We start from the raw sequence: 70,148 nt of genomic DNA on the forward strand, positions 1-70,148 counted from the left end.
CAATCATTAGTCATTTCATAAACTCAAGCCTAAAAAATGTGGTCGTTCGCATAATTTGGTTGATCCACACTCCATCAAATGTCAAGCCTTGAAAATACACGTGCTTGCTTGATCATTAAATTCTGACCAATGTTATAACCTCTCACTCTTAAACATCGAATTATTCTCTCACCGTTAAAATTGATAATATTAAATTAAATCAGCTAACAGATATTAAGCTTTCAATGGGTAGGAAGAAAATTTGATGTGTGGATTTCAAAAGATTTAACATTTTTCATAAATTCATAATCAATCTAATATTTCTTAATCAGTATTACAAAACACTTGTTTGCTTTAACGAGTTGTTTGTCCCATAGAATAACTCAAGTTCAAATTTTTTATTATTGGAGGACTCTAACATGGCAACATGAGTTGCTTGAAGAAGAGAGAGAGTTGTTTCCTCAAGCAACCGTTCCTTACCAGATTTCAAGCAGATTTTATTGAACATATTTAGAAACGTTTCAGAAATAATAATAATGAAAATTAATTTCGTATAATGTTTGTGTATTTACTATTGCTTTATTTTATTTTTAATATCTAATTATTGTGTATTTTTTCTCGTAATTTATTTTCTTTCATTGTAGTGCAATTATCATTTTTAATAAAAATTTAAATTTAGTTCATAAATGATTAAAAAAAATTCTAAAAATTAAATTTTTTAAAGTTTTTTATTATTGAAATAAATTTGTGTTTGAGTTGCTTAATACTAACATGGCACACTAGGGACTACTTTTTTCATTTTTCAATACATGAAACAACTCAAATGAATTGCTTCCATTGAAAATGCCCTTAGTTATATTATATTTTCTTGTAACACATGATTTTATTATTATTATTTAGCACTTACTTTTGTTTTAAAAATAAATTATTACTTGTTTTAATTTTTTATTCACATTTAGATTTTTTCCTTCAATTTCAATTTTTTTTGTATCCTTTATATAACTTTTTTTTTTCAATCTGAAATATCTAACATTATACAATTATACGCCGCTTTTAAGATCTTACCCATCTTCCCTAAATATAAAATATTTATATAATTATGTTGTTGAATTTTAAAAATTAATCATATGTATTTATCATTATCTTAATTTTATTCTTTCAAAATTTTATTTTAATAAAATTCTCCCCGCAATATATAAAATTCGACTATGTATCCTTTATTGTATTAAAAAATTTCGATAGAAGAGAAATACATACAAAATGATGTTGAGTGTGAAATTTTTTTAACCATTCAACATTTTGGTATGTATTTTTCTCCTACTGAATATTTCTTGTACATACACACTGACCAAATATGTAGCAATTCATTATATAGTTGCCATGATAATTTAATAATACGTTAATTTAGATTTGATCTAGTCATATGTCGTCACTGACATTCTGTAAAATCTAGCACTGCTAATTAATGCGTTTAAATTCTACCAAATTGTCCTTTTGCTGTATAATCCCAAAATTAAAGGGAAAGCAAGATACTATGATGTCTACTGTTTGACAAACATGACAGCAGAATTTTGTTATATGTTATTTTATTTAAAAGGAAAGCTATTATTCTATTTTTTAATATAAAAAAGGCATGGGAGATATTATAATGATAAGCAATTTAATAAATAATTAATCGGATAAAAAGTTAACAAGGGTCCGCATTTTTTTCCCCCTTGTTCTTATCTGCAGCCTACTTCTGCTTATTTTGATGGTTATTTATATAATATAATATATCTTATATAAAATTCATTAGGGTAGGCAAAATATGAACAATTGGATTAAAAAGGAGCAGTATAGATGAATTCCAAGTATCGGAGGTTTTTAATTTAAGAAAGTGTTTGCTGAAATGACGGGTGAAAGTCGGCAGAGACACTAAAGGCATACTAAAATGTGGCAGACTATTAGTAGTGAAAATACGTTAGTCGTTGCTCAGGTGTTTGTCACACGGTTTATTTTGTGTTTCTATTAGACTTTAAATTTTATAGAATTAATTTTATGACTCTAATCTGAATTTGTTCGATACAACCATTTTGTATTTCATTTTAACTAGTGTAAATTATTCAACATCAATTAGACTCAAGACTCGTATTTAATATATAATCTAGTTATTAATTATCATAATTAAATATTAAAATATAGTATTCAATAATAAATAAATTAATTATTAATGACTATGATTAAACATCAAAATATGATATTTAATGTGTCCAAAAGATTTAATAATTATCTATAAAATCTTCATTCAAGGACAAAGACAAGTAAAATTCGTCTTTTAACTATTTTTGACTTAGATGATGACTAAGTTCTTTTTTAGTATTTTTTTTTTGTATTACAATAATTTTCATGTTAAAAATAACATATAAAAATAATCTTATTTATGATAATTATTTTAATTTAATAAAGGTTAAATTGTTATTTCGGTCTCCCTCTAAAATTAAATCTACAATTTTTTTCCTTCAATTTTTTAAATATGTAATTTTAGTCTCTCAATTTTTTAAAATTCATAATTTTGGTCTCCTTATTTACATGTGCATTTATTAATTGTTAAAATTACCTTTATTGTGATCTAACAATCTAACATCATATAGATAACATAATAATTAATATTTAATAATATTTAGACTAAATTACATTTTTAATTTTCATTTTTATTTCATTTTACTATTCTTTTGTGATAAAAATAAGAAATAAATAAAAATAAATTTAACTTGAATATTATTAAATACTAATTTTATGTCATCTATTTAATCTCATATCATGATTAATATTATAATTTAATCGATTAATAGATGAACATTGGATGAGGAGCCAAATTTGTGAATTTTATAAAATTAAAAGACTAAAATTACAAAAATAAAAATTCAAAATTCAAAATTTAGAATTTATTATTACAAATGATCAACCAAAAGTTAATTTAACTTTTAACATATATAATGTGAAAATAGATTGAGTTGAAATCTAAATCTATCTCCAAAATGCATTGAATTTAATTTCTTAAATTTAAACCATCAATAATTTCTTTGAATCGAGTTATAAAAATTGCTAGGCCAAGTCTTTCTATGAAATAAATTAAGTGAAAATTTTGTATTTTTTTAGTTAATCGTACTCCTATTGATAAAAGAAAAAAGTTAGACTGTAAGATATTTAAAAAGCCTACGAGCCTTTATTAAGTAGTTAAATATAAATATTATTATTATTATTATTATTATTTTAAATATATATATATATATATATATATATTATTTAAATTAATATTAAATATAGACGCGCACACATATATATTAACTAAAAGATAAATTATATCTTAATTAAACCTTATTATAAAAGAGTCTTTTAAATAAATTAACACGAGTTAAGAATATATTACGTAAACAACATAAACTAAATTCTTATAAAATTTTATTTACCTATTTTCGCACTTGTTCTATACCTTGAGTAACAGTGATTTTTATAGTAGGCTTTTTCCGACCAGAATATTTATTAGTCAATTTATAATCTCAAGTACAAATCATGAGTATACAATCATATATACTAAATGATAAAAGAATTTCGTTTATCATTCATAACTATCTTATTCAATTCAAGCAAAATTTATCTATGTGAAAAAAAAAATATAGTATTAACCAAAAAAATATAAATTATTTTATTTCTAAAAATATTATAATTTTACGATAAACATTAATTTGCCTTTTAAAAGAATTACTTGATCCAATTTAGTAATTAATTTTCAAAGAAAAATAATAAAATAGTCATCAAACTTATAAATATAGGATATTCTTTACTTTAACCATTTTCTTCTATTCTTAAAATATAACTATTCTCTAAAAAATTGTATAAATTTAGTCTCTACAATACCATTACTTAGTAACTCAAATTAGTCTCCATAACTATTAAACGAACAAGGGATGAATCATTACACATTTGTAATCTTAAAAAACTATTCGATCACTGTTTTTTCTCTTGAAAAATTAATTTGTGTCAACTAAATTATAGAAGATTAATAAAAAATATATATATTAATATTACTAGAGAATATACTATAATGGAAAAGTAAGAAAGAGATGAGAAGAAAATAAGATTAAAATGAAAATAAGTAGAGGATGATAAAATTTTTTATAGATAAGGAGTATTTACGCACAGCACATTTGTCCTTGAAACTAAACTGTATCCTTAACATTGTATCACCAATCAAAATATTCTTATTTCCATTTTAGCCCCCAACGTTGTAGTTTGTGTGAGTAAACGCATATTAAGAAACAGAAACCTGATCCTGGCACGTAATTACTCAGAACTACTTATTTTATAAAAACTTTGCACAAGATGATCATAAAGTATAACAGTAGCTATTAATATTTAAACATAACTACACAAGTACACAACTATATCAACGATTGTCACATGCAGCAAACAGAATTTCCATCTATTCTTCCAACTTAAACGCAGAACCTAATTCCTAGTCCCTAGAACACAGACAATACAGCTAGAAATTGAGAGATTCAAAAATAGCCTCCAAGAAACTATATATGCACACATAAAAAGTGAAGCATATGAACTTGCAAGCTAAGGTAGTCCTAGCATGTTGATTTACATGATCGAACATGCATTAGGGTTGTCATCACTGAAGAGGGAGGTGAGTTTCTCATCAGGTGCGTTTGGGTTTGGGAGTGCTTGTTCGGTGTTTTTGACATAGCCAGAGGGTGCCTTCTTGTCATATGCCTGTGCCACATAGGGATATGCCACCAAGTTGTACTGAATATAGGGCCAAAACTCTGCTCTCTTTCCAGTGCTTTGCACTTTCTTTAGGACCTTGTTTCTGTCCACGTAACCTGTCACTGTTACCTTGCTTTGCTTTCTATTCACCTCTACTTGTTTCACACCTGAATCCATGTTAACTATCATCAATCCTTTGTTTTCTCTACTCACCAACAACATCTGAATCAAGTCTTTTAAGAAGGACAACATCTAGATATAATTCTTTAGATGTTTTTACTTTTAGTGTTGTTTGTATATCATAGTTAGATTAGATTCATGAAAAAAAATAAACCATAGTTAGAGTTTTACCTACATAATAATATGTATAATTATGATTCCCATTAAATGTCAATATAGATTACTGAAGTATAACTTTAATTCTCAATAAAAAAAAAATGTTAGCACCATTAACAGCTGAGACACTTCACTCAAATTTTGTTCCTTGAGAATTTGAACAGTCTAATAGAGAAAATTATTAAAATACCAAAAAAATTAATTTATTAGGGTGATTTATCTAGACAAGAAGATGAAAATAGGAAGGTTTCTTTTTCATATCTTTGGTTGAAAAATTGGAGACAAATATGAGGAAGTAATTAATTAAGAAAGACAGATACGAACCTGACATGTTGGAAACAGAATTCCGAACTCTTCTTTCACAGCCGTCACAGTCCATTTTCACCTTGATTTCAACTGTCTGCGAGAAAAATAATTAAAAAGGAAAATAAAATCATAATTTGCTTGAGACTAAGACCACAACTAAAACACACACAAATGATATGGTATAGGAGGTGATGAAAACCTGCATTGGTTTGCGTTTCTTTTTAGGGGTGGAAACTGAGAAGTAATCTGAAAGGAAATCAAGAGCACCCATTCCCTTTGTTGTTGTTTTTTTTGAAGTGAACAGAAAAAGGGGTTTGAACAGAATAGGGGAGGGAGCAGAGACAGAACAGAGTATTTGACAGAGAGGAAGTGAAAGCAAATTAAAGAGTGAGGGAGGGAAAGGGGCTATATAACAATATTTTTAAGGGCAATGGTGTCCTTAATATATGCATTACTTGTGCTAAAGTTTAATGTTTAAAATAATAGTTAGACAAGGACTTTTGTCTCTAATTATGTGTGTCTCCGCAAATATAGTGACAATAGCCACTTGACATGAATGGACAAAATTATTGAATGTGGGGAGTTAATTATTTGAGAATGATAGGGGTAAATTACTTATTATCAAGCCGCACTCTAGCTGGTTTCTTTTGCTCAAAGAAACATATATTTTTTCAACTTTCAACTTTCTTTTTAGTTCTTCAAGCATCTTCTTGTGGACGCGTGGCTTCTGTTTAATTATTTAAAACTCCTTTCTTACGTTAGTAAATCATGTGTTGAAAAATTATGTAATATTATCCTTGTGAATTGTGATCATGTACGTTAATTTACATAAATATAATGTTTTTATTTATTTATTTAAGAAATGTTCACTTATTATAAAAAAAAACAAATAATTTCGGTAATATTTGAGCATCTCAAAAGACAATTAACCCTTTTAGCATGATTTAGTATGAAATGAAAACTGAACTACAATCCAGTATCTCCTCTACTCAAAAGTATAAGTAAAGAAAAGAACTTCGTAATCATTAATTTCATTGCACCCATACAATAGCATCGTCCATAAATGCGATGGATCTTTCCTCCTTTATTTTTGGTGGAAATGATTGTGATGGATCATTTAATATGAGTGTCAATGTTTCTATCTTAATAGTGGGAAACTGTAGAAAATCTAGCATATCTATATGCAATTTTTTTTTATAGTGATATTATTTTAAAGACAGCAAATATCTTTTATGGAATATCATTTTACTTGAATTAGGTAGAATTATTATGAGTGGTAAGGTGTTCTCATCACTTGAATTTAACGTAATTATGTATTTAATTATTATTTTTCCTTTTTGGCTATCATTTTGGTTGAAAGACTCGTTGCATGTATATTAACATATAGTAACTTTGATCACTTGGATGGTGTTCTGGTGCCCATATGTGTTGCATGCATGAGCTAGCTCCAGCTAGTTGAGCCACTGGTTTTATTTGCTCTGCTTTTACGCGCACTCTGAGTTGTAATTATGCCAACACCTTGCCAAATTAATATTAAACCATTGTTTCTGCATAAAAAGTTTATGCGTGAAACTAATTATTTTGATTATCGGTGTATAATGTTGAGTATCGATAATTTTTTGTACAATTTGATGGGTAAGGGTAACCCTGTATTTCCTTTAGTTATATAATAATAATTCAATGTTTGACCATCATATCAATCAATCACACAACTGGTAATCGTTTGCACCTGGCATGTACAGTGCATTGCTAGCTATTCATTCATGATTAGACATTTAGAACAAATTGAGAAAAGAGGAAATGCCAAAGCCCTTTCAAATCAAAGCGTGTTCAAGTGTAGGCTATTATTGGACTGTTGGTTTGACGGGTTATATTATTATTTTTGGAAATGTAAATATTTAGTTAAATTATTCTTCATCTTTTTATTTAATTTTGTTTTAATTTATTTTTACTATTTTAAAATAGTCAATTTAGTCTATTTTTATTTAATTAATATTAATGTTTGATTTTCGTTAATTCTGTTTAAATAACTAATGATAAATACCTACATAATATGATCATATGACATGGATTTATTATATTTTTTTAATTGACTTATAGTCTTAGACAAATTTTATAATGTGAGACTAAATAATGTCTCTCACTTTGAAAAAAATTTGTGAGTCATTAGATTTGCATTATTGTAAATTAATCAATGAAATTTTTTCTTTTCTTGTTCTTTTTCTTTTTCTTCTCGATTTACCTTTTCTTCTTCCAACAATCCCTCCGAGTCATATTACCTAGATCGTCATGTGTCATTGTTGAAGTTGGCGGAAGTTTTTTTTTTCCCCTCTATTTTACTTTTTTATCTGACCTTTGCATATTGTCATGGATAATGATTTTTTGATGACTTTTCCGTTTCTTATTTTTCCTTCTTCATCTTCACGTATTCCCTTTTCCAAATCAGATGTGCACATTCAAAAATCAAAATAAAATCCTTACTTACGGTTCCAACCTAAATCTCAATAACCCAACAACCAACACAAGGGATAAGGAAGGAGAGAGCTGCATGGATCTGGAATGGGAAAAAGGAAGGAGAAAGATTTAGAGTTTATGCTTCTTTGTGACTCTGTGTGACGGCGTATTCAGCTCCAACTGTGGCCCCCTATCATACAAGTTCCAATGCGATAGACACGTTGACATGTCTCATAACATTGTTTAACTTAATTTAATGATAATCAAACATTGACATCAATTAAATAAATGCAATATTAGATTGATTGGTTTAGAGATAGTAGGATTAAATTGAATTAAAAAGATAAATAAAAAAATCAAATGAATAATTTAACCCAAATATTTTTATGTTTGAAAATTTATTTGAGTTTGTTGATTTTTACTGTGATTTATTTTTTAATATTTTTCTTTTAATGATCAAGGTTGAGAAAGCAATATTTTTCCATGGGAGTATGAAAAATTACTTTTAACCTATTTTGTAATTTCTTTTAATTACTAAACATATTAGATTATTAGTATGTAACGAACTATATAAAAACTAATATTCCAACTAAAATATTTCAAATACTATTATGTATGACTTTTTAAATGAACAGCATCCTTGTCAAAATGAATTGTATGGGTCCACGCATATACTATATAGGTGCATAGAGAATGACAATTCAATTTCCATGTCCATCTAATCTGCCTCTTCTGACTCTTGTGGCCTCTATTCATTGATTTCCATTCCATGGTTCTTTCTAAATTTGCGTTTTGTTCATCTCCATTATTATCCATGTGTCACCATTACATGTTTTTCTTGCCTGGGATCAAACATTGGTACTTTGCGCCTAAGTGGTACCCTTCTAGGCATTTCCATCAATCAACCAAGATAACTAGTTTTTTTTTTTTTTTTTCAATGGAGCAGATAGCTAGGGACAGATTAGTTATTTGCAAATTAAATATGCCTTTTCATAAGTTTAAATATGAAATTCTGAATTCACCCTGATATTTTCTATTTTTTGAATGGTACACATTGTATTGATAAACATGGCATTTTTTGGGCCCTTGCGTTGATTTGGCAGACAAAAATTAGAAATAAATTCACAAACCCCTAGACATGAGAATTGAACAACATCTCACCCTACTACATAGTTCTCATTATTGAACTACTAGAAGAAATTCATTCATGGTAACATTTATGAAAAATATTCCATATGTAACTAATAACGCGGGCCAAATTCTATTTTACATAAGAACTATTAGACCGAATTCTTGAATCTATAAATTTCTAATACATAAAATATAAATATATTTTATCATTTTATGTAATATATTTATTCTTATATACTTTATAACAATAAATAAATAATTAATATATTTATTACAATTTTTTTTTCTTGTCATGTGACTTTCCTAACTCAACGAATTAGAGAATAATCTCGTTCATAATACTATTATCGTTGTTGATTTTACGAGTTTTTATACATAGTAAAAATCGAGTTACTTATTACAGTTCATCTTCATAATATGTGGATACGTAATGTCTAACTACTATGCTAATTATATTAAAAAATTTATATATAATAAGATATAAATATATTGAATATAAATATACTATAAGAATATAAACAATTGCATGTTTTCTACATATATATGTAATACCACATTTAAAATAATGTAATTACATATTCATTATGAAATAATATAAATATGATTATATTTGTGTAAAAATGTGCTAAAATAAATATAAATTAGAGAGAGTTTGCACATGGAAAAACACTCACCACAAAATCATGGAAAATTGAAATATCACCTTTAACTTCTCCAACTATTTCTATTTTTGTTTTTCTTTTGAGTTTGAATCACTAGCATTAATTTAGTGATGAGATTAGAATAATATAATTAAAGTTCTAAATTTGAATTTTATTATCTTCTTTGTAATTTTTTATATTAATATATGTTTTAAAATTTAGTATTATGATTCAGTAAAATAAAATCAAGATTAATTTACCAGTATTCGCACAAAACCTTTGGTGCCAAGAAGAAAAAGTGTAAAGCAAAAGTACAGCCGATCCACGAGTGCATGTAGCCAGGCCTTTTATATGGACTCCTCATTAATTACACATTTAGCCATTAAGAATCTGGGCCACAAAGTTGCTGAATAAGTGGATTAGGGTCATGGTAGCCCATTAATAAAGAGAATAAACTGAGTGAGAAATAAAATGGAGAAAAATAATAAAGAATAAAAAGAATAAAAATTTAATTATTTAATTGAAAAGAAATAATATTATGTATGTTTAATAAGATAGGAAGAGATAGATAAAAAATAAGGTATATAAGTCTTAATAAATAAATAGAGTAAAAAGTAAGACATACAAAAATAAAAATATTTTTTTTTATTAATTTTTCATTCGGATAACAAATTTTTAAATTAAAAAAGATTTTTTCAATTCAAATAACTCGTCTTAAATTTTATTCAAATAACAAATTTTTCATGGGGATAACAAATTTTGAATCAACTCAGATTATTTTGTAACCGATTGAAAGTTATAAATTTTAAACTTTCATTCGAATATTTTTTTTAATCGATTAAAAGTTTTATAAACATTCTCGTAAGTAACATAATCGAATAAAATTTTTATTTAATTAAATAAAATAAAATCTGTTAACATTTTCAAAAATAAGTGTAATCAAATAAAACCTTTATTTAGTCGAATATCAATGAATTTTAAGTTATTGTCGTTCATTTTTATGCTGTTTTTTTTTTTAAAAAAAAGAGATTTTATGCTATTTTTATAAAAAAAATAATAAAAAATAAGAGACTCACACTTTTTAATTTTTTTAATCGACAAATTTCGTTGATTCTTAACAAGTTACAAATTTTATTTCTTACCAATTTCGTAACTCTCCATCCTATTTTTTGTATATTTCTCGCTTACCAATTAGGGCGTAAATATTCAATATTATTATCTAAAAAATAAACTATTATTTTCAATAAAATTGAAAAGAAATCGTGCGGGGTTAACAGAACGACAAGGAGTGCAAAGCTCAAAACGGCGGCGTCTGAACCCAAGGCAGATCGCAACCAGCTTCTCCTCTTTCCTCGTGTCGTCGTTGCCTGAGAACACTCTCCACCGGCATCTTTATTCGTTTTGTTAGGGTATGTTCTTCACCATCGCTGGTTTCTCTCTCTCTTTTTGAAATTCAATTTTCCACGATTAGTCGACGAAATTCTGCACTCAATTTCCACGCAATGTTCCGGTTCAATTTTATGCATCCCGAACTTTTCTTACTTTCTTCGCCCTACAACACTCTTATCTGTTCATTTGCTATTAATCCCTATATATATATATATATATATATATATATATATATATATATATATTTTGGTTATCTCTACTTCTGCATACTGTGTTATTTCGAATTTTCGATTGTTATGACCTGTGTTGAGGAGTATTTCAAATAAAAACCCTTATTTGTGTCTTGTTTTTCGTAATTTTATTTTTATGCAGACATTGGTACAGTGTAGCAATCTAGAAAATGCTTTCAGGCGTGAAATTCATTCCCCGGGACCAGGTGAGTAGAGCTATCAAGTTGCATCTTAGTGTGAGTGTTACTGTTGTTGTTCCCATTGTTTTGGCTGATACATGTATGACAGGTGCATGATGAGGACTTGGATTCTATCTCGAAAGAAAGGAAAAAATCAGATAAGAGGAGGGGAAAGAGTAAGAGGAAAGGGAGGAGCTCTAGGAACAGCTCCGATGATGATGATGAGCTTGATAAGATAAAGAAAGGATCTAGAAAGAAGAAATGGTATTCGTCCGAAGAAGATTCTTCATTTTACACAACTGAAAGTGAAAGTGAGCAAGATGAAAAGAAGAGAAGGAGGAAAGCAAAAAAGAAAAGGGATGATGGTGATTCTGGTGAAAGGTCAAAAGGAAGATCAAGATCGATGAGTGGTAAAAAAGAATATACATCTGAGGATGAGGAAGACGCCTCATGTTCTTCTGATGGTAGTGATAGTTTTTTGGGTCGACAAGGGAAGCGCCAAAAGTCAGACAGAAAATACGGGAGTAAGAGGAACAAGATCAAAGGTGAAGCTGGCAGTGGCACGGTAGATTCTACAAGTGAGATGGAAATTGCAAGAAAAGAAATGGGATTGGATTGGATGCTTAGGTCTGAAAGTAAGAGGCCTGCAGTTCCAGAAACAGAGGAATTGCCAGAGGAAGTTCCGGTTGAGGAGGTATGTCTCGGTGTTAAATTTCTTTCCCTCTTGGCTGTTTAAATATGTAGCTCTCCTATCAGGTTCTATACTTTTATTCTCTTCCTGTCCTTAAAGGGAACAAATTGTTTTATGTATATTATTTTTGTTGCTTTTGCTTGGATTCTCTCTTTATCAACTGCTATATGCTGGTGTAATTTTCTGCTATTTCTTACAAAAAATGAAAGGATCGATGGGAAGGGAAGGATAAAATAAGTAGGAATAAAACTAAAGAAGAAATCAAAGTGAAAAGAAATTTATTTTTCCCCTTATATTGCTATCATCACCATATTAAAGAAAAATGTGAATCAAAAGATAAAATAAAAGGAGGAGAAAAGGTTAACTGGTTAAACAGGAAAAAAAGTTATCTGATTTTATCCAAAACTAAAAAAAAAAGGTATAAGATAGTTGACATGGTGAGCTAATGCCTTTTGAAGATAAAATGGTTTGATCCTTCGGCCTTCTTCTGCAAGAGAATTATTTTATATTCATGTATTATATTATTCATATGTGAATTTTATTTAAGATAAGAATTAGTGAACAATGTTTCAATTTCCTTGTTGACATTCCAATAGTTGAAGTGCCTGTTCATTTGTGGTCTGTCTTAAATGTTTCCATTTAGTTTGCAGCTTGTATTCATCTTTCTTTCTTAGCCAATGTAAAGTGATAAAAGGACTAAGTTGTTTCCTTTCTTTTTCAGTCAAAGAAGGTAAATCCTAAGGAACTGAATCCATATTTGAAGGATAATGGATGTGGTTACCCGGAAGAAAGTGATGGAGCTAAAGTTGGTGCTGAACAACTTCTATCTTCTTCCCTTGTTGGGGATGGAGGCGCAAGTTGGAGACTTAAAGCCTTAAAGCGTGCACAAGAGCAAGCAGCTCGAGAAGGACGAAACCTTCATGAGGTTTTTATGCCTTGCTTTTCAGATATTCCTTGTTCCTATATAAATAGATATCTTTGTCATCATGTAAAATCTGTTTACTATATATGGATGTGTGCAGGTTGTGGAAGAAAGGTGGGGTTCTGTTGGTGATTTGACTGTTTCTGTTGCATCTCATACAGCTGCCCCAGCTCGAGCTCATCTATGTGCTATAAAAAATAGACAAAGAGGGATAACTGAAGAAAATTCACCAGATTCTGATAAGCTTGGTCGAAGGGATTCTAAAAGGGTAACTTTGATAACAGATAAAGAACTTTTTCACATTTCTTTCTTGTTCCTTCAATGGGTTTTATGTCCTCCAATAAATTTTATGGTGTTAATCTCATTTTTCTGCTATTCGGAAACATATACTGTTACACTTTACTGAAGTTGGCTAATGAAACTCTGGCAGGACTACTTAAAGGATGTTTCTGTTAGGCGCCATGAAATGAAAGCACCTAAAGTTCAAGATTCTTTATCTTGGGGAAAGCGAAAGAGTCAACAAGTTGTAGCCGAGGGTGCTGGGGTCATCTCGGCTGCAGTATCTAGCCTAAACAAGTTTACTAATGATGGAAGCTTTATGCATGATTTTGGCAGCAAGATGAGTAAGAATTCTGATAGCTCTGTTTTGGGAAGTGCTGAATTGGAAAAGGTTTCATTGGAAGCAAAAACACCTGGAGAAAGCAGTGCCATAGTCAAGAATGAGATGAGTGCAAACCAGTTAGCAGCTAAGGCTATGCAACTTCGTCTGAAGGGAAAACATGAAGAAGCTGAGAAACTAATGGTAAGGCATAAAATAAGAGAATATGGTGTCTTTTATAGACTTTGTTTCCTTCTTATCATTTTTGTGGATTAAAGTAATGCATCCTGATTTTTTTTTTCTCAACCATTTCCTGTGCCTGTTTAGCATTGAATTTGGCAATATGTGCAATTAGTTTATTCCGTCATGTGAGATTAGATGTAGAAATACCCATAACAAACTGCCTTTTTAGATAATGGTTTCAATGTTTGTGATTATGGTCCTTCCTCCAGAATAAGGACAAACTGGGTTTCTCTGTTCCTGCTGCCTAGAGAAGTCTACAGCGAATTATTTCCACCAGTGATTTACTACTTGTTTATAAAAAATTTCTTTGTCAGTCTTGCTTTATCACTTGCACTGAAATTATACATTTTGTTCTGTCTGTACTTCTCTTTCATGTTTTGTATTGTTTTTTTTTTCTTGGAAGTTGAACTTGTAAGAAGATGGTGGGAAAGAGGGAGGAGTTAAAAAAAATCTAGCTTTGTAAGAGTACATTATCTTTCTTTGCCTTTTGCTTCTATTGTACATTGCTTTGGGAGGAGGCGACATTAGCCTAGTCAATTGACTTGAAAATAAAACTGAAATTGGTTCTGAAATTTCTGAGAGATGCACTTTGTCTTTTAATGGCAAAATCTTGATTACAGGGACTAAATATAGTAATTACAGCCTGCAAATTCTTCCTAATTATGCAGCTGTCACATATTGAAGGAAACAAATAGTATTTACATAGGAAAAATTAAGGAAACATAACATTTCAACATATTGAATTTATCTACTGTCTACAAAAACATCCATTTGGTTTCTTTTGATTATTTTGATTTCATTGTCTGGTTTTGTTCTTGTTTTGGTGGGCAGCAAGAAGCAAAAGTTATGAACACAAAGCAGGGAAATCAAGATCATACAATTAGATCAAGAACCGAGGGAGGCTCTAGAAGGTATTTTGTTGTCTTGGATTTCAGTTATTTGTTTTTCTGTTCTCTTTTATCCCATAAGCACTTGATTTGTTCATTTCTTATGTGACAACATTTTGCACATTGCAGAAAAACAGGGCAACTCTTTTTTTATTTATTTTTAAACTTAGTTTGCATTTATTTACTCTTCTTTGTAAGTTTGTAAACATGTTTGATTTGTTGCATTATTATTATTGTTGGTTTCTACAGCTTTATCTACTCTAGTCTTATGTTTTTAATGGGGATATTTTTCTTTTTGTAGGTATGCTATGCAGAAGATATCTGCTGATCAGAAGAAAGGAGAGGATGATGCTGATATGCATCTTGCTCGCAAGATAATGCAGAACAAGCAGTTTAGGGCTTCTACTCAGGCTGATGATGAATATGACTTTGAGGATGGTCCAAGCAGAAAGAGTAGAAAGAAGCAAGGAGGTGATGATCACAAGAGTATCCAAAACAAGACAAATCGATTCTTGACTCAGCAAGAGCGCTGCCTCTTTTGTTTAGAAAATCCAAATCGGCCAATGCATCTTGTTGTTTCAATTGCAAATTTCACATATCTTATGTTGCCAAAGTGGCAGCCTGTAGTGCCGGGTCATTGCTGCATTTTACCAATTCAGGTGACCTCAATTTCTGCTACTGTTGTTTCTTCAGAGTTGACACCAGTTGAAAGCAGTGTGTAGGCTTGTTGTTTACTGAATTCAATCCTGCAATATGAGTGATTCAGTTCTTTGATATTTTTCTTATGGAAAAATATGCTATTTGACGGGATTCAACAGCTGAAGATTTTCCTTTATGACTATAACTGATCCTAGATAAATGATGCGAATCCAGGAGAATATTCAAATGGATCATAGTAGTGAGAATTAAAGTGTATTTGATACTGCTTTCTTGAAATTGGAATGATAATTCTGTAGATTAGTATTATTGCATGCATTGGAAGTAACATTAAGTTGTAAATGTGATGTGAATTGAAAGTGCTCACTAGATTTTTGAGCCAGTTGGTTTGACACAAGCAACTTAAGTATTTTTTTTTAAATTTTTTAATTTTTTACTTATGTAACTTTTTTTTTCCTTTTATCTGACAGCATGAATCAGCTACAAGATCGGTGGATGATAATGTGTGGACAGAAATTCGAAACTTCAAGAAGTGCCTAATTATGATGTTTGCTAAGCAAGAGAAGGAGGTAGTGTTTCTTGAAACTGTGATGGGATTGGCACAGCAACGGCATCATTGTATGGTTGAGTGCGTTCCTTTACCCCAAGATATTGCCAAAGAGGCTCCTTTATACTTTAAAAAGGTGAGATGCCAAACATTATTTTATTTGATTGCTAACTTCTTCCTTCAAAAATGATGCTTTTCATTTATGCATCCGTGAAATGAACTATTAATCTATCAGGCTGCACATAATTGCATAATGGTGTTGTGTTCTTAAGGCTAGTTTTTAGAGTTTCTTCCTTGGCTTCTTGAGCAATTGATCTGAACTACTGTAGCAATCTATACGGTCATACTCATATATGATGCATAGTAGTTAAAAACGAGCTATAGTGGGATAGGAGAGCGGCCTTGGGCTGCCACGGGATTCAAATAGTGCAGCAGTTTTCTATAGTGGCCATAGTGGCTGCCATAGAAGCCCAAAATAGTGGCTTTTCTATGTTTTTATTGCTCCTAGATTGATGATGATTGTGTATGTAAACTCATTATTTATGATGGAAGAATCGGCAACTAAAAAGTATATATATATGATTTGTGAAAGAATTGATTTTGTCAAACAACTGGTTAAAAGAAAACTACAATAATTTTTCAAAACTGAAAACAAAAAAATCAACTCCTATATATTAAATATGAACCTTTATTTTGCACAAAAGCATTTTTAGGGACTTTTCTTTAACGAAAGAGTTTTTATAGATTTTTTAAACTTCTTATCTAATTTGATTTTTATTTATTATAATTAGTTACAAATTAAATTTTAATATTTTTTTAAAAAATTATCAATAAATAAAAATAGTATTATGCTACAATATAAATTATTTATCATAACTCTAAAATATAATTTATATATTTAAAAATATTTATTTATACAAATCAACTTCTATATATTAAATACAAACCTACTCTATCTTGTACGAGGTTTTTAGGAATTTTTTTAATTTTTTATCTAATTTGATTTTTGTTTATTATAATTATTTACAAATTGAATTTTAATATTTTTTAAAAAATTATCAATAAATAAAAATAATATTTTGCTATAATATAGATTACTTATCATAACTCTAAAATATAATTTATATATTTAAAAATATCTATTTATACAAATCAACTTCTATATATTAAACACAAACTTCTATCTTGTACGAGAAGGGTTTTAGGATTTTTTTTTAATTTTTTATCTAATTCGATTTTTGTTTATTATAATTATTTACAAATTGAATTTTAATATTTTAAAAAAAATTATCAATAAATAAAAATAATATTTTGCTACAATATAGATTACTTATGATAACTCTAAAATATAATTTATAAGTTTGAAAATATCTATTTATATAATTTTTAAATGTGGTTTATATATTCAAACATAATATTTATTTGTATATATATATATATTTATAAATTTTAGTTATATAATAAATATTTAGCTTGTACATTACATTGGCTAAAATCCTAATTGAAACTAAAAACCAAAAACTGGTTTTGATTTTTAAAAAATTAAAAACTTAAAACTAAATACCACCCTGAATGTGGTCTATAAGCTAGTTTAATTGGTTTTATTTTTGGATGCGGTTCAGTGCAGTTTATGGTTTTATTTGTACACCCTTGCTACATATTATCTTTTGATGAGTGGCAAATATTATTAGAAGCATACTAGATATGAACAAGTTTGTTAAATGATATTTCTCTTGTCGCCCGCCCATGTTATCTAGTTTCACTTGAGCATTGGAATTCCAGGGCTTGTGATAAAAAACCTATTGTATCTTGTGTTTTTGTTTTTGATGGTTCTCTTTTATCTATTCATTATCACTTCATTTAATATTTTTATTTTTATTTTTATGTATGTGAATTTTAAAATTCTAAACTCTTTAAAATCACAGGCGATTGATGAAGCTGAAGATGAGTGGAGTCAGCACAATGCAAAGAAACTTATCGACACAAGTCAAAAGGGATTGCGCAATTCAATTCCGAAGCATTTTCCATATTTCCACGTTGAATTTGGTCTAAACAAGGGTTTTGTTCATGTGATTGATGATGAAAAGCAGTTCAACAGCAGCCTTGGCTTGAATGTCTTAAGAGGCATGCTACATTTGGCAGAGGAAGACATGTATAGGCGACGACGCTACGACGCAGTCGAGGTGCAAAAGCAAGCAGTTGCTACCTTTTCCAAAGAGTGGAATCACTTTGACTGGACAAAACAGCTTCATGAAGCGTCTTAACCAACATTTTACAGATTAGGTCCCTTTGACTTGTGAATTAAATTAATATATGTTAATATTGCTTATGAGTTAAATATATGTTAACTGATAGAAATGAATTTTGTATTTGTAACCCCCCTCCTTATTCCCAAAAGTTGAAAAGTGAAATAATTTTTATTCGTTGTTCATGTATGCGTTCAGCCACTGATCAGTGGTCATGCCTGCTCCTTCTATTCATTACAAGAATTCGTAGCTTTTCTGTTTAGGTAGTTTGCCAAGTGGGGGAGAAAAATCAATATCGTGATGAGTAGAACTGATCTTGGGAGAAATAACTGTTTATTACATTTTGGTCAAGTTGGATTGATTGAGTGAGATTCACAAAATATATCTTATTTACACAATAAAATGGCATTATTTTATCAATAAATTATTTTAGGTTAGTTGCCTTTAGAATAGCATTAGACAAAACTATTGTGGGCATTTTATTATTATACACTATTTAGTGAAAAATATACTGTCATGAATTTAATGTACTCGGCATGGTATCATGATGCGTCCAAGTTTAATGAACTTAGCATTTTATTGTTATTACTCATTCAATCATAAATAATAATACTATCAAATTATTTTTAACAAGTATATCAATATTACATTCTTAATATATTTATCATTTGTTCAGTATTTGTCATATTTAAAAATCGTTTGTTTCTCTAATAAAATAGGTTTACGCCAAAAAAAGAACTTCATACTATTTACACAAATAAATCTCTGCAATATTATGCAAGTAAATGTTGCTAAATACTGAGCTCATTTTTTTTATTTTTTATTTATAAAAAATATCCGTTCTAAAATATTTTTATTCCAGAATATTCCCAAACAAGCTAATGTTGCACGATAGTGAAATATGCCTTAAAAGCTCGTGCACCACATACGACGATAAATTTTTTATTTAAAATTGAAGGAAATCGAATCTGCGACCTAAACTCCCCCCTTTGGTTTTGTTTTCTTTTAATCTCAAAGCTATACGCTAATTCAATAGATAATAAACAACACCATCTTTCAAAATATTAGAGCACTTGATGTGTATGCAAAATATCAAATGCAAATATGTTCTAATAACTAATGTCACTAATCTTACTTGCACAGTCATATACAGATGATTGGAAACATTGAGCAAAAAAAATGGTCATTATGAGAAGTAAAACTTATAAATCTATGTCAAACTATAATATATATAAATAATTCCATGTTCAATTTTGTGTTAAGAAAGAATTCCGAATGAATAACAATTACATATCTGCGAGAGGAATTAGTTTCGAATGGCAAGACAAAAACCACTGAAAATACCCATCACCAATGGAAAGACAAAAAATAACAGTCAAAAGTAAAAAGATATATACAAATTTAATTACATGACCATTAGTTAAATTTTAATCTTAATTATCTATGTATAGTTATATGACTTGAATTATAATTTTTATTTCTCACAATAACAAAAGTCTTGCGAGATACGCTCCTAGAAGGTTAATGCTAAATTTATTCAATAACATATTATGTGCGAGTGTTAATAGTCGCAGCAGGTTATTTGAAATACGCATGACTTAACTCAGGAAATGATACTTAAAACACAATTACCCGGGCTTCATTAAAAAGAACTATCACCACTATAAAGTGTTTACTTTTTGGAGACTACATGAACAAAGATGGTGTTAGTATAAACACTTAATGACAATAAACCTATTACTTCAAGAGCAGGAACAATTACCAGTATCTCAACCGTTGATCAACTTCTGCAAAATATCACTTAACATGTACAAGTTAGAACATACTAATGAATACAGCTTCTTTAGGTAACCAAGATTTCATGGAGAATAGGAAAATCCTCCTGCAGTAGTCCCTGCTTTGTGCCAAGTTGAGATACTTGTGGCCAAATTCATCTCTGACACCCCAGGAACACAAGTAGCTAATTGTCATCTGGTTTCTTCAAGTTCAAACAATTATCTGATGCTTGCCTAAACAGCTCCTGAACTTCATTCAATTCCTTCTCTGACATCAAAAACACATAGTGTTAAGCAATTTCACATTCCTCAAAACATTCTAAAATTCACAAAGCACAAATCGTTTAAAAATTTTAATATTATTGTAGATACTGAAACACTTGTTATTTTAATTTTTGAGAATTTGAATAAGAACCACATATAAAGCCAATAACATGCATACTTGCCTTTATTGAATTAAACAAATTACTTTTGAATTTTCATTGTTTTTCTCAAATTAAACACAGTCCTTATATTTTCTATATATGACAATTATTAACCAGGACATCTTATTCCATGAATCTTACTCTTCATCAAACTTAACAAAACTTATTTTTTTCTATTTAACACAAATGTATACTTTCACATGTTATAAAAGAGAAATCAAGATAGAAGTTTAGACTTCAAATATAAAAAAAAAAACTGGCCAGACCTGCAGCTTCCAATTGCTTCTGAAGTTCTTGGCCTATTGCATCATTTTCAGCCTGAAAGGAAAATGTAGAAACAATGTAAAAACATAAATACTATATGTTCCAATTACATCATTATTTATTATTAATTACACCAGTCAATCACATAAAAAACAGAGTGAGCTGTGAGTTCCATACTTGTAGTTCTGTAATCCTCTTAATTTGTGCTTCTTCACCTCCCTCAGATATGGGAAGTGCTGTAACCAATGCATCAAACTGCAAAAGAAACGACAGATATTTCAAGGGACCACTCATAAGTGATCTGATAAATTAATTTGTTTAATATAGAAGACAGAAGGCATGATACATAAAGATGAAGTACAGATTAACATAACAAGAAAAACAGAGGCTAGACTCTAATTGATTAATTTGGTCCTATGCATATGTCCAATATGGGTTTAAAATTTCTAAACTAACAATCTAGTGTGTGTGTGTAGTGTACTAGTCTAGTGTTGATATGTGTTGTGTTTCATGAGGCATGGCCAGGCTCCATAGTTTATTAGTAACAAATTACATTCTTTCTTCACTGAGAAAAGATAAAACAACTCAGTATCCTATACTAGCCTCCTTTTCTCTTTTGACTAATATGCTACATACGGACATACCTGCTTAGCCGCCTTCACCAAGGCAGAACTCATCAGCTTTGGCTGTTCTGAAAAATTTGTCCCATCCTCTGTAGTATGCGGAGGTGGTTCAGGATAATTTGGCGACAGACGATTAGGAGGGGCATCCCTTTGCAATGTCCCAACAGTATTAAAAGCCAAATGTGCAATCAAATTAACCTGTTCTTGTAACTGAGAGATTATATCCATTACAAGAACAACTTTCTGGAGGAAACTTGCTAAATTTAACTGCAATATAAGAAATATAAAGGTTATATACAAGTCCATGCAAGGTTGTCAAACTCAAGAGTCTATGTAAGCTCGTACAGCATTCATAGACTTGACTCATCAACTGGAAGAATTTACCTAATGAAAAAAAATAATACTACCTTCAGTCCTGTTGTTTCTTATATAAATAAGAGGAGGTAGTATTATAAAACCTACAAATGACATATATACATAAGCTTATAATAAAGCGCAGCCCTAATTATCAAAATTCAGCAGCAACAGGACTATTAACACACTAACTAGGGCAGAACACAAAAAATTAACGAAATCAATGACAAATTCTTAACTTTCAAGCTTAACTAAATATGCAAGCAATTCAGCATCTGAACTTGAGACGAAAACATATCGGAACAAATGGGAATGGGATGTAAGCAACCAACAGGTTTAATTTAATAACTAATTATTCAAATTAAAGGAAGCGAGCAAGCGTAAAACCAAAAACTAGAAACGGCGTGGATTAGGACATTTGTTTGAAGGTCCTCCACATTCCAATGAATTGATGATGCAGTAAGGCGAGTTGTATAAATTGGAATTGAGATTGAGGTTTGGTAGAATGATCCCATCGAAAAGTGAAACCCTAGCTAGCATAGGCATGAATTCAAAGAACATAAAATAAGAAAGAGAGAAAGAGAGAGAGGGATCGGATCCAATGACCTTGAAACTCCAATAGCAGAAGCACAACTTCCTCGCTTCCTACCACCACAGTCTCTACTTCTGATTTTTAAAAAAATTTCAAAACATACTCTTTTCATTCATTCAGATCTAGATAATTATAAAATTATTTTATATATTAATTTAAATTAATAAAATAAAATATTAAATAATTTTTATTTTTTTAAAATTTTATAAATTTTATTTATGTATTAAAATTTTTAAATTTAACGATAAATTTATTAAAATTTAATTTAAAATATGAGTTATTAAATAAATCAGTTGAAAGTTTGATTTTCTTAATAATTTATTATTTTTATTTTTATTTTTAAAATAAATATTAATACTTTAAAATTATAGATAATAAAAATAAATTCAAATTATAATATAATTATTTGTTTAAGAATATTTATTCATTACGAATCCTAATTATATTATAATTTATATATTAAAAAGTATTTATTTATTATAAATGTTAATTATATAAGAGCAAACATATATCTTACATATTATATTATACATGTTAAAATATTAATTTTTTTTTAAAATAAATGAAAATAGTATATGTTATTAATATTATAAAAGATAAAAATATAAAATTAGGATGGAGGAACTTAAATTTGAAAATAAAATATCTCAATTTCTTTGTATGCTTCAATGATTTTTAAATTGAATGTTTGTAGAAGAACTTTTGAAATTGTTTCAGCTGAATATATTGTTAAACTTATAAACGTTGTCTGTGGGTTAATGTTAGAACATGAGTGAATGGTAAGCATTAAGCAATAAAAGTGTGAAGAAAAATGCAACAGAAAAAAACCAAAACAATTAAGGTGAGAAGAATATACAAGATTCACTATAACAATTGGGAAGAATATAAGATTTCTCCATCTTGCATGTGAGAATGACTCGTTCATGTGTTTTTTCGATCAGAATAATAATATTCGAATTTAAGACTTTTAATATTATCTTAATTTTTATTATTCAATCAATCTTAATTGTATATATACTTCTATTTACATTAAAAAAATTATGACATTTATCGATCTAATATATTATTAGGTCTAAAATAAATTATAATTCAAAACATTTATAAGATTTTAAAAAGTAAAAAAAAAAAAAAAATAACGGTCCTTACAAAATAAAAACAATATTTTTTTTCAAAAATATTAAAATTCTATTTATCAAAAATGAACTTTAATTACTATTATACTAAATAAACTAATAATAAAACTTCTATAAATACTAATATATTCTGCATATTAGTTTGGAGGTATAAAGCAATTGATTCCCTCACTTTATGGTTGGATCAACCATATTAGCAATGTAACGACCCAGCTGGTCATCACACTCGGCACAGCACACTAGAAACACTAGACAAATAGAACAAGTATATAATATAGGATCTAGAATATATGTATATACAAGGTCCTAATCTGACTAGAGTTAGAGTGTACAACAAAATACATCAAAGTTACTACACTCTGTAGCTAAACAACAAAACATCTAAACAGATCAGCTACGTCTGCCAGCTACAGACCTACCGCCAGCCACCACCCTATCCCTGCTCTGCTCCCATACATAGTATGATCATTGCAGTCCAAACATTATGGAAACAACAAAGGGTAAGCTAGTGTAAAGAAATCAACATACATATATAATATATGAGCAATAAACAGCTACTACTATCAGCACACCCGCACAGCTTATACTACATGTTAAGTCTCAATTTTACCTCTTTTTGGATGATACTTATTGAACAAATTCCACTCATCCTTTGAACCATTGCAATATAATTGTTCTCTTTTTGGTTCATTTTGTGTGCAGATATAACTAACCCAAATTCAGCTAACAATACCTTAATACACCTCATTTTTTGTGCAGGTATTGAGCTAGTGACTTGAGGATTGAAGACTCTTAGGATTGGAAACCTAAGAAGCTAAGGAGCAGAGAAGAGGTTCTGCGCCGGGCTCAATATAACCTGCGCTGGGCATGACAAAAACAGAGTATTTCATCTCTGCCAGTTATATTGCACCGGGCGCAAAAGGAATTAAGCCGGGCGCAAAAGGAATTAAGCCGGGCTCAAAAGGAATTGCGCCGGGCTTGTGTTGAGACAGAGAGTGCTTGACTTCTCTGGAAGAACTTGCACCGGGCGCGAAGAATTGTGCGCCGGGCGCGGAACCCTAATCTGATCTCCCAGGCTCGTATTTGAAGCCATTTTCGGGGATCTTTCTCTCCATTCTCACATTGGGCGCCTCCAGGAGCTGCGGAAGGGATTCCCAGGGCTTGGGATCGTCCGTGTGCGGATCTTTCCTTCGGTTCTTCATCCTCCTTTCATCTCTATTTTGTATTTGCCCTCTTTGTTGAGTGGTTTCACCCATTTTTGTGGGGTTAGATGTAGTCAACATACTCTATTGTAATCCTTACATTTTCAATGATATATATATATTTGTTGTTTTATTCTTTGTTGTGTTTGTTTCTATTCTTAATGCTTGCTTTGGATTGATCACCCTTTGCATGATTTAAGGTTCCATAGGTATTGGAAAATAACCTTTGAAACTAGTTCTGAAACATATGCCTAGTGGTGATTGTATCTAGGGATAGAGCTTGACCCATTAGTAGTCTTAAACCCTAGCCCGTAATGCGGGTGTAGATATTGGGTACTCAAGGGATTGATATTCAATATCCGCACCTAGGCTCTTCTCTAAGGGATTAGGTTTGAGTAAACTTATGGGTTGACTAAGCAATGAATTTAACAAGAGATTAAGGATACATTAGTGTTACGTTCGGTGAAATCTGATCCCCACAGCCTCACAATACCATTATCCCATTTCTACTCTTTCCCATTCTAAAACTAATATTTTTATAGTTTTAACATTCCAATAGTCATGCTCTTCATTTCACATTTACATGACAAACTATAATTTGGAATTATTCTTTAGTCACGAATAGTCAATAAATGCTTATTTTACCTTCTAATCCCTGTGGATACGATATTTTTACTACTTGAACGGCCGATATACTTGCCGTGTTTGAGACCGTTGATAGAATTAAACTGATTTACAGTTATAACAAAAGTACTTCAACGGAAATCTCAACACTACACCACAGCAAAATCAGCAATATCAGCAATATCAGCACCGCTCGGCGGCTATAACAGCACCACAATAGTGGCTAACAGCACCGACATAGCGGCTATAACAACACCACAATAGTGGCTAACAGCACAACACAGCACAATTATTAAGCATACAACACAGCTAAGTAGTATTCAACACAGCTTACTACTCACAACTCAGCTCATCATTCTAGAGCACAGCAATATCATATTACAACATTTAAAACTTATCAATAATAGCCAGCTCAGCACAACATTATACATCTATCAACAACTTAACATCATAATCAGCATAAAACAGCCTCTCTCAGCAATCTCAGCAAGGTTATACAGCTAATATAACATCAAAATAACATTCTCATATGTGCCCGGCGCACCTATTTCTGCGCCCGGCGTGGCACATCCAGAGGGTACCAGGGACCAGCACGCCCGGCGCAATACTTATTGCGCCCGGCGTGAGGGAAGGCAGAGACCTCATAAGGTCTCACACGCCCGGAGTACGAACCCGCGCTCGACGCAGGGTAAGCAGAGACTATTCCCAAGTCTCACGCCCGGCGCAATATACATTGCGCCCGGTGCCACCTCTGGCAGAGACTCCCATGGAGCCTCTACGCCCGGCGAGAAAAGCCAAGCCCGGCGCAACACCAGAACCTCAAAACTTGAGTCATCCACTGATATCACGTCCAGCGCTGTTCCACCACGCCTAGCGTGAGCCATCCAGAGACTCACATCCTCAATCTCGCCCGGCGCATTCACCATTGCGCCCGGCGTGATTGCCTAAATGGAGTCTCTGATGGTCACGCGCCCGGCACGAAGAACTACGCCCGGCGTGCTACCCAGCAGTAACCTTCAAACTTTCGAAAATCTCATCAAAACCTGCAAAATAACCAGGAAAACCCACATGCAATCGGCCCGGAGTAGTACACTTTCAGCATAGAGTTCAAAAATACTATCTTTTCATCCATGCATGCAACAATCAAGAAAAACCCAATTTCTCAAAAAAAACCCAAAAACCTCCAAAAGTTCATTTTTCAGCAATCTCAACCAAAGAATCATCCATCATCAATTAGCAAATGAGTATCTAAGACTCATTCCCAACCAAAATAACAAAGTAACTAGCTTCCCTTACCTCGGTAGAAGATTCCGAGCTTCGGGAAGAAGGCCATCCAAGAAGAAGAAAAACGGATGGAGAGGAAGAAATTGTGAAGGAGAAGAAGCTCCGCACAGCCCAGCTAGTTCGGTTTAGACTTGATCAACACCTATACCCACCAAGAAGAAAACCACGGTGAGAGAAGAGTAAGCGAATGTTTTCTTCTTTGAGAGAAAAGTGAGTAAACAGGAAGAAGAGTTGGAGTATGGATAAGAATAAAATGGGAAAGGAAAAGGTAGGGTCTCACATGCAATAAGAAAATGATTGGTATAAATGACAAAAAATAAATGTTAACTTTTATACATATGATGTATTGTGAATGAGTATCCTATATCATAGTTGACAAAAAATATGATTAATTTGAACGAATATTTTTAGTTCAAAAAATTAGTACTCTCAATTGGGAAACACTTTTAATAAATAAAAAAAATATTAAACTATATTTTTAATTCCTATAATTTTAGTTCCTGTAAATAAAATTATTTACTTTTCTTCCTCTAAAATTAAAATACGTTCATTTCACATGAACTAAATACATATTTAAATTTAAGAAAATGTGTAAAATAAATGAATAAATAAATAAATAAATAAAATTTAATAAATAAAAATATAAGTTTAAACAATTTTAGTAAACTTATGATTAATTCAAAGAAAACATAAATAATAATGATAGTAAGAAACTTCGAACACAACAATATTTTGATTAACTTCATATTTGAATGAAGAAATTAAGTCAAGCTAATTGTAAAAGATTTTTTTTACTTAAGAGCCACAAAATAGTGGTTCAAAATCATGGTTTATCTCACTTAGGAATGAATTATCCATGTTTACCCGTCAAAAACAAATAAATAAAGAAAATTCTTTTTAACACTAGATCAAATTCACAAATTGAGTTAAAAGAACTAAAATATGTTAATAATTTATTACATTTAATCTAAGAAATTTTTCTTATCTGGTTACTTGGAAAATTTGTAAATATACTTTACAACTTAAAATTGTAATTTATCATTTTAAGATATTCTTTTCTCTTCATGTTAGACTAAAAAACAAAAAGTTAAAACAATCTTTGCATACAAAAAGTGCTTGTTTTTGTTAACCGTCCTTTATTAAAAACCTATTAGGTGAACTAATAAGCAAAGATAATTAAACAACGCCCTGACATGGAACAAGAAAACATATCAAGTAATACACACTTAGTCACAGCTAGATTTAATTAGAAAATAGTTAAAAGTAAAAAAAATATATAGAATAATTTATAAAATTTTAATTTTCATTACGATTTTTTTATATATATTTCAAAGATTATAATTTAAATTATTAAATACATCTGAACAACTGTTAACAATTACATTATTATGTTGTTTATTATCGTGATAAGATTGTAAATTTTCATAAGAATTATTTTAAAATTTATATATAAGATAATTTTTAGCCAATAATATATATAAATAAAAGAAAAAAAATCAAATTATACTTCCTAAAATCGAACTACTATGTCAAGATAATCATATAAAATGTATTTTTTAATTATTTAATTATAACTATGTTATTGAATTTTGTATCATTTTTTATAATAAAATCATTGATTTATAATAAGATATTATCTTAATTATTTTTAAAATTGAACAATTATACTTATAACTAAATAATTATATATTTTTATAATTAAATTTGTGATTTATAATTGTAACAAAAATATTAATTACAAAATAACAATTGTTCATCTCAACTAAAAGTGTATAAGCTTTGTTTATAATCTTATATTTTTGACATCCATATGAAAAAACTTTTATTCTTATAATTATTTGTGGTAACATGTAACTCTATCTAAATTTTTTGAGGAGGGATCTGTTTACTTTAACAGTAAGTATACTTAAATTTACTTTGTTCAATAATTCATACTTTACATTAAATTTTAACGATTTAACTGTTAAATTTAAAATTATTAATATATAGATCAAGTCTTCAAATTTTTAAAAAATTTAAAAATTATTTAATATCTTATTTCACTAATTCAAATTAATAAATAATTATAAATTATTTTATACATTAATTTGAATTAATAAAATAAAATATAAATAATTTTTAATTTTTTAAATTTATAAATTTAATTTTTACATTAAAAATTTTAAATTTAATGATTAAATTGTTAAAATTTAATATAGAACATAAATTATTAATTAGAATAAACTTAAATAAACTAAAATATAAATTATTGATCAAAATAAACTTAAAACTCCTATAATAATGGGGTTCTTTAAAACTCTCCCGTCATCATAAAATTTAAATCCCTCATCTGAAAGTTATTCTTCAGAGGTCCTACAAACTACTCCATTTGCTTTTAAATATTCACCAAAACCTATGAAACTATTTTTTTACAATAGCTTTAAAATAATTGTCACCTCACATTTCACCACATTACAACAATATCAATAACAAATAATCATATATATTTAGTTTAATAATTAAACAATCACACTCACTTAAATTTTGAATCTGATTTTGAGTTATACCAAACATAATATGTACTTATACTTTAAATGCAAATTTCAGTTACATAAAATATAATATGTATTAAAATAATTTTAGGTTTCATAATAAAATTCCAGTTTCAGTTATAAATATTAAAATATATTTATAATAATGTTTTGTCCTTCAGGTTAGGGATCAGATCGGTCAGAGGGAGAGTGCCCAATAGTCGTAACCAGGCTGGGGCGGACACCCCACTCGCTTTTTTTGTGCGAGATTTCACCACTCTTCATTTCCCATTAACTGCCTGAAGGATCATGAGGAATTTCTGAGCAATTTTTTCCTCTTAAAGCTGCTAATTTCATTCTATATACTAGTATCATCCGATGTGGGACTCAGACATTTATCCGCTGGTTACTTATTGTTTCCACAAGTTAACTAGTTAATTCACAATGTTTCGAGTAATAAGTAAACTATCACACTAACTGGGGCTTATTTTAAAGGGATTTGAGAGAAGGGGTGGATACGAGAGAATTTAATTTAATAAAAACGTACATGTTTGGTAGAAGTGAATTAGAAAATAATTGTGAAAAAAAATTTAGTGTGGGTCCCACAGTTGGAGAATCACTCTCTCAAAAATGGATTTTCTCATGGAATTAGACACAATGACAAATATAACCCATATATATATTTTATAATGCAATGATTTTCGATTATCTCTATTCCAGTATGAAGTATTATTTGCTTAAGCCTACTCCAATATGAAGTGGAATTCGATTATACTTACTTTTTAGTTACTTAATGCTCTATACTATACTATACTATACTATACTATACTATACTATACTATACTATACTATACTATACTATACTATACTATACTATACTATACTATACTATACTATACTATACTATACTATACTATACTATACTATACTATATTATACTATACTATACTATACTATACTATACTATACTATACTATACTATACTATATCGTATGTATATATATATATATTATATTATATTTAATATATAAAAAATAATTTACTCACTTTTATATGTGAATATAAAGAGGGGTAAAATGATACTTTTATATATTATTTATTTATTTATACATAAAAATCTAATCTAATTATATAAAATACAATTTTAAAATACCAATTTTTTTTCAATTTCTCACATAATTCCATTTTACTAAACAACTAAAAATTTTATTCTATTTTTTTACATATTTTCTCTCCTCTCCCAAACCAAGCATATATAAGATTTAATACATTTTTCTTTTATAATTTTTATTAAATTAAATTAAGCTATAAGGTTGTATGTTTCCGCCCTCTCCAGTTAGCTATAACTGCAAGTTAATTTGGGCGTAAATAAAGTTTAATTACTGTCTATCATGCTAGTATAGTCGAGGTTATATAGAAGTAGAGGACATAGAGCAGAGAAAGAGTTTCAAACTTGGCGTTTCTTCAATAAATCTGCACAACAGTGAAGTATCAGAGTGATGGCTAAAATTAAAGTTTTCTATTAAATGATGCTCAAATCAATGGAAAAAAAGTATAAAAAAGAGGATTGGACAGAATGTTCTTACACTTGATTCTATTATATAATCCATCTTTACTCCTTTCTCATTGAGATTCTTTTCTATGTAAGTAGTAACTCATTCCTATCATTTACTAAAGAAATTAACCCAGCTTCATATTAATCATCTCATGCTCCGAAGGCTTTACAGAATGATAATAGCAAATAAGATGATTCAAGAGTGTCAAGCATGCATTTCTGACGAAAGCCCACATCGGGTGGCATACAAAGAGGTAAATTGCCTATGTTATAAAAAAGGAGTGATGCATACCTACTATGATACGGAGCCGTGTGATAGAAACAGAGCGAACTATTCTTTCGCCTTTTACTAAAGAATACCGTGTTTCTGTCACATATAATCGGCATACGCCTATTTTTGAAGGAGTCTTCCTAATTGGAGGACTCAGCAAGGCAGTTCAAAAGTTTTAGGTCTAAATGGTTGTGGTTTATCATTTGGTTAGAAAGGTAGGTGGTCAAATGACTTTAAGTTTCAATGGTTGTGGTTTATTATTTGATTAGAAAAGTAGGTAATCAATGACTAGTTAAGTTTTAATGGTTCTGGTTTATAATTTGGCTAGAAGACTAGGTGCTCAAATGACTTGGGATTTATCTTATAATCTTCAACAAATTACATTAGTAGAGAAGAAATACAATCAAATTTCAATTAACAATGTTTGAACTAATATAGCATAATCTTCCAAACATTAAGACTCTTTAAAATTAAATCCTCTTTAAAATGCCTGAACTATTAATGAAAAGCATCATAAATTGCCCTTTTTATGATTTTTTCAAGTTGTTTTATATTGTTAAATTGAAAATTGAACTGTTAATTAGTCTAAGGATCATGTTTATTTTTAGTATATTCTTATAAACTATTTATTTTTCAAAGATTTTAAAGAGAGGAGTTTTGATTCTTATAAACTATTTAGGTTAGTAGTGTTGAGATTAGTTGGTGCAGAGTCGAGAATTCTCTTCTTCCTTGTTTAGTTTTGATTTTGAGGTAATTAATTAGCTTCGATTATGAGGTAAGAGAAGTTGGGCTTATGTTTTGTTTGTTGTATATTGGATTTGTTGAATGATTATGGTGTTTAACATTATTTGAATTTTGAACTACTATGGTTGAATTAATTGAAATGGTGAAGAGTTTGTGAAGGTTGAGGTTTGAGGTTTATGAGAAAGAATATGATGATTTTCTATGTATTGTTGCATGTTAGTTTTTGAGTTGGACTTAAGTTGTTTGTGTAAAGTAAAATCGATATTCCATATTGCATGGGTTGGGTTGTTATTGCATTGCAGACTTTGGGTCAAAATTGGGTTCTGCATATGCGTAATTCTAATATCATGTCGAGCGGCCTTTATGGCATTGAACATCGTTCTAACTTGATACTCTCTATCTTGATTCCATTGGGCACAAGATTGATGGTGTCGAATGTGAGGAGAGAGACTCATCTCGAGTTAATATGATGTCAAGCATGGTTTGAATGGTGTCAGGTGTGAAAACTTTGATAAGTCTCTAACTTGATGACACTGGACCCAAAGTTAAGTGACGCCTAGCTTGGCCAAGTAGAGCTTTCTGCCAAGATGACATCAAGCGCCAATAAGGCGATGCCGAGTATGAATCAGGTATAGACTCTTTGCCTGATACGGGGTCAAGCATGATACTTTACCACGCTAAGCATGAGGTCTCAAGACCTCTGCCTTAGCCACATTGGGCGCAAGTTATGTAGCGTTGAGCATGGGCGAGGTAAATAGTTCCCTACTTAAATGGTATCGGACGCTAGTTGCTGAAAAAAAGTTGTTGAATTATGTGATAAATTGCTTGTTAATTGAGTTGTGTGTTGACTAAGTATGGATGAATGAGTTGCATGGATGTTGTTGTATGTGTTGATTTCATTATGAGTTGTTAGTTAAAAGTTGAAACAAGTTGTAAGTTGTGTATTTGTGTAGTAGTGTTGAATGTTGCTATAAGCATGACATTGTTGTGTTATTGAGATGATGAATGTTGAGAATGATTCACACATTTAGCCATGATGTTTTTGAGCTATAATGACCAACCTAGAACTAAAGGAGAGATTTTTGAAAGTTGTATATCCTATTGTGTGGATATTGTGTCGTGATGGTCTGAGAGTCTAGTTTGTTAAAAAATCCTTCTTGAAAAGTTGACCATTGAAGTTGATAGTTGTGTTGATTCTCTTCTAGGACTTAGTTGGTATCGTGTGTGGACAAAGTTGAAACACACATGTATGAAGAAATTATAGTATTGGGGTCAAATCAAACTATACTGATTTCAAGTGATCAATTGAGTAAAGTACGAAGTCAAAAACTTAGTTCCTAACCGAGTATTAGAAGAGTATAATATTTGGAGGGTAGTCAATAGACTAATCCTATAAGAGGCTTAGTTAAGTTAACTAATATCGTGGTAGATTTATACCTAGTTATTCTACCCTAACAGTAGAACTAATGTTCCTTATTCAAGTGGCGACATCCAAGAAATTGAGTTGTTGTGTTGTGGATTTATATCCAATTTGTTGTTGATCTAGCAAGTCCAAAAGGATCACCCTATGATGTTAGTTTAGTAGGATCAAGCCGCTTAAACTATTCATCATATATTGTAGGAGATCATATAGTTGAAATGTGTGATGACGTATGTAGTTACTGGGTTGTAAATACTATGTTGTAAATACTATGTTGTTATGATGATCAATCTATGTTAAAAATATTGTGATGTTGAATTGATATTATGTTGTGATAGAATGAGTTGTTTGTGCTAATGTGTTAAATTTGAGTTGTTATGCTAATATGTATTGTTGTACTGTGATATCTTCTATTGTCCGTGTTAGAGATGATGATGTGATGATATATTTAAAGTTGTTAATGATTTATGTTGTACATATGTTTTTTAAATTGTAGTTTATCTTTATGTGTCTTCATGTAATTTGGACTGTAATGATCATAGTGGTATGAGAGCGAGATAGTAATAGGTTGGAGTGATGCAATGAAGGTCATTCAGTGGCGTTGTACTACCTTTTTAGGGTGATTTTGTATATGTTGTAGAAGTTGCTCAACCAACAACTTAGGTTGTATGGTTTACTACTAGTTGGATTACTATATATACACATTTGTTGAGGTGATTTACTAATATATGCATGATATATGATATATTCAGGTGCTAGTATGCTTACAACTCTAAAATATTATTAAATTTTTGTTGCTAATAATTATGTCGTATAATATAGAGATCATGGTCAATCGTTACAGTAAGTAACTTACCTAATACTATTCGTTGTGAATTTTGATCAGAAATAAAGGCACCACACTTCATATATTCTCTACACTGTGAGACTCCTAAATAAAAGTCCAAGAGACTGCTATTACTATCTTCTTTAATTCATTCATTATGAATACTTGATATTTTGATCTAACTTTCTTATCTTTCCTATTACAAATCTACTTTTCTTTGAGATTTTTTTGGGATAATTATATTATATGCTATGTTAATTTCTTTCAAAGTTGTTACCATACTCATCTTTGAGTGTTCGTCACATGAATTTGTAAAATGTTTTGAGGTGTGGATTAAAGCTAACTATTTGCTATGACTATAAGCAAAGATCAAAGATTTTAAAATCATCTCATTATTATTGTATTTTAAATTTATATTTCTATGTTACACTCATTAATTATGCAATACAGGAATAACACTAGTTGGACCAAAGACCAGATCCCTTGTCCATATTAAAATGAGGAAGATTGGATCCAAAGCTAAGAATGCATAAATTAGTTCGGTTTCTAAAATGAAACTGAACTAATCCTCCTCCATGAGAATACACTCTTAAGTTGTGTCGATGATATAACTAAATCAAAATATGGTTTCTAAATCAGAAGAAAATATTAAATAAACTTGATTACCACACTTGTTATTTGACATAATCCTGCAAGAATTCCATTAACCAGATGGATAATGGCCAGAAACAAATGAACACATGCAAGTGTTGAGGTTATTTTTATGGTATTTGTCTGAGAGGATATTTTATGAGGTTGTTTTTATAAGGTTATTACACAAACATACTCAATGATGAGATATTGTCCGCTTTGGGCCTTAACCCTCACGGTTTTGCTTTTGGTCATCACCCAAAAGGCCCCTCAATCATTGAAGTATGTTTGTATTATATAAGTTGTTATTTTTAGGCATATCCAACCTGGGGCTCTGATACCAGAGATGGGGTTATTTTATGGTATTTGTCTGAGAGGATATTTTATGAGTTATTTTTATAAGGTTATTATACAAACATAACCCACAATGATGAGATATTGTCCGCTTTGGGCCTTAGCCCTCACGGTTTTGCTTTTGGTCATCACCCAAAAGGCCCCTCAATCATTGAAGTATGTTTGTATTATATAAGTTGTTATTTTTAGGCATATCCAACCTGCGGCTCTGATACCAGAGATGGGGTTATTTTATGGTATTTGTCTGAGAGGATATTTTATGAGTTATTTTTATAAGGTTATTATACAAACATAACCCACAATGATGAGATATTGTCCGCTTTGGGCCTTAGCCCTCACGGTTTTGCTTTTGGTCATCACCCAAAAGGCCCCTCAATCATTGAAGTATGTTTGTATTATATAAGTTGTTATTTTTAGGCATATCCAACCTGCGGCTCTGATACCAGAGATGGGGTTATTTTATGGTATTTGTCTGAGAGGATATTTTATGAGTTATTTTTATAAGGTTATTATACAAACATAACCCACAATGATGAGATATTGTCCGCTTTGGGACTTAGCCCTCACGGTTTTACTTTTGGTCATCACCCAAAAGGCCTCTCAATCATTGAAGTATGTTTGTATTATATAAGTTGTTATTTTTAGACATATTTTATCGATGTGGGACTTGTTTGAATCCCAACAGCAAGGCGTTGGTTGTTACTTTTGAAAACTTCTCTATATATGACAACAGCCAAAACAAATTGTTGTAACTATCATTGGAGCTAAATTAAATGGAATCTTATCACTTGTCAATAGACTTTATGACTAGTTTTATAAACTGTTAGTTTTGACTTTTGAGGTCCCAATACACATTTGACTTCAAATAATATAATTAACACTTTTAATATGTGAATTCACTTTTTAAATAGAGACTCATGCCCACTATTAACAGAGTGAGATTTCACATTAAAAATAACTAATCTTGATCTGATAAGAGCAAGTAATCTTGTTATTAATATATTGAGATATATCACCAAAAGAAGAATTAACGAGTATGATTTTTTTTTTTAATAACATAAGACTAAAAAGTCTTTTCTGTATGTATCAAGTAATTCATGGAGAACTGCACATATAACCATAATATCTCAGTATCATACCATTACAAACAGATTAAATCATTCAAGGTAGAAATATCTTTATACTTGCATAAAAATGCACATACCGTAGACATATATTTTCTTTATCAAAACGGAATACATACGTTATCATGGTTCATATAAGGGGCTTAGTCATAACAATCCTTATCCATACAAGTTACCGTCTACTAGCACTCTATTAAAACCCACACAAAAATCATAGAACACAGGTTACACAGAAATAAGAGACAAGACCCCGCGAACAAATATTTTTGGGGGATGAAGAATTGAAATTTCAAAGCATAAAAGTGCGCTGAGCATTCATCTGATTTGTTAGTATCTCTCCACTTAGAGAAGTGAGTATCAATTTACAAAATTGATGATCCAAAACACCTAGGTTGGCCAAATCAAGTGTGGTGTGAAGATCACGTAAGATGAAGAGAGTTTTTGACTCGGTTGGAATCCTGTGAGATAGTTTTCTAGCATTCTTAGTTACAGCCTTGTTGTTTCTAGAAAAGACAGCACGAAATGAAGTGAGCTTCTGTTTTGTGTGAAAGGTGAAACATAACTGATGAGCAATTTCTTATTGGATTCTCCTCAAGTTGGGTTCTTCCCTATGCTTACCATCACAAAGTCATCCCTTGTAACTCTCCTTATAACAGTGTCTAAATGATTGGCCATGTGATCATCATCGTTCCACACACTCCTATGATTCGGATATTAGGATCAGTTAACGCCTCCATGATTCCTGTCATGTCTGACACTCCTGAAACTCTACCATTTACACTCTGATAGCGGCAATAAGAGCGCAGGTTCATAGTACATGTTTTCTTCGCTACTAAGACCTTCTGGGACATCATCACCTTTCACCAAGCTTATACCAAATCAATGAGAATGAAAGTGGGATGGATATAATTATAAATACATATAAGAAAGCAAAGCAAGCATGATGAATTCAAGTAGCGTGGGTGAGGATGAAAGAATTATGAAGATCATGATGACTTTGAATTACTTAATAATTTTTCGTGAGTGTGGACTGTGGACTTTTAAATAGAAATGTGAAGCCGTGTAAAAGACTAGTCTTCAAACTTTAGGGTATATTCTATAGAGTAAGCACCACAACTATGGATTATTTAAGTTTAGGAGATAGAGATTGGAAATTAATGTGGAATAGATGTGAAGAGAATGAGAGTGAAATTATGTTGAGATATTAAAACATGTTACTACAAGATCATTCTTTTATATATATATATATATATATATATATATATAGGACCTTCATGGAACTCCCTGTCATTGTGTAGATACTATTCCACACTGTTAAGACAAGCAATGGGCAGCGGAAGCATAAAACATAAAAAACCATACAAACCATAAAACAGAGAAGAGGAAAGGTTAGGGAACAGAGCAATTTCGTATTTGCTGAACAACCATACTATTCTGTTTGTTTTTCATTCATATATAAGGCAAATACATGAAAAATGACAGCCATACATAGAGCCCATAAATGCTGTCAGTAAAACACATGTTCCCATCATCATTAAGTGTGTAGATTTGCCTAAAATCAGAAACCTAACAAGATATTATCTACTGCACTAAGTAAACATAATTACTGCAGAACTTTACCCACTAATACAAGCAACCATAATTAATTATAGCAGTAAAAACTAAATGAAAAGTTTTACTGCATTAACACTCCTCCTTAAAACTTTTCTTAAGGACTCCCAACTTGCTTCTTAGCTCATTAAACTTAGCACTTGGAAGGGCCTTAGTGAGTATGTCTGCCAATTGCTCCTCGGACCTGCAATACATCAACTGAACATCTCCATTCTTCTCAGCTTCCCTTATAGCATGAAATTTGACATTGATATGCTTGGTTCTTCCATGTTGAATTGGATTTTTAGCAATTGAAATGGCTGACTTGTTATCACACCATAGCACAGTAGGTTCCATTTGCACATGACTCAAATCTGTCAAGACTTTCCTGACCCATATAGCTTGATTTGAGGCTGCTGCTGCAGCTACATATTCAGCCTCGGCAGAGGATTGAGCAACCACATCTTGCTTCTTAGAGTTCCATGAAAATACTCCACTACCAAGTGAAAAAACATATCCTGTTGTGCTCTTAGAGTCATCAATAGATCCAGCCCAATCACTATCAACAAAACCTTCAACCTTTCCATCACTTTTGCTATACCAAATGCCAAAGTCAGCAGTACCTTTCAAGTATCTCAACACTCTTTTGCCTACACCAAAGTGTGTTAAACTTGGTGAATGCATGAACCTTGAAAGTAAACTACTGCAGAACATCAAATCTGGTCTAGTTGCAGTCAAATAAAGAAGACTACCAACCAAACTTCTATATTGAGTCACATCTGCCTTTGCATCACCATCAGCCTTGGAGAGCTTTTCGTTGACAGCAAGTGGAGTTGAAACAGGATTACAATTCTCCAGTTTGAATTTTTTCAGCAAGTCATTTGCATACTTTTTCTGTGAAAGAAAAATTCCATCATTAAACTGATGCACTTCCATCCCCAAAAAATACCTCATCATTCCAAGATCTGTCATTTCAAAAAACTGCAACATGCTGTTTTTAAATTCTTCAATTTCATCAACATCATCACCTGTAATCAACAAATCATCAACATACAGAGAAACCACAATTTTCTTTCCATTGCCACAATCTTTTACATAAAGAGTAGGCTCATTTTGGCTCCTCCTGAAATCATTTTGCAGAAAATGAGAATCAATTCTGCTGTACCAAGCTCTTGGAGCTTGTTTCAGCCCATACAAGGCTTTATGAAGCCTATAAACTTTTTCTTCATGACCTGCAACAATAAAACCATCAGGCTGTTCAACATATATTTCTTCTTGCAATACTCCATTTAAAAAAGCATATTTAACATCCAAGTGAAAGATTTTCCATCCATATTGAGCCGCTAATGCAACAATTAATCTAATTGTTTCATGCCTAGCAACCGGCGCAAATGTATCACCATAATCGACTCCAGCCATTTGAGAATACCCCTTCACAACAAGCCTTGCTTTGTGCTTGTGGATGGAACCATCCGGATTTAATTTTGTTCTATAAACCCATTTGACGCCAATCACATGTTTGTCCTTGGGCTTTGAAGTAAGTTCCCAAGTGCCATTTTTGTTAATCATGGCCAGCTCCTCCTTCATTGCATCTTTCCATTCTTCATGCATTGAAGCCTCTTCAAAACAAGAAGGCTCACTTACAACAAAATTGCATTTTTCATAAATTTCAGCCAAAGACTTGGATTTTAGCACAGGAGAATCAGATTCAGCAATCTGACTTTTATTCTCATTTGCAGCTTGCTCCTGGTCAAAATTGGTTGTCAACTGTTCTGTTTTTGTGCTCCTTTGAACTTCATTATTTTCCCAATTCCAGTATGCATTCTCATCAATTTGAATATCCCTGCTGATCACAATCTGTTTTGACCTCATATTGTACACCCGGTAACCTTTGGAGTTGCAGCATAGCCTAAGAAAATCCTCATTTCAGCTTTGTCATCTAATTTGGATCTTTTTGCTGCTGCAACATGAGTATAACAAATAGATCCAAAAATCTTCAGGTGTTTGGCAGTGGGCTTCACTCCATTCCAAGCTTCAATTGGTGTTTTCTCTTGAACAGCTCTTGTTGGCAGCCTATTCAAAAGATACACGGCTGTATAAACAGCTTCAGCCCAAAAACATTTTGGCAATTTCTTTTCAGCAATTAAACATCTTGCCATCTCCATAACTGTTCTATTTTTTCTCTCAGAAACTCCATTTTGTTCAGGAGTATAACTTACTGTCAATTGATGAACAATGCCCATATCTTCACAAAATGCATTAAACTCATTAGATGTATACTCCTTCCCATTGTCGGATCTCAACATTTTAATTTTGCAGCCACTTTGAGACTCCACCATGGCTCTAAACTTTTTAAAGACATCAAAAGTTTGAGCTTTGCTTGATAAAAAATACACCCATGTCATTCTTGTCAAATCATCAATAAACAGAAGAAAATATTTGCTTTGGCTAAGAGAAGGAACACTCATTGGACCACACAAATCAGTGTGAATAAGCTCCAATTTTTCCTTTGCTCGTGTGACATTTGTTGATGAAAAAGACTTTCTATGCATTTTTCCCAATTGACAAGCATCACATAAATCATCAATAATACCCATCATAGGCATGTCTCTCACCATATCATGAGTTTGCAAAAATTTCAAAGCACCCATATTAAAGTGACCATATCTTTTGTGCCATAAAACAGAATCATCATGTTTGGAAACAAGAGTTGATTCATTCACTTGATTCAAACTGATTGGAAAGCTATTATCACACATTTCAACCTTAATAACTTCAGAATCATTTGAATCCAATATGATACAACCATTGTTTTTAAATGAAAGAGAATATCCTCTCTTCATTAGTTGAGCAACACTTAGCAAATTCTGATCCAAATCAGGAATAAATAAAACATCATGAATAAATTTAGGACCTTTGCTAGTGTGAACAGAAACTGTACCTCTTCCTTCAGCTTGTACAATATCTCCATTTCCAAGCTTAACTTTGGTTTGGACAGCCCTATCCAAAGTAGTAAAAAGACTTGAGTCCCTCGCCATGTGGTTTGTGCACCCACTATCAACATACCATACATCATTTGAACCTGAACTACTTGTTTGAGCAGCCATAAACAAGTGTTCTTCATCTTGGAGTTGCTGATCGGTGAAGTTAACTTGATGTGCATGTTGTGGTTGAGATTGGTTCTGCCTGGATCTGCAGTACCTTTCTCTATGTCCCCACTTCTTGCAAATGTTACATTGGATTTGAGGCTTCCCCTTATACCAACAATCTTTTGACAAGTGATTTGTTCTTTTGCATGTAGAACAAGGAGGAAAATGATTGTTTGCTGCAGATTCACTACTCCCATCCATCTTCGTTTTCCCCTTTTGGTCACCAACTGCTTTATAATTTTGCTTCTTTTGATTTTTCTGACCAGCTTACTTTCCCTTGTGTCTTGCTTGAAATGCACCTTCAGTTACATCATCCATTCTCATGGAGAATCTTTGCTCATGAGCTTGCAATTTACTGACCATTTCGGAAATGGTTAGTTTCTTAAGATCACATGACTCTTCAATGGCAGCAACTTTGGCTTCAAATTTTACGGGTAGACTGATCAACATTTTTTCGACTACCTTGTGGTCATGGACCACCTCTCCATACAATCTCATTTGGTTCACCAAGTGAGACAGCTTTGAAGTGTACTCCTTGACTGATTCACTTTCCTTCATTTTCAGCATTTCAAACTCTCTTTTAAGAGTCAATAGTTTGATGGATCTCACCCGTTCATCACCGGCATACCTTTCGTTCAACTCGTCCCATATTTGTTTTGCTTTTTCCAAATGCATAATGCTTGTAAAAACATCATCTGTCAAAGCTGAATGTAAACATGAGACAGCTTTTTCCTTCTTCAAAGTCTCCTCCTCATGTTGCTTCATTTGAGCTATTGTAGGATTAGCCCTCAATGGTGGAACTTCCTTATCTTGATCTACATACTCCCATAAGCCAAAAGACTTCAAACATGATCTCATTTTGACAATCCATATGTGATAGTTTTCCCCAGAAAATTGAGGAACAGCAAATACACCATTATTCCCCGAAGCCATTTTATCACTCACTCACAAGTGTTTAATCTCTCCTCTCAATTTTTTCAGACCCACAGCCTATAAGAACAATGCTCTCGATACCACTGTTAAGACAAGCAATGGGCAGCGGAAGCATAAAACATAAAAAACCATACAAACCATAAAACAGAGAAGAGGAAAGGTTAGGGAACAGAGCAATTTCGTATTTGCTGAACAACCATACTATTCTGTTTGTTTTTCATTCATATATAAGGCAAATACATGAAAAATGACAGTCATACATAGAGCCCATAAATGCTGTCAGTAAAACACATGTTCCCATCATCATTAAGTGTGTAGATTTGCCTAAAATCAGAAACGTAACAAGATATTATCTACTGCACTAAGTAAACATAATTACTGCAGAACTTTACCCACTAATACAAGCAACCATAATTAATTATAGCAGTAAAAACTAAATGAAAAGTTTTACTGCATTAACACACACTTATTGGACTGCAGTACGGACAGACCAAGGCCGGCTCACACCCAAGTCCTCACATTAAGAGTTTAGATAACGTTAAAAAATTGCTAAATACTGATGTTATTTTAGATAAATTCACGAGTATTTAGTTTCTATTTGTAGTAATTATAATGACAGTAGTTTGAATATAAGATTTTTTATATACTAATCCAACTCCTGGGAGGCTGAACTCTAGTAATTTTGCTTGATTCGGATGTAAGAATCGATTATGAATTCGGAATTGTTTGAATCCAAGTAACTTAATAGTTTTTTGGCTTTTTGCATTAGATAAAAAAAAAGGTTGAATTTTAGTAATAACTTGCTTTGATGATTAAGCATACATAACTCATATTACTTTAAAAATAATTTTATAAAATCATTTCATTTAAAATTAATTTTACCGACGTTCACCTAAATAGTACAAATTCACTCATGTTTGAAGACATTGCAATTAAATTATTCCAGTTAGGAATATCTATATACTTCCAAAAAAAAAAAAAGCACACACCTTACACAGATTTTTTTCTTAGTTTACATCGTATTAAAGAATACAAATATTGTCATGGTTCATAAAGCATAGTCACAACCATCATTATCCCTACATCTATGATGCACCCAATAAGTCTATCAAAATCCACATAGAACACAAATTACACAAAAATAAGAGAGAAATACAAGACATTAGACACCTCATTAGTAATTTTATTTCAATATGAAGAACTGAAATTTCAAAGCTTGAAAGTGCGCTGAACATTGTTACGCTTTAATAACATCTTTTCATTGTGAGAAGTGAGTACCAATTTGCAAAATTGGTGATCCACACCAAGTTTGGCCAAATCAAGTCTTGTGTGAAGATCACGTAAGATGAAAAGAACATTTGACTCGGTCCGGATCCTATGAGACAGTTCTCTAGCATTTTGGCTTACCACCTTCTTGTTCTTGGTCTTTATATCAAAGACAGCACAACATGAAATGGCCTCTGGTTTTGTTTGAAAGGTGAAACCTAACTGATGAGCAATTTCATCTTGAATCATTCTCAAGTTGGGGTTCTCCCCTATGTTTACCATCACAGTCACACCTAACAAGCCTTCCCTCCTAACCCTCCTTATAACAGTGTTTAAATGATCATCATTGTTACCACACAAACACACTCCTATGATATGGATATTAGGGTCACTCAGTGCCTCCATTATTCCTGTCAAGTCTAACATTCCCGACACTCTACCAACATGGCCTGCGGTAGAAACATGAGTTTCTTCCATTTTTATTTTTGGTGAAAGGAAGGGGATAAACCCCATCACGAGTATCTACCATTATATATGGATATAAGGATGCAAAGCAAGGATCAATACACGAAGACTGATGGAGGGTGGCCTTTTGAATTATCTGAATCGTGTTAAGACCAGGTGTTCATATTTTAGGGGTTAGATGTAAAATCATAAGTATCAAAGTAGGTTGAGTTACCTTGTTATAAAAAATAAACAATTTTAAAGAACCTACGACTAAATCAAGGAAATGGCTGTACGGAACTTGATGAGCATATTTTGTTTAATTTCGTGGTGGCTTCATTATGAGTGAGTCTTGCTTCCAATATCAGGCAACTGTACTAGTTTGATTGGAGTTTGGAAGATGTTATTGTTTGACACGTTACCGAGCGAATAGTATGCCCCAATCAAAGTGCTTACAACTCACAAAATTCATACAACATTTAGATTCTACTGATATAATGAATTGAAAAATATGACACGTCCCATCTATAACTTTATTTCAACGAATAATCTTAGGCTTCAAACGAACTCTCTATTGCAGTTATTACATTATTACTAGGAAAGACATGAAAGTGCACGCTGTATTCATCTTGAATTAGTCCAAGGTAAAAGTTTATAAAACATCTAAAACTAAACGAAATAGAAAGTTAAACAATCCAAACTGTAAAAACCTATGAATATCTGACTACCCACTACATATAAGTGTCCAAACTGAGGTTGACACATTATCTTAAAAAAGCTTAGTTAAAAGAATGCCAGAAAGTCTTTCTACTTGACAAAATAATGAGCTATCCTTTCACTTGAAAAGAGTTTGAGAACATATTTGAATATAAGTTTAGAAGTGTTTTTGAGAATTCTCTAATAAGAATATTTTTTATTTCTAATAAATAAACTCTCAAAAATACTTTTATCTTGTATTTAAATAAACTCTTAAGAATGGACAACAATCCACTAATCCAACAAACTAAGGATATCCATATGAAAGTCTCAAAAAGATTGAAACCAGGAGGAAAATGGCCATAAACAAATGAAGACATGCAAAGAGTTCTGTTACTTCTGAAAACTTCTCTTTATATTACAACAGTTAAGAACAAATGGTTGTTGCTGCCATTTTGCCTTGAATCATAATTAAATGGAGTATTAACACTTGTCAATAGACTTGCGAGTTACGGCTAATTCTAGAAAGTACAAATCGTTTCAAATTTTCAAAGTGCGATATGCATTCATCTGATTTGATAACATCTCTTCATTGTGAGAAGTGACTACCAATTTGCAAAATTGATGATACAGACCAAGTTTGGATAAATCAAGTCTAGTGTGAAGATCACGTAAGATGAAAAGAATATTTGACTTGGTTCGGATCCTATCAGACAATTCTCTAGCATTTTCAGTTACAGTCTTCTTGTTCTTGGTGTTCATAAGGAAGAACCCTAAATTTAGAAGAATTAAAGAAAAAACATTTCCTTATAACATTTCCTTATAACTCTCTTTATAATAGTGTCTAAATGATAGGTCATATGATCATCATCGTGACCAACACTCCTATAATACAGTATGATAACACGGAATTAACTTATAAGATTCATCATCTCTTGTTTTATTCATTCTTAAGGGCTGCTTTTCTATGCCAAATCAGTGACAGAGTGGAATGGCATGGATATAATTAGATAAGGAAGCACCACAACTATGAATGAGTGAAGAGTTTTATGTGAAAATTGAGATAACAAAACTTGTTAATTAAATTTGAAAGACCAACTCCCAGAGAGGATAAACTATTTCCCACTCACGACCGGCTGAGTCCAGCTGACTTTGTAGTCATGCTAAGGTAATAACAATGATTATACCAAATAGGCGATGGAAAAATAAAGACAAGCAAATTGATCTCAAATTATTCTCAGATCGAGCTTATTCTTTATGTTTAACATCTCCAGTACTTCTCTATATACTAACTCTTACATATAGCCCATGCAGCATTTAATTAAACATTTATGTAACATAAAACAGTTAATCACCTATACACCGTCAGTGTAAAATTTTTTTACACTAATAACTAATTATATCTTTTAATTGTGCCATGTCACTATAAACACATTTACTAATAATAACATAACACAATTAAAAAATATAATTGATTGCCAGTATAAAAAAATTTACACTTACAATATATAAGTGATTAACTCTAAAATTAATGTTATTGCTGACTCTGGTAGCATAGGTTATAAAGAAATGGATTGAAATCTTCCCACCTTATTTCAAAATTTAGTCTATTTAACTTAATGTTATTGAATAAATTATTTCTTATATTACATTATCCATCTTTCATATGTTAAAATATCCAATAAATTATACTTTTACCCTTTGACAGGAGCTAGAATTTGAAGTTCCTCGTTGACAAAATGTGTAGACGACTCTCAAATGAATATCCGATAATAATCAACAACAGTCATCTTATGATCCAGATATGACAAACGAAAATTTAATCTTAGCTTAGTGAGAGATCAGGTAAGGCTACCGAAAAGATGCAAAATAAGTTATAGTAAGACCATAATTCTGAGTCATCAATGTTGCTGTTCCGTCTATTTGCGCAACACAAATAATCTAATAAATAAAAAATAATAATAATAATAATAATAACCCTAACAAATCTCGTACTTTTGACCCTGTCAAGAGTCAAACAAAGCAAATGGCTTCTAACAAGTCAAACTACCAATCTCACAAAACAGTTGATTCAGGTCAATTGGGAGGGAAAGACGTTAGAAACAAAGACGCAAATCAAATAAATGCTCAAAAGTCGAATCAACTATAGCAGAATAGGATTTAACATAACCAAATAATCTTAATATCTGCGGCAAATGAACTTAAACAGAAAGATTCATGAGATATCCCCAAAAGGATGAACACGAGAATCGGTGCCTTCTCTAAAATACCAAACCTGGTCCATTCTGCAATGAAATTGGCAGGCACAAACTGCCATCAGCACAAAACTTAAAAATAAACACTGAAAGATCTCGATATAAGGATTATAACAACGCAGGAAAGATTATTGACCATTCTACCTGCCTCGTCCCCATTCAAAAACACATCAGGCTAAGCTGCACAGCCCTTCCCACAAGCCCAAGTAGAATTTCTGTTGGGACAAAACAGCAAAATCAAAAACAACAACCATCCCAGCCACGAACAAAAATAATCTAGGTTATGGACATAAATCAAAATAAAACAACCTCATGACTAAAACCCAAACAAGATACACTGGTTAAAGGTACATATGCGCAGCAACAATCCGCCTTCTAACCAACTGTCCAACTGAATTCTTGTACGAACATATCCAATATAAGACAAAGCCTAAACACTAGGAAAGAGAAGGGGAAAAAAACCCTAAATCATCACTTCACATTGATTATTATAAGTACACAGAAAATAAAATAAAATAAAAAGTAAATGATCCGTCCCTGACAGCAAAGGAGCTTCAATTATAAAACAAATCAGTAACTTTGAAATAAATCAACTGGAATTCAAAAGAAAGCAATAATCAGTGATGCAAATAACTTGAATTGATCAGATTAGATAAAGGAACTCCACTACTTCCCATTTCCCTCAAGAGAGAAGCGCCAAGGTGCCAAAATCTGTATTCCAGAATTAACATCAGTCTTCAAGACAGCAGTAAATACTTCAAGATGTCTCACAATACAATAAATCTAAAGTATTCAACATATAATTCATGAAATAACATCATGTAGTCTACCAATACTATAAGAATCCATATGCCTCACAATAAGGCAAAGATTACAACAACCTTCTCGAATGGAAATGCAAGCAATATGCTTATCTCTTTCTACCACCACGCTCCCTTAAGGTGAGGGTAAGTGTTTCACCTCCACCAACATTGTAATGGGCAAGTGACATATTATCCTTGAGAAAACCTGGCTTTCCACTCAATTTCTGCTTATTAGCAGGGAGCTGGATCTCCCCAGCAATTTTTTCCTTCAGACTACCAACAGTTTCAGACAAAGATTGCACTGTAATTTCCAGAACTTGTCCCTTGAGATTTCCTTCGTCAACATTAGGAACAGATACACTGATGCGAACAGGTCCCTGCAGCCAATAAAACAAAATGCCAGTTAGGATGAACAAAAATAACACTGATGATAAATATGATGCTATATATACATTTAACAAAATAATAATTGATAACTAGATTGATCCATACAGGATGTTGAGCCAGAAATTGATCTTCAGGGATCAGAGCAGAATCATCAAGTTTCTGTCTCTTTGGTTCTGGTTCTTCAGGGAGTGGGGGAGGAGCCTCCTCTGGTGGGGGTGGGGGTGGCACTCCTTGAGGCAAAGGCGGTGGATGCATCATAGGCATAACTGATGGTGGAACAGGAAGAGGAACAAAAGGTCGAGGAACTGGAACAGGAGAGAACTGAGATCCTGGCGGCGGAGGTATGTGAATTCCTTGGTTATTCATAGGAATTGATGGAGGCATTGGAGGTGGTTGACCAGCCATAACTGACTGCTGTCCAGAAGTCATCTGCATTGGAGGAGGAGGAGCAGGCCGAACAGATGGCATCATGGGCATTGGTGGCCTAGGTGGCTGAATTGGAATGCCACCACTATGAGGAGCAGAATATTGGACAGGAACACGGGGAAGGTTCAGTGCCAGTCCAGGTGGTGGTGGAAGAGGACGAACTGAAGGCATCCCAGGTCTTGGAGGAGGAGCAGCAGGACCAAGAAGGTTCTTAGTTTCATTATTAGAAGCATCATTTTGATCCTCATTTCCAATATTCTGTGACATGGCTTGGTTTGCAGTACGCCCAATGCTACCAGTGTGACCATCCCATATAACCTGCTTAGGTTGTTCGTCATTTATCTTCTCAATCTCTGCCTTGACAGCATTGGAAACCTCTTCTTCTGTAGTACCAAATATATCAGGACGGGTCCGAGCAAGTCCAACAATGTTTCTTGAAATTTCATCATCCGCAGCCAAAGTTGTCTCTCGAATTTTGGCAAACATCCTTTCTTTTTGTTCTTTGTACTTGGGATCAATGAGAGAAATTCTCATATGTTCCGACATTTCACTTATAGGAATTAGCTCACCAGTGATAGGAGAAACAACATACTTTGTTGAATCTTTTTCTGCACTAATCCTCTCCTCTGGTCTCTTCCAGTTCTTGACAATTCTCATCGGTGGTTCAGGGTCTTCAGTAACCCTGACTTCAGTTTGCTTCCCATCATCACGGTCTTCCAAACTAGCAGCTCTCATGCCCTCTTCAACAAGCTGGGCCTCTTCCTCATCCATTTCCATTTCAACCTCCTTTCCAGGCTCAACAATATCTTCTTCCATGGCTGTCATCTTGCTTCTCCTTATAACCTCCTCAATAGTCATTGGAGGAGGTAACTCTTCATCCTCGTCATCAGCAAAATCTATTGTTTCAACCACCACAAAATCATGCCAATCAATCATAGCCATTTGTATTCTTTCCTGTTCTATCTCGTCCTCAGCCTTTTGCCTAGCTTGCTCTTGCGAACGCTCCCATTCCAACCTATTCACACACCTTTCAAGTACAGTAGTCATATCAGACACGCTCTTCTTCAGCTTCTCTGTCAAACCTTTTGGTGGCATCAAAACCTTTGAATATGCATCCGCAAGGGAAGTGAAAAATGTAAACATGCTGTGGGTCGGTTTCAGAAAATGAAACTGCGGGTTATTAACTTCCCTACTTGTTAACCCTGTCAAAAATGATTTCCCATTTCGAGCCACAAATTGTGCTGTAAGCTTTATAATATCCAGCTCTTCCCCTGTTATTCCTTCAGGAAGCCTAACTGTATACTGTTCAGCTTCAGGGGGTTCAAGGACTTTCCTTACAGGTTTAAACTGGGCAGAAACATCAGGCTTTTCTGCTGCCACTACGCCATTACTATCAGGAGCAGGTGCAGATAGAGCTGCTTCAGGAAGAGCAGAGTCTGAAGGCTGGGAAGGAAGTTGCAGCCCTGAAGACTGATTCTGAGCACGAAACTCAGACAACCTATGTTGATAGTATGCATGATAGGGATCTGATGAGTTCAAAAAATTGAACTTGACATTGCCTGTGTTATTTGCAATAATCCTCTTTTCAAATTCTGGGCCATTTTTAGCCACGAACTGGGCGGTTTTATCAACAATGGTCCTGATGTCTGGAGGCGGATGTATAATTCCAATGGTTCTGGTGTGGGTGGCAACTGTAGCAGGGGCCGGAACAGAGGCTGAATTTGATTTGTTCTGCTCCTCATTAGATGTCCTCTCCTCAGTCACTTGAGACTCGGGGAGAGGACCTAGGTTTCCATCAGCAGGAGGAGCAGGGAGAGGCAATATAGGTAAAGAACCTAACATGATGCAAATCCCTAAAACCCTTCAAAACTTCTATGTATTCATATAAAGTGAAATGAAAGAAACACCAAACCAGCTTCCTGCTAGACTAAATCTCCTGCAATGAAAACATAAAAATAAGCCAACACTAATTAAACCTACCAAACTCGCGAAACGGGTTACAACACACAAATCATGATTTACGTGTAACTAACTACAAGTAGGGGAAAACACCGCGTAATATTTAACACAATATTAAAAACAATAACAAAAACAAAAGCCAGATTCTTGATGATATAGATTATAATTACAATAATAACAATAATAAATAAAAGAGACTTCGCTACTTCACAGATGTAATTTTAGAAGAAGAAAAAAAGGTTAATTTTCATGAAAACAAAAACATAAATATCTTGTTTACCAGATTGCTCCGCGAAGCAAATGAAACAAGATCGAATCTGGCGAAAGAGAAATGAGTGAGGGAAGAAGAAGATGGAGTGAATAGATATTATGTAGCGGCGGTAGGAACAGAAAAAAGGGGGGAAAGAAAAAAAAAATGTGGAAGGAGCAGCGAAAAGAAATTGTAGAGAAAACCTTACTATGGAGCCAAGGGTTGGGTTGGGATCTTCTCTTTCTTCAGAAGCTATTCGACTGCAGAGACATGGGCTCTATATTGTAGACCGCATCAAAAGTCGGTTTCTTGGGTGGCTCTTGTGGGCTGGGCTTTATTCGGCCCAAACCTGCTAGCTAACCTATTCCTCTTGTAATTTAATTAATGCTCTCATATTTGAATCTTAACAATGCTCTTTTACTACCTGAGTTTTATACCCAAACTAAGAAATATAATATTTTTTCTTATTTTACATAAAATCTTTTTTCTTTTCTTTTTTCACCCAAAAAAACTGAATTTTTTTTATTTTATTTTATTCTCATTTTCCATTCCGCAATAAATATATACTAGTTTAAATGTAAAAATTAATTAAAAATTAAATGAAAAATGGTATAATTGACAAAAAAAAACAATAATAAATGGTTATTTTGAACTTTGAAAGCAATATATAAACTAGAACAATAGTTTTCGAAAAATAAACGATAGTTGAAAAGAAATAGAGAGAGTATTCATCATATTCAATTTAAATTGAAAGGTCAATTTGTTATAACTTAGAGAAAAAAAAAAGTGATTTTGATGTGAAATAATATAATAATTATCATTTATAAATTAAAAATACAAATCAATTTTTCGAAAAGGAAACAAATTATTTTCTGAAAAGCTATTCAAAAAAAATTCTGAATTTAATCATAGTTTTTCTTTTTATCTTCTGATTACTTTGAAAAATTGAAACAAATATGTGGAAAAAAAGTTAATAATTTTAATAAGAAAAATTATTTAAATAATAGTATTAGTAATCTTATTATTCATAGTAATAATAATAATAATAATAATAATAATAATAATGTTCATATCTTTTAGAAAAAAAAATTATCTTATTTACATTTTTTTTATCTTGTCTTGGAAACACGTTATGGTTCAAGTTAAGCGTTATTAATATTAAGATAAAAAAAATAGTTTATAAAAAAAATCATAACAATAATAATGATCTTGATATAATCAGTATTAGTGAAAATATAATGACTATTGAATATTTGGAGTTTGGTAGAGAAGAAAAAGGGACACTGCAGAGAAAACGACGTGAATCGTTTTAAAAAAATGCAAAGTTACGAGCCACAACATAATATATATATAGAGAGAGGAGCTTCAAACGACACCGGTGTAACTTTTACTAAGTGTTACACCGCTTAATAACTTTATATTAAATATGAATTTTGAAAATCCAACCGTTAGATTAAAAGTTCATATCTCTTAGATCATGTATGTCAAATTTTATATTAATTTAAGATGATTTGATGTTTCATTCTCATAAAATAAAATTGATATTAACGTAATATATACATTTCAAAATATACTAAAATATGAACACTTTGATTACCTTCAAGTTGTTGTTCAATTTTAACAAAATTTGACATACATGATCTAAGAGATATGAACTTTTAATCTAACGGTTGGATTTTCAAAATTCACATTTAATATAAAGTTATTGAGCGGTGTAACACGTAGTAAAAGTTACACCGGTGTCGTTTGAACCCTCCTCGTATATATATATATATATATATTAAAAAATAACTTTCACTTTTTTCTTCAACCAAACTATTTTTATTTTTACTTTATATTTTATGTATTTTCTCTTTTTTCCTACTTATTTTCTTTTCCTTTGTTTCCTCATTTTCTACCAAGCACACTTCGGGAAAGAATGATGCATAACTATTGTAATAAAAGAAACGAAAATGACAATTTATAAGAACTCTTTTAACAATGTAATAGAGCTACTTAAATATATATATATATATATATATATATATATATATATATATATATATATATATAATAGATCAAACAGACCCAGATTTTGTTTGTCATTTTTTTTTTATAGAACTATTTCTTTTTCAGAAGATTTTTTTTTTTAAGTTTTTCACGTGTTTGGTACAACTTTTAAAAATAATCAGAAGTTGAGGGAAAAAAATCTAATTAAAATCAGAAACTATTTTCAATACTTCCTTAAAACAGCTACTTCTTTTTTTAAAAAAAATGATCTTGTAATCATAAATAAACATAAATCAACTAATACTTTTTAATTTTGAAACTTTCTTAAAAAGTAATCAGTAGATTATCAGAATCACACTTTTTTGGTTATTTATAAGAAACTGGCCCGTAATAGATACTTGATCAGTTGATCCCTATCTCCTCAACAAGGAGTTGATGGTTTGATGATACAACTTAAAAGATCTCAGGAAATATGGCTCGACAGAATTGAACAGAAAGAAACTCATGATGGATGACATTTGAGGTTCAAGTTGTAGAGCCAAAGATAAATAGGGTTAAGATAGTAAGCCAATTGTAGAGAATGCAACGCAAGCATTCCATCATATTTAGCATCCCTTCCTTCATGATCAGGAGATTCAGGACTCAGGAGTAACCTCCTCCTTTTCATAAGCTATAGAAAGAGTTTAAATGCACTCCCAAGTTGTTTCCGCCGATAAATAGGCCTCCTGAATCCTGATAAAGGGGTCAACAAAGATAAATTTTGCACCTGACCATGAAAAAATTGCTTCTACTTGTTTTTCCTTCTTTAGAAGATAAATAAGCAGAATCCTATCCCTATCAGATACGAATGTCCCCAAGTGACATGAACAGAAATTTCACATACTAAATTGTCATGTAAAACCTTTATATCCAACTCCTCTGAACTTCAACCAAGATAGATAGAGGTAGACACGAAATTTTGCACGATCACATAAAAATTTCACACCATTTGTGTCAAGCAACTAATGGAGTTTTCCTGAGTTTATCAATTTGCAAAGCGAAATACATGGCAGTATTCTCCATCCTAGCATCAACCAAAGCTTCCTTCAAGGTACTAAACATTTTAGCAGGAGGTCTATTGCCCAAATCCAACATTTCTTGAAAGTACTTGCACGCTTCATCCAACTTATTCTCATGGCACAAAGCACATACCAACGTGGAGAACATATGCCTTCCAGGAAGAATTCCCTTCCCCTTCATCTCATCCCAAACCTCCATCGCCATATCCAACCTCTCTTCATTACAAAACATCCTCACCATGATCTCATACGTGCTCACACTCGGCTCACAAGCAAACTCGCCGCTCATCCGCCGAAAAAACGAGCAAGCTTCTTCAATCCTACGACCCTTTATCAGGTGATGAAGTATAATATCACACGTCCGAGAGTTCGGACCAATCCCACATTTTTTCATCTCACCAACCATCCTATATGCATCATCCATCCGCAAAGACCAGCAATAAGCCCCAACAACAGCATTATAAGTTGGAGCCTCAGGTGCAAAGCCACTAGCCTTTGACACCTCAAAAAACTCAAGAGCTTCATTCAATCTCTTATCAGAACCCAAACCATTAATCAAAGTGCAAAATACATGGGGACTAGGCCTCACACTCTTGGCTTTCATCTCATGGTACAACCCAATAGCCTCATCAAATTTCTTGGCCTTACAATACGCATTGATGATTATCCCATAAGCAACAACATCAAGGTGAAAGCCTTCATTCTCCATCTCCCTACACACCTCATTGACTCTCATCAAATTCTGCTGCTGACTCCACCCTTCTAGCAAAATGGTGTAGGTCTTAATATCAGGGTGCAACCCTAAGTGCCGCATTCTATCAAACACCTCGTGTGCCTTCTCAACACACTTGGATTTACACAACACATCGATCAATCTGTTGAAATCCGACACGTGCGGCTTCAAACCGTAGTGCTCCATCTTCTCAAATGTCTCAACCGCTTCCTTGACCTTCTCTGCTCTCGCGTACCGCCGAGCGACGAGAGCGAAAGTGTCCGAAGAAAGCAACTTTCGGCGGTTCATGTCGTTCACCAGAGTCCAAATCATTTTGAACTGTCTGATCTTACCCAGAGATTCGATCAGAGAGTGGAAGATTTCGGTGGTGTGTTTGAACTCTCTCTGCTTCTCGGCCCAACGGAAGAACGAAAGCGCGAGAACGCCGGCGTTGCTGAGTTTGTTCAGGACTTCGAGGACGAGCTCCGGCGAGGGCTTCGCCGGCACGGCGGCGAGGGAGGCGTCGACGGTGGAACCGCGGGTGGTGGATAAGATTCTGCAGATTGTTTCGGCGTCGGGGGTGGGCCGGGGGTGGGCCGTGTGAGAGGAGAATGTGTGGGTTTTTGGAAGCCCATAGGGGATTTGGGTTGTGGGTATGGAGTCATGGTGGTCAAAATTAGAACTTGGCGAAGGTGGAAGGGATTTTGTGAGGAGAAGGTGATTGGGGATGGTGAATCGTTTGGATGATCGGAAGAGTGCCATGGAACACTGGTTGCAAAGAGGACATGCTATGTTCGCATGTTACGTAACCTGTTTTTAAAAACTCTCAGAATAATTTCTCTTTTTATTTTCATATAAATAAAAATTATTTATCGTCAAAATGCTCTTCTTAGTTCTTACATAATAGCAGTCCTCGTGAATTAATAAAGAGAAGATAATTATGAGTTGTGGATGGAAAATATTAAAAAATTATTTAATTAATAATACTTTATTTGTAAATTATTTTTCTTATCTTTTCTATCGATGTCTTCGATAACATTTGTTAATGATTATGTCTTGTGCAGAAGCACAAAGTGCTTACATTACTATAGTTATTTTTCTTACAAAATATTGTTTTATTCTAAAATACCTTTCATTTAATCAAAGTTTTACTTCTAATATTTTTTTCCTCTAGATATTAAGTTCCAATGAAAGGTAGTTAAAAAATATTTTTTTTAATTAAATAATACTAACTTTCTTAAATAACGTAAATTAGTTTTTTCTTCTTTTTAATGAGACCAAAGGGAGTATGTATTGTTCCTAGGAAGGAACACTGTTGCACATTAAATCCCTAGGAAGGTATATATTTTTCAGGGAAAGAAGAGATAAGAAGTTGAACCAAAAGAAGTAGCATCACTTGATTAATTAGCAACAAGGGGTAGTGACATTAGACACGACCAGTCACAGTTCCACTTCCAGATTCAGCGATCAGCAGCGGTGGAATTGGGGGACCACTAATCACCCACTAACCATATTTTAACCTCTTCCATCCATCTCAAAGATATAATAACACATGGCACGTGTAAAGCTGTTGAACCAGCAATCATACAGTATAACAAAAAAGTGAAATAGTGGGAGAATGGAAAACGACAATCATATCTAAAAAGAATCAACTTTCTGCTCTGATCCTCCGGAATCCCTATGGTAATGAGGAGACCATACAGAACATACAACATGATGAAAATGGAATCAGGAGGGAATATCCTCCCACTGGTTGACAAGGTATTGGAGGATCCACCACAAATATTAAGCCTCTTAAATATATATTCCCTTCCCCACTTCAACTCTCATGTGTTGCTATCAACACTCACTTACGAACACTGCTATGAGCCTATGACTCCAACATTCATATTACACTTTGGTGACCAAAGAATGTGCTTTCAGCTAATACCAACTTTCTCTACCTGTCCATGAATCGTGGTTCTTAACACTGCACAGCTTCCTAAAATGCTTCTATTCACTGGCACTGATTGGCATGTGAGTTCAAGTCATCAAGAAGGCTAGAAACAGACCCTTCAAGCTTCTTAGCCTGAGGACCAGGCTTCACAATATTGACATCACCCCACTCGGAGCATGGATCCGCCCACCAGCTCCTCCTCCCAGTGCACCACGCCCCTGGAGCCGCTCGATGGCGACCACGTCGCAGGATCTTTTCATCAATCATGTCCAGCACAGGATTGTTAAGTTGAAACTGTCTTGCAAAGGCAGCTCCACTTTCTGCCATCTGATTGTAAACGGAGGCATTAAGGAAGTGAGGTTCCATCTTTGGAGGGTTGTCCCAGATCATGTACCGTAAGTCGCCATTTACTGTTGTGTTCTTAAATTCTGGTGCATTGCAAATGACTGTGTGAAAGTAGCCTTCTTGAGATAACTTCACATTTGTAAAATACATGAGTAGTGTCCGTGGTAAATTGTCCCAACCAAAAATGCAGAACTCTAAGAAGGGTCGGCTCAAAATGACCCATGGTGAACCTGCATGGCAAGATAAGCATTCAACATTTAGAGGGAGAAATGAAAAAGCAGTCATCAGCATCGCACAGGTGGCATGGGAGAAAAAAATTGCCTGTGAAGAGTTTGAACGCGTCAGGTGTAGGCCGCTTCTCTGTAGCTTGAAAAATCTGACTTTTCCGAGCTAAGTATAGCCCCGGGTCAACTACAATAGGCTGGAATCTATCACCCCTACACGACCAAATAAATACATAAATGATCTAGAACTAACTACATACGAGCCAAAAAGTAGCAGTAGTTTTCATACTCTTTCCATCCCAGGTCACCAGTGTGATCAATAAAATTGAGGTCTCTACTAACAGATGAGAAAACGTGGGACAGATCTGATAAAGATAACAGAGGATGGATTAGTAATTTAGAAAAGTATAAAAGAAGGCAAACAACAAACTGAGATGAGAATATGAACCAAAAAAAATAGCGAGAGAAATCCATTGACCTTAAAACAAGCATAATTCAGGGAATAAAGTTTAAAATAATCAGTATTTCTTCACCTAAAAAATAATAATAAAACGATGAATATAAATGTTCTTGTAATGCAACTAAAATAATAGTGCAAAACCAATAAAGATGTCCGGCTCTACTTATGTCAGAGGAATCTCAATGTTTATCTTAATCAACGAGGCCATAACACATAGAGTCTAGAAGAACCAATTCAGATTAGAATGTTGCCACTTTCCAATTGAGAGGCTAACGATAATCTGTAGTCAAACTCAAGATTTTTGGATCAGCCAGCTCCATTGGCTCAACAACTCCATTGCCAAACATGAAATGTGTTGGAGATTCTAGTAAAAAAGCCTGTGGTTAGATGTTTCACTAGTGATCTTTCTTTACTATGGTTACCAACATAGAAACCAGTTTTTTCAGCATACCCCTTACATTATGAAATCAAATTTTACTGCCACTTTCTTTGTTCTTTCTTTACTGCTTGCCTTAGAGAGTGCCATTACTGATATCTTTGATTCTTCATAAGATTTGCATTTTTCCCCCTTTTTTCACCAGAAAGTTTGAAATATAAAAACTTCTTATTTCTTATAAATAAGCTGTAAGCACCTACTTGAAACATGTCAATATCCACATATCGTTTTTGTTACTTCTGATTATGCTTACTTCTCGTAGCTGCTCTGTATCAAAGTCAGAGTGAAAATACCCAATTTTCCTTGTTTAATCAAAAGAGCATAATGGAAGTGCTGAAACAAATATCTAAACAGCTGCCTATTCCCCTTAAAACATTTTAGTATCTACAAGTTATTTTTGCTCAACACTATTTAACATTTGGGCATGCTAAATCACATCCTCTGCACACCATCAGTCAGTCAGACTATCTGTTAATTCACCATTAGAAACTTTATCCACCTTGATACTCCACTTTGTAAGGATGCTTAAAAAATTCCCTTCAATTAGAAGCCCATGCTCCGGTCTTATTAGATCTGTATAACAAGATCAGCATTTCAATTTATCAATTCATGAGCAAATAACAACAATCACACGTAACCCCATGCAATCAGAAGAATTGACTTGGTCCCTTATCAGATTTTGCAATCATAAACACAAGATATTCAACCATCTAAGGCACAAAATACAATCCCCAGCTTAGAACCAATCTCTTCCATTAGGAAATTAATATGCAATGCCAACGCTGTTTGTCAAAAATTCTTGGGCAAAATTTTGGCAGCAGAATAAAGTGCATTCACAAACAGGTTGAACTCGACAAGGGTAAACAAATAAAGTGACTTCAAATTCATAAGATGACCTAAACTAATTCACTAGCAAACTGAACCAGATAACATGAAGAATTTTGATGGAGTTTCTTCGGTATAGAGAGATGAGTTTGAAGAATCTCTACCTCAGAATTTATTACTTGGTTATGGTTATGATAAGAACAATAACTTGAGTCTTTCGGCTGTAACTACCAAGGGCAAGTGCTCCCTGATCTGTCCCCCTTAAATACCCTTCTACCATCTCTACCTTCTCACTCTTCTCTCCCCAGCAGAGACCCCTCTTGAAACTGAATACCCTCAGTTCCCTCTCAATTTTTGTCTCAGATTCATCTCCTGGATGTTACCACACATTCCTTATGCATGAAAAACTGATCAGTTGGAAAACCTGTCTTGTCAACTAAGTGTCCTACAATACTAAGGCCGGCTCTAGGTAAATTCAAAATTTATTTATAAAAAAAATAGAGTTCAAAAAAGTACCACATGGACTGGCCTCAGTTTAATTAACCTGTAGCAACCAATCTAATGTGAAGACATTTCAGTATTGTTTTAAAAGTATAAACTTCAAACTTCAGAATTTTAACAAAAACAAAAATCAATACAAAAAGAAATCTCAAAATGAGAAGTTACAGAAAGTATTAGTTATTCACATAAAGGCAATATTATATGGACCTTGATGAAAGGTCTTTTTTAGAACTAATCAAACAGAATTCATGAGATTCCAAAACAAGGAAGTAAAATTAAGACACCTAGAGAAATTTAAAAACGAAAACCATATCTGACTATTAATACTGACATACATAACTTCAAGCTGATCATATATCAAAGATTAAATGACAAAGACACCATTTTCACATAATATGGGATAAGCAAAATCGAAATGTGTAAACAGGCATCTAAGGACAAGCTCGTTGAATTGAAAATTAATTCTAAAGAGATCAAGTTTCTAATCAATATTACATTTCAAATTTCCTAAGGGTATGTTTGGGATTGGCTCATGGAGAGAAAGGAAGGAGAGGAAAAATTTTGCATTGTTAACAAATATTCTCCAATTTGATAATTTTTTAAAATGAAACCGATAAAATGATATATTAGCAAAAACTCAATGTCTTTACTCTTAACCTTTTTGATCTTTTTAATAAGCATTGCATAACTCTCTTAATTTAAAATAATAATAATAATAAAACTATTTGCTTTCCCTTTCCTTTCCTTTACTTCCAAAACTCCACCACCAAGCATACACTAAAAACAAGTGAGCCTGTGAAAAGGATGAGCTAAAGAAACAACAGTGAATTTTTGGACCACTCAAATTGTAGAATCTTTCCAACAAGTCCCAAGCCACTAGTTCCTAATACCGAGTCACTCTCAAAATCAAATTCATATTACCGAATAACCAATCACCAAGTCCATTGATTTGAATCCCTTTAGGGGGGTAATTTGATACGAACATGAAACCTAAACCTTCAAATTTCCAATTAACACCACACCAATATCGGTACTGACTCATCCAAAACCATGCACAAATCCATTAAGCAAACATAAAAGACCAAACAGGCATACCATCCTGAGTGATGAGAGGATAATCCCTTGCACTCAAAGTGATGAACCAATTCCAGCCACTATCCAATTTGAGCATGATGGCAGCAGCCCGGAGAGCAATGGCAACATTGGAGGATCCCAAGTAGATGACATAATCGGCCTTGCCAACCACATCCACGTTCCCGAAGGCACGAATCGCCGGCACCGCCCTGACGGCGGCGACCAGAGCCTGCCTCTCCTCATCCCTAGCATCCCTCCCTAGATGGAGGAGGTACCTATTCCTGGGATGGTAAACTGCCAACAACAAACGCAAGATCCGGTCCTTATCTTGGTAACCACCAGAGATAAAGTATGCAAAAGCTGGAGGGTAGTGAGAACCATGCTGAACAAGGGTGGGGAAAGCCTTTGGGGAACTAAAGGCAGAGAAAGAAGACATCAACAGAAGCATGAGAGATAGAAATGCAGCACTGAATAGCGTGAAAAGCCATTTCCTCTCAGCTCCCATAGCCACTACTGTTCTCTCTAATTTGGTGTTGGGGCATATGATACAATAAGAGCGTGGCTTCAAAGATGGGATTTTGAGAAGTGGGTATGGCTAGAGCCTGGGTTTGGAGACTCTTCTCGGCAATGGGTCGTTGAAGATCTTGCCTTTTCCTGGTTTGGTGATGATGATGATGAACATGGGAGCTATTAAACTAACCTAATATGTGTACAATAAGATAAAGCGAAATGACATAAAATAATTGGAAGGAAAATGGTGATGGTTGAAAGATGGAAAAACCCGGATCAGAAAGTTCCAAAATTCTGCTCCAATTTTGGTGGTTCAATGCTCGAATTCAAATCCCAACGTTTTTTTGCAGGATCCTTGTGAAGAAGAAGGGGGTTAGGGTTTCTTACTGGCTGTTAGGGAAGAAAATGAAATGGAGATCACGGATTCCCTCTTCTATTTCTCTTTTTTCACTCTATTGAATGATGATGATGATGATGTCAAGATTCAGGTTTATTTTTTTAATTTTTAAGCAACCGAACAAAATGAGCAAATTATTACAAATGAATAAATAAAGACAAAATGCAGACACAGTCTACACTACACATATATTTTTTCGGAAAAAGGTTATATTATATGAAGTATGATACTGTGATTCGATTATGCTTTACTTGCGGGGAATTAGTTGGCTGCTTCTCTACGCGCCACATTAGCGCGTGCTTCACTTTTATCACACACAAGTGTCACAACCTCATCATTGAATGAATCAAAAACAGAAAAGACGAAGCTATCATTAATAATGTTATTATTCATAAACGAGTTTAACTTTTATGAATTATTAATGAGAAAACTACAAACATTAATTGTAAAAAGTTTTTATATTTTTTTTATAAACATTTGTTCAAAATTAATAAATAAAAATTAATTTAAACTTTCGAGAAGTGGATTTAAAAGTCTCATATTAACTTTATATCTAAAAACAAATATTATAATCATTGAATTAGGAGGTTTGGTTATTTTTTTTATATAATCAATCAATTATAAAATACTATTACTATAAATAATTAAATTTTTAAAATAATCATGTTAAAAATTGTATTGAAATTAATTTTTATTAAATATTTGTAATTCAACGATGAAATAAAAACTATTTATTCTTTTGAAATCGGGCATTGATTATGATAAGGTTGTTGAAGTGAAAGGGTTGGGCACGCGCCCTTCTAGTGCGCGGGATAATATTAGTTTCTTGAACTTTTTGTTTTATTCCATTTAATACAATATGATACTTAATTTTCAAAGATAACAATTAATAATAGTAGTTAGTTGGAGAATATATTTAGTTGAATACAAATAAATGTGTTAGTATCCATAGAGTAGGTGATAACAAATTAATGACGTGTTTACTTAATTAAAAATAAATATTATATTTTCTTATAATATTTCAATTATTCTATAAAAATATTATTTAAAAATGTATTTGATATTTAAAAATACTTAATACTTATTATATAAAAAGGAGAAAATTTAGAAAAATAAAATTACTTTTATTTAAATAATTTATATCTTCTAATTCATATCAAGTGAGAGGAAATTTATTATGAGAGATGAGAGTGTTAAAATATAACCCTTAGATTAATCAAGTGAGAGAAAATTTGGGGTTTAATCAAGTGAGAGGAAATTAATCTAAGGGTTATATTTTAACCCTCTCATCTTTCATAATAAATTCTCTCTCACTTGATATGCTCCTTATATATATATATATATATATATAAAGAGGGTTCCAACGACACCGGCTTTTACTAAGTGTTACACCGCTCAATAACTTTATATTAAATGTGAATTTTGAAAATCCAACCGTTAGATTGAAAGTTCATATCTCTTAGATCATATATATCAAAATTTATATTAATATAAGATGATTTGATACTTCATTCTCATAAAACAAAATTAACGTAATATATACATTTCAAAATATAAACTAACGGTTAGATTTTCAAAATTCACATTTAATATAAAGTTATTAAGCGGTGTAACACTAAGTAAAAGTTACACCGTTGTCGTTTGAACCCTCCAATATATATATATAAAGAGAGAGAGAGAGAGAGAGAGAGAAAGAGTGGAAAATAAAATGACTTTAAGAGTAATTTTTGTTTAGGTTATTCTACTTAATAATTATATGTTAAATTTGAATGATTTAACAGTTAAATTAAAAGTTCTTAATGTATAGATCAAGTTTATAAAATTTTACAAAATTTGAAAATCATATGATAATTCCTTATATAAATTAAAATCAATGCATAAAATATTTTTATAGTTATCTTTCGGTTTGAATTTACGGAAAAAAAATATATAATAGCTCTCAAAAATTTTAAAATTTGTAAATTTGATCCATATATTAAAAAATAATTACTAAACAATTGGATCTTTGAAATTTAACATACATCATATATAAGTTATTAAGTGGAATAAATTAAATAATAATTGTTCTTTTAGTTATTTAAAAACACTAATTTAAAAAATATCAATGAAGATAATTTAAATTTTTATTTAAATATAATATTTTTATAAAAAAAATTATTTCTTTTAGTTTATCATTCTTGATTTTATTCCTAAAATAAAATTTAATATTTAATTTTTTATCTATAGTTAAAAATTATCGTGTATCACAATATATTATGTATCATAAAATTACAATATAATTTATATGATAAAAATATTTATTTATTATAAGTTTTGTGTATAAACTATAAATTATTCTTTCTTCTAAAAGCATTTTTTTTTTATTCACAAACTAAAGTATCTATAACTATTAATAAAGGAAATATATTTTTAAATAATATTTATATTTTAAATTTTTTTATTCATTTGGTTATACAATAACTCCTTATATTTAAGGGATAAAATGAATAACATATATAATCGATTTCTTTAATTAATTATAAAAAAATTAATAAATATATATTATTAGTATAGAAAATTAATATTAATGTAATTAATGAAAAATCATCGTTAATATAATTTTAATATATTTAGGGGTCGTTGTCATTTGTGAAATTAGAGTGTTGGGAAAATAAATACAAAAACATTTAAATATGAAATAATTAAAAAAGTAGCAGTTAATGCATTTAAATGAATTAAAATATGAAAATTGGAAAGAGATCCATTGGCGGCAGAAACTGAAAAGTTTGACGAGGCGAGAACGTGGAACGAAACGTAACGTAGCTTTGACAAATACTCAAATTACTGATAAATCAGACGAAAGAAACGTGTCCAATCGGAATTCAATTTAAAAGAACAATTTGTGGTTTGAACTTTGAACTTTGAAATTTGGGTTAATATAATATGTATGCAAATGTTGATTGATGTGTGTGTTGAACTCATCTTCCCTGTGTGCCTGTGTCAAACAAATAACTGTTTCAAAACTCTTACCACTATTTTACCAAAATAATCCAATAATATCTTCATAACACTTTCAATTGCAACTAAATTATATTTGTGCACATACTTTCACTTTAAATTAACATATATGTATGATTTTACTCTTGATTCAAAAACTAAACATATGCATGTCATGGAATCGATTTTCGTCACGTGAGTGTAAATGGGTAATTCATGGATCATTTGTTTTGCTATTCACACACCGATTTTTTTATGACTGTAACGACCCGCCACGGTCTCTACATTTAGTGGAATCGCACTACAACTAGTTAACTAAGAGAATATTAAACTGGATAACACATACATACAGGCATAAATATAAAGATCGAAATAATTAAGTTTCTGTATATAAAATATAGCACCATATATGTACAGTCATCCCAAAATATTCCTTAGTGCCGGTCAAGCACTGACAAAAAAAATGTTACCCAGAATGGTAACTCAAAACACGAGACTCAGCTCCTCGTCTCACAACGATCATCTCTACTCCCAAGCTATCCCTGACCTGCTCCCATACCAAGTATGATCATCGCAGTTCCACCACATGGAAAACAGAAGGGTAAGCTAGAATTCAAAGATCAATAATACAAGTACAGAATAAAAATTCTATACTACACATGCATCCCAAATCCTGTCCCTAAGGAACCTTTCATCTCAATCAATCATTCATTCACCAAACATGAAGTCAAACACCACACTTCATCATATTAATAATCATGCAATGAATGCAACTCATGACAGATAGGCATACATATCAATCATCTAATGCGTCGTCACGCATACACCTAGGAGATCTCCATAACAATAGAGCTGTATAAGTGACATTCCATCCTACCGAAACCACCCCAACCGTTTTCACGCCCAATGCGCCCGCTCGGTCACAGCTAAACAGGATATATAATCCTCACTCGGGTTTACTCGGATGATGTCACTTACACACTTGGAAGTCCAGATCCACCGTCAGGTATAGCACAGCTGGGTACGGGCTTACCACGACCTTGGCATGCATTAACCAAGTCAATTGTGGAGTTCGCCCACCGACTATCCGCAAGGATCCACGCACCTTCCCGAGTACTTGGTTAAGGGAATAACCCTCGACCTCATACCCCGCTCCAACACTAGCTAAGGACTTAGAGGAGACTCACCCAACCCAGTGGCCTATCTGAGCACCACTCTCCCAAATCCAGTGGCCTCCCAGAGCACCACTCTCATATATTAGTGGCCTATCCAAGCACCACTCTCAAGAGACTCTATGTGAGCTCTTCCAGTTCGAAATATTTTTCCTCTCCTCAAGTCCTAGGCTAGACTCATGCCATAGGCATCACATGCAATCATGCATCATACATCATAATGGTCTGCCCACCATCATGATCAACAACCATACACATGTCATAAGACATCACATGCAATAATGCATCATACATCATAAATGGTCTACCTACCATTATGATCAATACATACCATATGAACGTATCATATTCAAACATTCATATATATCATCACAAAGCATACATATGAATCACACCTCACCATACATCATATATCATACATACATGATCTAAAACTTCAACTTTAAACATGCATAAGTATCAATTCATTCATAAATATATTCAAGCACAGTGCTGTCAACTCGCGCCTGGCCTAACACCAACCCAAGAGCTCTAAGCTCTTCCACGCCTGATACGCTCAACCTGCGCCCGGCCTAAAACTATTCAGAGAGTTCAAAATTCTCATCCAAACTAACAAATTCAGCCACATGTAAACAATCTAGCTTCCCTTACCTGAAGATTGGCTCAGATAGCCAAAGACTGAATCAAAAGTATAATTTCCCCTCGAGGCTCAACTCGAAACTTCAGTCCTCCCAAAACAAGCTTTCTAATCTGAAATTCAAGAAAAGACAGAAGGAGTTATTGATCTAGAGGAGAAAATGAGTTAAACAGAGAAATTTGGGAGAGAAAGGAGCTCACTGACCTAGAGACCTTCTCTCTAAAACTTCTCTCTAGAACCATAACTCCTCACGGCCCCCCCTTCACCCCTATTTATAGGCAATCCGGAGTGGCCAGAACGGCCCGTACCGATACCGGAACGGCCCGTTCTGAACTCCCAGATCACGCACAAAATCCACGCCCAGAACGGCCCGTTCTGAAAACAGAACGGCCCGTTCCGGGACTCATCCAGAACGGCCCGTTCTCCCTCAGGAACAGCCCGTTCTCCCTCCGGAACGACCCATTCTCCCTCCGGAACGGCCCGTTCTCCTTCCTAGAACGGCCCGTTCTCCTTGCCGGAACGGCCCGTTCTCAACTACAATATGTAGTTCAATTCAGTAGTGTGGAACGGCCCGTTCCAGTTTGGGAACGGCCCGTTCTGGGCTACTGAATCAGCCTCTTTTTTTTTTTTTTTTTTTTTTTTTTTTTTACAATGTTACAATGACAATTATATTTGTAAAAAAAATTGTTTCATTAACATGCACTCTTAGTATAAAAGTTTTTATGCTATCAATCAATAAATAAAAAAAAATTAAAGTAGTTATTATAAAAATAAATAAATTTATCATATGTTATAGTTAGAAAATAAATTGCAAACTCCAATAATTTTGCTTTTATTTGTTTCTTAAAACAATTTTGTTATGATTTGGTTTTAAAAGAAAAAAATATATAAAATGTAGACTACATGTATTATTTACCGAAAATAATCTTATATGAGTCAACTAAAATTGTAATAGAAATTAGTTTTTAAAAATATTCAACAAAATTCGAATATTTAACTATTTACTTTAAAGGTCAACTTTTAAAGAAAGGATTTGCAACAAACTGAACTCTCAGAGTATTACAACACAATATTCTCACAATAGCATATGCAACTTTAAAACAACTTTTCCTCTAATCCCATATCAATCAACACAATACAACTTTAATGCCAAAACATTCTAAACACAGCTACTCAGTAAACAACATGCAACTCAACTCAACTTTCAACCATTAAATCAAATATATACTATCCTAGATCAACGTATAGAGATTCAACATCATACATTAGTATACAACATATAACACAATTTAATCATCATAAACATGTATAAGAGATAACCAAAATAATAAGAATTTTAGTTTTGCAATATAGGTTATTTCTTTGAGTATATAAAGGGGTTCCTTTCTACCTCTTAGAGCATGTATTTTCAGTATTCATTCAATTCAATAATACAATTTAGTTTTCTCTCATTCTCTCTTCCCCTCATCTTCATTATCTCTCATATGGTATCAAAGCGATCCAACCATGGTAGCACAATCTTCCGCTTCTACTTCTTCAATTGTTCAACCTCTTGTACTAGTCTCAATCAAGCTTGATGATGACAATTTTCTAATCTGGAAAATGCAAGCAATTGGTGTCATTAAATCCTTAAAGCTGCAAAAATATGTAATCATCACAAAGATGGTGGTATGCCTCCAAAGTACTCCAATTCAGAAGACAAATTATCAGATAAAGTTTCAGAGACATATTCAAATTGGGAGCAGCAAGATCAACTAATTTTTATGTGGCTCTTAGCATCTATGTCACCAAATTTGCATTCAAGAATGGTGGGTTGTGTTCATGCATTCCAGATTTGGCAATCTTTACATCTTTATTTTGAAACACAAACAAGAGCTCGTGTCTGTCAATTAAAATCACAGCTTAAAGGTATCAAGAAACAAGATTCTTTAAATTCATATCTTCTTGCCATCAAGAAGATCATCGACACCTTGGCATCAGTTGGTTCACCAGTTGATCCTGCAGAACTAAAATTCTTATTATTTTGGTTATCTCTTATATTATTGAGAAAAACTCAAGTCTCGTCAATCCTAGATCATTAAAAAGGGTTACCTACCATTTATTTACGTACCAAGCCCAATAGTGTTGAACGTGAGGGGGTGTATTGGGAAAACCCAAGTCCCACATCGACTAGAGATTAGGCAATTAAATAGTATATAAGTGGAAATCAACCCTCACCTTACAAGCCGGTTTTGTAGGGTTGAATTAGGTTTTAATCCGTTATTCTAATATGGTATTAGAGCCATTTAGATCCACCAATTTCATAGCATATACACATTCACCAATTTCATCATTAAACAACAAGTTAAATCAATGCAACTTGTGCCCAACGCTATCCATCTCGTGCCCAACGTCATTGAGTCAGGGAGCCTTTTGCCTTGTTCGCGGCCGATGCCATACAACTCACATTTGACATGGATTAGATAGAGATCCTTAGGCCCTCACGCCTAGCATGGCAAGATTCCACGCCCAACTTTAATCCAACCCGAGGCAATTCTCTCTTTTCATGCTTGACGCCACCCCTTTGGCGCCCAATGCCAATCCAAGCAAAGTCAATTTTCTCACCTCACACCCAACATCATTCAACCCACACCTGACACCAATTTAATCTGAGATAGTAATCTCTCCTCACATTCGCACCACCAATCTTGTGCCTAGCATGAACAAGACAAAGCGCCCCTGATTAAACTATGCCTGACTCCATGAAGGCACGCCCCACACAACTTTTAAATTTGCACATTATAGTTTCATGAATTGGCTCATCCACATTTGAAACTCAAAAATTTCCCACATGCAATGACAAATACAACATCTACACATCATTCATGTCTCAATTCCAATCAAAATAACAACTTGTAACCATATTTAGATAAAGTCATCAACAACCTCTCTTAAAAATAGAGAACCCGAGAGCTTAACAACTAATTTCAATTTCATGTAGTTCATCAACATAAACAAAATCATTCAACAACTATATTATACACTACAACTCGTAGATAATAAAGAACTAGGTATGACTTCCCTTACCTTAAGATTAGTCAAAAAATGAGGAAATAGGAAGAAGGAAACAAATGACTATTCCTCACCGACATCAATTCTTTGTTTTTCGAGTTTGAATTCATCAACATAGCTACTTAAGATCTTCGAGGAAAGGTTCAGATGTTCATTGTGGGATTCAAAGGAAGAAAGGTCACCCTTGCCTTCAATCTCTCATTACCCTTTCCTTAAGTTCTATGAGAAAATAAGTTTTTGAAGCTTTTGTCTTAAAATAAATCTTATATACTCTTCCATCAAATTCAAATGAGACATTTGCGTAAAAAAACTCTCTAAAATACCACAAGATTTTTTAGAAGTTTTTTAACTCTCAAAATCTCTCAACAACATATCTCAAAACACCACAAAATATAATTTTAAATAAATCAATAAAAAAATATTAAAAACGTACATTTTTACATTAGATAGGATCCATAAAAACTAAGAAAATCTAAAATAAAGTGTGTAAGTTGTAGTAAATCGTTTGTCATTGAATTTAATTTTTATAAAAAAATATATAATCCAAAAATTCAAATATACTATAATATGAACTTGAACTTGAACTAAAAATGGACATTTATGAGTTAGGTTTTGAAAAATATTTTTAATATTTGTATATATTGAAAATAAAATAAAAAATATTAAGTATATACGATATCAAATATGATATTAATATTAAAATAATGAAACTAAAGCAAAAAGTGACCTACAATAAGTTAGGCAGGGTTCGAACATTTTTTAATTTTCTTTCTTGATGCCGAATTTACTGTTTAAGTATATGTGAATGATGAGACCATCAAATTTACTGATTATGTATCAAATCAATAGGTTAGGCTTAGGCATGGTCCGAACTCTGGTTCATTTTCTTATTGTCTTTTTCTCATAATACTTGTATAATTAATTGATGAAAAAATATATCCACGTTGATAAAAAAAAATCTCATTATTATCTCATTATAAATTATTATATACCATAAGTTAGTTTTCGTTTATAATAATTATTCTAAAAAGAATATTAAGTATTATTTTTTAGTAGTCACATGCATATTGAATTCTTAACTTATATGGTTTTTTATGATAAAAACAACATTTAAAAAAATTAAAATAAAAAAAATTATAGATAATATAATTATTTTTTGTTATATTTACCGTTGTCTATTTTGTTTTATTTTTGACTATTGTCTATTTGAACCATGGTCCCGTGTGGTGTACATACTGAAATTAAGATGCAGCACTATAGCCATAATTATTTCGTGTTTCACTTTTGAAAAGTATTCGACCTATATTTTTTTTAGTGATATCACTTCATACATTTTATTAACACTTATTATCTCTCTTTATTTCTCTCCTAATCAAATTGTCACTTATCATATTTGTACTTCTCTCTTTTCTCATTTTATTGTTTGAGTGTCCATTTATTATTATTATTATCTCATTCTCATTTTAATGTTTTTTTTATCAAAGTAAGATTCTTTAAATCTTAATTTTCTTTTGTTGAAAAAGATAAAACCCACTTTGATGTTAATTATTAAAAAAAATCTTACTACCAATCAAATTAAGCTTCTTTGATATATATTCTTTTAAAACACCAGAATGAATAATTTAATAAAAAACCCATTTCATAGAAACACTTGAAAATAAAAAATAAAAACTTACACGATTACACCCTAAAACTTTTGCCTTTCTCCCCTGTTAAGTGGTACGAAGCGCAATAATTATATTAAAAATTTAGTATACATCTAATTAAAACGTCTAAAAGTTTTTAAGTT

The 70,148-nt window shown here is 32.2% G+C and overlaps 7 protein-coding genes, 1 long non-coding RNA gene and 2 other non-coding genes across 21 annotated transcripts; 2 read left to right on the forward strand and 8 right to left on the reverse strand.

The window, feature by feature from the left end:
* Positions 1–4,348: 4,348 nt before the first annotated feature.
* On the reverse strand, positions 4,349–5,784 carry LOC109794496 (heavy metal-associated isoprenylated plant protein 20). Its single transcript, XM_020353943.3, has 3 exons — positions 5,573–5,784; positions 5,392–5,467; positions 4,349–4,898 (listed from the first exon to the last, which is right to left on the reverse strand). Exons 1-3 carry the CDS (start codon positions 5,642–5,644, stop codon positions 4,606–4,608), a joined length of 441 nt encoding a protein of 146 aa, XP_020209532.1. The 5' UTR covers positions 5,645–5,784; the 3' UTR covers positions 4,349–4,605.
* A 5,064-nt stretch (positions 5,785–10,848) lies between these two features.
* LOC109791173 (CwfJ-like family protein) lies at positions 10,849–18,371 on the forward strand. Its single transcript, XM_020350442.3, has 10 exons — positions 10,849–11,008; positions 11,361–11,424; positions 11,507–12,091; positions 12,810–13,013; positions 13,111–13,278; positions 13,441–13,812; positions 14,683–14,762; positions 15,040–15,397; positions 15,866–16,078; positions 17,868–18,371. Exons 2-10 carry the CDS (start codon positions 11,389–11,391, stop codon positions 18,204–18,206), a joined length of 2,355 nt encoding a protein of 784 aa, XP_020206031.1. The 5' UTR covers positions 10,849–11,008; positions 11,361–11,388; the 3' UTR covers positions 18,207–18,371.
* Positions 18,372–19,799: 1,428 nt separating this feature from the next.
* On the reverse strand, positions 19,800–22,384 carry MED21 (mediator 21). Of its 3 annotated transcripts, none has more exons than XM_020348563.2 (5): positions 22,236–22,384; positions 21,297–21,542; positions 20,830–20,907; positions 20,655–20,706; positions 19,800–20,231 (listed from the first exon to the last, which is right to left on the reverse strand). In XM_020348563.2, the coding sequence occupies exons 2-5, from the start codon at positions 21,501–21,503 to the stop codon at positions 20,149–20,151; spliced, it is 420 nt and encodes a 139-aa protein (XP_020204152.1). In that variant the 5' UTR covers positions 21,504–21,542; positions 22,236–22,384; the 3' UTR covers positions 19,800–20,148. The 3 variants fall into 3 exon arrangements, with proteins under 3 accessions (XP_020204152.1, XP_020204147.1, XP_082916334.1); XM_020348558.3 differs by lacking the exon at positions 22,236–22,384 and adding an exon at positions 22,046–22,218; XM_083060208.1 differs by lacking the exon at positions 22,236–22,384 and adding an exon at positions 21,621–21,644.
* Positions 22,385–29,160: 6,776 nt separating this feature from the next.
* LOC114915782 (small nucleolar RNA Z279/snoR105/snoR108) lies at positions 29,161–29,264 on the reverse strand. Its single transcript, XR_003803867.1, has one exon. It is a non-coding gene; the product is annotated as a small nucleolar RNA Z279/snoR105/snoR108 (small nucleolar RNA).
* Positions 29,265–30,834: 1,570 nt separating this feature from the next.
* Positions 30,835–30,954, forward strand: LOC114915776 (U5 spliceosomal RNA). The gene has a single exon (XR_003803861.1). It is a non-coding gene; the product is annotated as a U5 spliceosomal RNA (small nuclear RNA).
* An 11,825-nt stretch (positions 30,955–42,779) lies between these two features.
* Positions 42,780–43,313, reverse strand: LOC145950095 (uncharacterized). The gene has a single exon (XM_083061025.1). It carries the CDS (start codon positions 43,311–43,313, stop codon positions 42,780–42,782), a length of 534 nt encoding a protein of 177 aa, XP_082917151.1.
* Positions 43,314–46,072: 2,759 nt separating this feature from the next.
* LOC109813867 (putative splicing factor 3A subunit 1) lies at positions 46,073–50,404 on the reverse strand. Of its 10 annotated transcripts, none has more exons than XM_020378175.3 (5): positions 50,265–50,296; positions 50,087–50,123; positions 47,527–49,783; positions 46,376–47,411; positions 46,073–46,261 (listed from the first exon to the last, which is right to left on the reverse strand). In XM_020378175.3, the coding sequence occupies exons 3-4, from the start codon at positions 49,687–49,689 to the stop codon at positions 47,142–47,144; spliced, it is 2,433 nt and encodes an 810-aa protein (XP_020233764.1). In that variant the 5' UTR covers positions 49,690–49,783; positions 50,087–50,123; positions 50,265–50,296; the 3' UTR covers positions 46,073–46,261; positions 46,376–47,141. The 10 variants fall into 10 exon arrangements, with proteins under 10 accessions (XP_020233764.1, XP_020233745.1, XP_082916339.1 ...); XM_020378156.3 differs by having other exon boundaries at positions 50,260–50,278; XM_083060213.1 differs by lacking the exon at positions 50,265–50,296 and having other exon boundaries at positions 46,376–46,446; positions 47,113–47,411; positions 50,087–50,253.
* A 1,984-nt stretch (positions 50,405–52,388) lies between these two features.
* LOC109789831 (pentatricopeptide repeat-containing protein At1g71060, mitochondrial) lies at positions 52,389–54,697 on the reverse strand. The gene has a single exon (XM_020348877.3). The coding sequence runs from the start codon at positions 54,575–54,577 to the stop codon at positions 53,039–53,041; it is 1,539 nt and encodes a 512-aa protein (XP_020204466.1). The 5' UTR covers positions 54,578–54,697; the 3' UTR covers positions 52,389–53,038.
* Positions 54,698–55,354: 657 nt separating this feature from the next.
* LOC109815345 (Core-2/I-branching beta-1,6-N-acetylglucosaminyltransferase family protein) lies at positions 55,355–60,688 on the reverse strand. Its single transcript, XM_020380058.3, has 4 exons — positions 59,638–60,688; positions 56,610–56,685; positions 56,418–56,533; positions 55,355–56,326 (listed from the first exon to the last, which is right to left on the reverse strand). Exons 1-4 carry the CDS (start codon positions 60,119–60,121, stop codon positions 55,812–55,814), a joined length of 1,191 nt encoding a protein of 396 aa, XP_020235647.1. The 5' UTR covers positions 60,122–60,688; the 3' UTR covers positions 55,355–55,811.
* Positions 60,689–66,624: 5,936 nt separating this feature from the next.
* Positions 66,625–68,649, reverse strand: LOC145949631 (uncharacterized). The gene is made up of 2 exons (XR_014428018.1): positions 68,375–68,649; positions 66,625–66,903 (listed from the first exon to the last, which is right to left on the reverse strand). It is a non-coding gene; the product is annotated as an uncharacterized LOC145949631 (long non-coding RNA).
* Positions 68,650–70,148: the final 1,499 nt, after the last annotated feature.

Source organism: Cajanus cajan, chromosome 7, assembly GCF_000230855.2.
Source record: "Cajanus cajan strain Asha chromosome 7, NIPB_CcT2T_4, whole genome shotgun sequence".
NCBI classification, from domain to species: Eukaryota; Viridiplantae; Streptophyta; class Magnoliopsida; order Fabales; family Fabaceae; genus Cajanus; species Cajanus cajan.

What these genes read in the sequence shown, in the direction of transcription:
- LOC109794496 (XM_020353943.3), bottom strand. Translation starts at nt 5,644, where the DNA reads ATGGGTGCTCTTGATTTCCTTTCAGATTACTTCTCAGTTTCCACCCCT. An exon ending in AGAAACGCAAACCAATGCAG is followed by an intron (nt 5,468 to 5,572) that starts GTTTTCATCACC and finishes TTTTTCTCGCAG; the next exon opens with ACAGTTGAAATCAAGGTGAA. An exon ending in TTCTGTTTCCAACATGTCAG is followed by an intron (nt 4,899 to 5,391) that starts GTTCGTATCTGT and finishes ACATGGATTCAG; the next exon opens with GTGTGAAACAAGTAGAGGTG.
- LOC109815345 (XM_020380058.3), bottom strand. Translation starts at nt 60,121, where the DNA reads ATGGGAGCTGAGAGGAAATGGCTTTTCACGCTATTCAGTGCTGCATTT. An exon ending in TCCTCTCATCACTCAGGATG is followed by an intron (nt 56,686 to 59,637) that starts GTATGCCTGTTT and finishes TATCTTTATCAG; the next exon opens with ATCTGTCCCACGTTTTCTCA. An exon ending in GGTGACCTGGGATGGAAAGA is followed by an intron (nt 56,534 to 56,609) that starts GTATGAAAACTA and finishes TTGGTCGTGTAG; the next exon opens with GGGTGATAGATTCCAGCCTA.
- LOC109813867 (XM_020378192.3), bottom strand. Translation starts at nt 49,689, where the DNA reads ATGTTAGGTTCTTTACCTATATTGCCTCTCCCTGCTCCTCCTGCTGAT. An exon ending in AATTTCTGGCTCAACATCCT is followed by an intron (nt 47,412 to 47,526) that starts GTATGGATCAAT and finishes TATTGGCTGCAG; the next exon opens with GGACCTGTTCGCATCAGTGT.
- LOC109789831 (XM_020348877.3), bottom strand. Translation starts at nt 54,577, where the DNA reads ATGGCACTCTTCCGATCATCCAAACGATTCACCATCCCCAATCACCTT.
- MED21 (XM_020348558.3), bottom strand. Translation starts at nt 22,144, where the DNA reads ATGGGATCATTCTACCAAACCTCAATCTCAATTCCAATTTATACAACT. An exon ending in TGGAGGACCTTCAAACAAAT is followed by an intron (nt 21,543 to 22,045) that starts GTCCTAATCCAC and finishes CTTATATTGCAG; the next exon opens with TTAAATTTAGCAAGTTTCCT. An exon ending in AGAGGATTACAGAACTACAA is followed by an intron (nt 20,707 to 20,829) that starts GTATGGAACTCA and finishes TTTTCCTTTCAG; the next exon opens with GCTGAAAATGATGCAATAGG.
- LOC145950095 (XM_083061025.1), bottom strand. Translation starts at nt 43,313, where the DNA reads ATGGAAGAAACTCATGTTTCTACCGCAGGCCATGTTGGTAGAGTGTCG.
- LOC109791173 (XM_020350442.3), top strand. Translation starts at nt 11,389, where the DNA reads ATGCTTTCAGGCGTGAAATTCATTCCCCGGGACCAG. An exon ending in ACCGAGGGAGGCTCTAGAAG is followed by an intron (nt 14,763 to 15,039) that starts GTATTTTGTTGT and finishes TTCTTTTTGTAG; the next exon opens with GTATGCTATGCAGAAGATAT. An exon ending in CTCCTTTATACTTTAAAAAG is followed by an intron (nt 16,079 to 17,867) that starts GTGAGATGCCAA and finishes TTAAAATCACAG; the next exon opens with GCGATTGATGAAGCTGAAGA.